Below are 51619 nucleotides of genomic sequence, written 5' to 3' on the forward strand. Positions count from 1 at the left end.
CACCCTAAACCCTAAACCCTAAACCCTAAACCCTAAACCCTAAACCCTAACCCCTAAACCCTAAACCCTAAACCCTAAACCCTAAACCCTAAACCCTAACCCTAAACCCTAAACCCTAAACCCTAAACCTAAACCCTAAACCCTAAACCCTAAACCCTAAACCCTAAACCCTAAACCCTAAACCCTATACCCTAAACCCTAAACCCTATACCCTAAACCCTATACCCTAAACCCTAAACCCTATACCCTAAACCCTAAACCCTAAACCCTAAACCCTATACCCTAAACCCTAAACCCTAAACCCTAAACCCTAAACCCTATACCCTAAACCCTATACCCTATACCCTAAACCCTATACCCTATACCCTAAACCTAAACCCTATACCCTAAACCCTATACCCTATACCCTATACCCTATACCCTATACCCTATACCCTATACCCTATACCCTAAACCCTATACCCTAAACCCTAAACCCCTAAAACCATATACCCTATACCATATACCCTAAAACCCTATACCCTATACCCTATACCCTATACCCTATACCCTATACCCTAAACCCTATACCCTATACCCCTATACCCTAAACCCCTAAACCCCTAAACCCTCAACCCTCAACCCTCAATCAGTATGCTTTCTAATCCCTAATCCCTAATCCCTAAACCCTCAATCCTAAACCCCGTCAACCCCTAAACCCTAAACCCTAATCCCTAAACCCTCAACCCCCAACCCTCAATCAGTATGCTTTCTAATCCCTAATCCCTAAACCCTCAATCCCAAACCCCGTCAACCCAAAAACCCTAAACCTTATGCATGCCTTCTAATCATTAGATATAGCCTAGCATGGCATTCATGTATATGCATTGCCTTTGTCATGCCTTTTGGTGTGGCATGCTTGTTTGTGGTTTTCCATTTTTGTACCTCTGAAGGTACTTTGAAAAACCAATCATAAATTAGACAAGTGACCCAAAATACCTTGAAATGATTGGAAAAAAAAATTCATTGTGAGTTGATTTTGATAATAGCTAATTTAGATGGTAACATAATAACATAACAAAGAAAATCTTTGTTATAAGTATCTTTACACACGTTACCTTTGGCGATGTAAGTGGTGCCACAACATGCTCGTCTAAACCTTTGCAAGGAATTCATTGTTATGGCATACTCGTTCATTGCCTTTTACTTGGGTTTAGGGTTTAACAACTTGAGGGCCTGGAATGCCTTTTGCATACCTTTGCTTTTTGTTCAAGCCTTTCTTTAAGGGTTTAGGGTTTGTTGAAGCCTTTTAAAGGCATGTGGAGCCTTTATAAAACCACCACACACCATTTCTTTTTACTTTCCAATTGTGATGCATTTTCGAGACATAACTTTCCCTCAACATGTCCTGATGTGGCATTCTTGTTCAAAGTTTGCCATTGTTGCACCTTAGCTAGGGATATTGTGCTTTTGTGATGCATGAAGTGGAATGTATGCGCATGCCTTCCCTTTGTTGTGCCCTTTTCATTCCCTGCCGTGCCATTTTTGTATAGACCTTGTCTTAGTCATGCCTTTGCAAAGTATTGCTTGCCCTTGTCATGCACTGGCGTGGCATTCTTGTTCGTTCCTTTACAAGTCATATGGTGCCTTTCCCTTGTTGTGTCATTGCAAAGCTAAGATGCCTTGTCATGGGGGATGCTTTATTATAGCCATGCCCCTTTCATAGCCAAAGGCAACAAAGGATACAACTTGCATTGCCAAAGACAGCACAAGGCCCCACTTTACCAATGTCAATGCACGACCACCTTTCTTACCCTAGGCAATGCAAAGGCGCGACTTACTTGTCCAAAGGCACTGCAATTATGCAAGGCGCCAATTCCATGGCCATAAACAAAACAAGGCTCTTCTTGCTTGGCCAGAGACCCAACACATGCAGCATTTTACTAACCAAAGGCAACCAAATGCGCTACTTAATACTTATTAATTGCAAAATAACATAATCTGTTTCTAGTTTCATAAAAGATGAAAGGCGTTTTTCAGGTTGTTCTGTACAATGTGTCCTCCATGACATGCTTGTTCTTGCCATGCATTTGCGATTTTTGTGCCTTATCTTTTTTCATGTCTTGGCAATCAGGTATGAAATATGATGATGTACTTCACTCCTTAAGTATATTGTGAATAACCAAAAATTTAATAGATTGTTTACCCAACAAAATAATTCCTGGTTACGGCCAACTTAAATAAGAAAAGAAGCTGATTGTATTTACACGATACGGATTATACAATTCTCTTTCCCTCCAAAACTTCTTGGTCATCTGTCACCAGTCATCATTAACCCTGATGCCAGGTTTCACTCCTGGAACTAGTCATTCAACTCTTGCCCCCAAGTCCTGAAATCATAAAGATATGGGAGAACTAACGAAAGGGAAGGGTACGGCTAGAGTTACAATGTCAAAATTTGGGTCCTAACATGCTGCAGAAATATACTGTGTACTGGGAGGAAGGCTTCGCATCAACCATCAAGCTTTGCCAAGAAGTTACTGAGATTGTATTCTTCGGTGTACTGTGATTGATCCCACAACTCCTCCAGCCCACCAAGAATTGCTTTCAACCCCTTTCCAGTGCCCATTAATTTCACATCTCCATCAAATTTTCCATCGGGATGCTTTAATATAGAAGTTCCCTAGAAAACAAACAAATAGTCGAAACTTTTCATTGACATCAATTAAGAACTTGCAGCAGACACGTAACAATTCAATTAAAACTTGTAGAAACTCATATTAGCTTCTGTAAACGTGCACAGCATCCAAAACGAATTCAGAAAATAGACCAGCCGGCAATACCTTTTTGGACGTTTCTGCAGTAGCAAATAGATCAAGCAGTTGGTCTGTATTCATGGTTTTCATACTAGCATTTTCAGCATTAATGACTGCATTAGCTACTGAAAGCTTAAACTTTTGCAAGCTCATAACTTTCTCTTCGAGAGTGCCACGCATAATAAGGCGATGGACATTGACAACTTTTTTCTGACCTAATCTGTGTGCTCTGTCCATTGCCTGCAGGTCAAAAAAAGGGTAAATAACAACGAATAATGCTGAGCAATTAGGGAGCTTCAATGAAGTTCATCTCAGAGATCTTTTATTGAAAACTAGACTTAAAATGTGATAGAAGGCATCTGTATCCAATTTCAAGAGTCGATGATGCGAAATTAGGGAGCTTTATTGAAGTTCATCTCAGAGATCTTTTCCTGAATGCTAGACTCAAAATGTGACAGATGGCCTCTGATTCCAATTTCAAGAGACGAAAATTTCGACTCCTTAGAGGATAAAGACAGCAAAAGACAGTCACCTGATGATCCCGCATGGGGTTCCAGTCATGCTCCATGAAAACAAGTGTGTCTGCAGATGTCAGGTTCAAGCCCAGCCCACCAACTGCAGAAAGTGATTAAACTTTAGTAACACTCTGATTGAATCTAGTACGCAGGCAAAGGATAAAATGCCAACCATGGGTTGTGAGTAGCAGGACATCGATTGTAGGATCCGAATTGAAAGCTTTGACAATATCAAAACGTTTTTCAGGTTCAACTGACCCATCCAGCCGCAAGTAGGTTACACTGCTTTAAAGAAACACATAAGACCACTGGATCACTATACCATACTATACAAGAGGATAAACATTGTGAAAGCAATTGCACAAGTTCACTATACTAGAGGATGATTCTTCTACAGTTATACCCACCATATCTAGAATTTATTCGTCACATGTACTCAACCCCCTGATTTCTGGCATATTAATTTTTCTAGGTCCAAAAACCAGATTTCTAACTGAAACAGTTAGAACTCATGTAATACTGTTACTTATCAGAATTGTGGGACAAGATTGTGAGAGAACTCAACACTAGAATAACTTTCCACTCCAAAACAGTCTTTAATAAGATTAGCAGACTTCAACTAACAAAGATGCATGAGAGAGGTTTACGAGACCAACCTCTTCATATGAGTATGAAATAAGTCTCTTTCTATTAAGTCCAGAAATGCCTGCATGAGACGCCATTGCGCATTATAAACCATGAATTAAAGCTAAGCACAGGTAGCTTAAAAGAGAACAAGTCAAACATAAACGGACAATACTTTATGTTGAGCAAATATCAAGACTCTGTGCTGCCCCACGCTTATGGCACCTTCAGAACTAGAAGCATCAACACCTATTCCACACTCTTCAAGAATCTCCTGAAGTGCAACTAGTTTGGGAGAGTGGTATGGCTTGTGCAATTCTGAAATTGTATCAGAGCCTCCCGGTAGTAGCTCTGACAAAAGGCATGCAATTGAATCTGGGACCTTTTTTTCAAGAACAAGCAATGGGTGACTGCATAGTTTAAGCAAGTACTGAAGTGCCTGAAACAAGAACAAATAACATCCATTCAATGATAGGAACATACTGAAGCAAAAGAAAACTAAATACAAAAATAAACAACAAAATTACCTGAAAAACATGGGATGAAGCTCTAGGTGATTCACTATGCCCTCCTGTATCTGCTGTCTCATTTTGTTTCACAATACTTGAGATCTCTTGTCTCACATGTGACCCAGAAAACTGTTCGTACAATTTCAATTGTACAGGGCTCAGGTCACAGAACCTGTCCTGAATAATTTTCTCAGGAAGATCGGACAAGACTTCATCTTTTGTTCGACGGAGGAGGAAGGGCATGACCTATTTGACAGAATTTTTTAGTCAGGAAAGTCAACAATTTCTACACAAACTCTTATCACTTTTGCCAACAGTTAGTACTAAGCCAGCTAATTTCACCAGAGAAGTATCTCAGTGAACAATTTGCACTCTTTAAAATTCCAGAACTTGGAATGCACAGAAAATTTCATATATACTTGTAAAAGTTTGACCATAGTATTATTTTTCACATCAGTATCCAGTGAGATTGCAAGGTCAACTACCAATGGGGTCAAACACCAGGTAGCACAATTTTTTCAAGATGCTTGATATGCAAAAAACATAAAGAGTGGTATCACAAAAAAAAAAAGAAAGGAAATTTACCTGCTTGTGCAATGCTTCCATCGCAAGTGCTCCTGCTTCAGCATCCTTTGCAGAGCACTTAGGATCTCTGGCTGCCACCAGTGGTTTCCCAAAAGTGGCTTGGAACTGCCCAAAATAACATTAAAACAACAGACTTATTTATTTATCATGTCAGATTGACAATTGTTCGGGGAAATGTGTACTACAGTGTTACACACAGAATGTACATACATCTAAATTTTTCAAGAGACTAGCAAATCATGAAAGAGAAATTACAATCACTTAAACTGATAATGGGACTATCCAAACATATAGTTGATTACGGGAAAGACAGATTTTTAAATAATATTACTTTCTGATAGATGATGTTCATCTTCATCAAACCAGACTCTTAGTAACTTTATAAGTACACTCTTAACAGAAAGAAAACACAATGTAAGTTACACTCTTAAAATAATTGTACGCTATTAGTAACCCTCATTCTAGACTTTTTAAGTGTTAAACCAGAGTAGTTTCTCTCTTGATTATGTTATTCTCCAAATTGGAGGATATATATAGCAATACAAACAACCAAGATCAAGTATGAAACCAATAAGTCAAATATGACTGCTATGAATCTACTGCCTACAATCTACATTTACTCTATAGAATCAACTCTATTCTTTATATGAGATTTCTTGTCTGATCTTTAGTCAAGATTCCTGCTTCAATTAATATCAGCCAACACTTTATAAGTAGAGTCTTTGGAGACCAAAAGTTACAAAGATAGATACTCTGAGCACCTGCTCCCAGAAAATAGGGTTTTAAGATTTTTCTAAACTACCAAGCAACATGGCCAAATTCATTTATTTGAGTTCCTGTAAAGATTTATGTGGGTATCTATCAGAAAATTATTTATGTGGGTTTAGCCTGAAAGCCACCATGTGTTTTCAGAGTTTGTTTTTATGCTTACTTCTATAAGAGAATTCTTTCTGCCACATAAAAAAATTCAAGGAAAGAAAACAAACAAAAAAAATATAATATATAACAGAAGAAGGCGAAAACACACCTGCCTCTCTGTTCCAAGAAAGCCGGGCATTACGAAATCAAAAAGGGACCATAAATCCATGACATTATTCTACAACAAAAGGTAGGTCCTTTTCAGAAGAAAATAGAAAATCAGTTTTAAGGTAATTTCATGAATCAGTGAAAGACCAACCTGGATTGGTGTTCCACTCAATATCAAACGATGCTGGGCTTTCAATTGCTTCACTGAAAGTGTAACTTTTGACTTTGCATTCTTGATCACATGTCCTTCATCTAAGATACAATAGTTCCAGATAAGCTTCCCAAGATAATCAATATCTTTGCGGACCACATCATATGATGTTATTATTGCATTATGCTTTCCAAAATGTTCTCGAAGTGCAATGCGCTCTTGAGCAGAACCAACATATTGGAGAGTAGATATTACGGAAAGATCAATGTACTTCTCTATCTCAAAGGCCCAATGTCCAACAAGTGTTGATGGGCAGATAATTAAAGATGATGGAAGATTGCCGTCATTCAAAGTTTGATGTTCGACTATATCAGAAGCCACAATAGCCAATGCTTGAAGTGTCTTACCAAGACCCATATCATCACATAAGATTCCATGAAGCTTGAAACGTTTTAAAAAGGCTAACCAATTTATGCCTTCCTGTTGATACCTATAACCAAAAGAATCTGTTAGGAACCAGAATGTTGATTCACTGCAAAGTCAAACCAATTTATACCTATACCAGTAAGCCTTAGAAAATAGAGTACTCCTATATCAACCCAACTAACAGTCAACCTCAGCCACCAACCTTCTACATGACTCTACCAGTAAGATATACAACAATTTAGATATATTTTCTCTTTTCCGCAATTCTAACCAGTATACATTATAAACATAGGTTTAGAATACAGCTACACATCGTGAATAAACCAGACACAAACATATGTAAAATGTCCCCAGTTCATTTAGAGTTGTAGTCTTAGCTGTTACAAAGATAAATATCAAGCCAAGTTTCAAAAGTCTTAGCCACGAATTCATTCAACATTAAGTATTTTAGCTACCTTCTCAGTGTCACTTTCAGTTCAGTACAAAGCTTGTAATCATCAATATGGGAGTTGTCAAGTAGTTGCTCCAGAAATGTTGCATCTTCTGCACTTCTGGAGAAACCTTCAGTTAGTCCAACAGGTAGAGGGAGGCCCCGTGCAAGTGGAAGAAGAGGTACAAGAGCAGCAAAACTGCGAGTCACACTCTGTCTCACAGACTGATCACAATCACTCATACACCTTAAAAGAGGGACAACTAAGAAAGGAGCATATGGAACCAGCTCCACACCCAATCCTTGGACAAGCAAACTAATAAGCATGCCTGCACCTTGTCTGGCACCAACAGATGTCATATCCCCTAACATGGGTATGGCATTTTCAATTACAGCTCCCATCACATGCATTTCCTTTGACTTGGCCATTGTGGTGATGCATCTAGAGGAAGCCAATCTAACAGCAACATGGGAATGACGAATGCACTTCAATATGTATGGAAGAAGGGTGAGTAGTTTTGGTTTCAGATCCTCATTTAGCATTGAAGCAATAGAACGTACTACCTGCAAGTTTTGAGACAATTTAGGTTTCAAGTCCGTAGGTCCACAAATTTTGACGGTTTACCATTTGTAATGCAATAACTCATATGTTACAATCTAAAATTCCAAAAATTGTCATGTCCTAATTTACAATCAAGTAAAGGTAGATAGTTCAGAACTAGAAAGAAAACCCAAAGAAAAGGAAAATGTCATTTATCAATACACCTAGATTGTTATGGATAAAAAAGACATTAGCAGCTAATGCAACAATGTGACCCAAATAGTTAGAAACAGAGCACGAACAAAACAACTTCTGAAAAGATCGGGCAAGTCTTATTTTTAACCTTTGGCCTTCAGAAAAATAAGCAGTCAAGAAATTAAGGTTGGCCATTATTAACCAGGAAAGTATTAAAAACACAAAACCATTCGAGAAGTGAGTGAAGCAGCATCAAGTTTTCATGTTGAGTAAAGATGGATATGCTTATTAAATTTTATCTTCCCCTTTTCTTCTAGTTCCCTGATCTTATTATTTGCAAATCCACACTCCTATTTTTTTTTTTTTTTGGGTCAATACACTCCTATTATTTTAGACAATATCAAAAAAATAAAAAAGGAAAAGGAAAAAGAAATTGCATGAGCTTCCAATTTTCATTCCTCATACCCACAACATCTCAGTTCATGTAAACACTTTTCTTTAATTCTGCAACCTTGACTGGTCTCTGGTCCTTTATCTCTATTAGTGATCGTGAATCCCCGTCATTTTGAAGTAACAAAAGAGCGAACAGTTCTCATAGTTATTTTTTTTTTTTTTAACAATTTAATAGACAATTTTCATATTTGTAACACCTTTCGACATTTACTGATGTATATCATACGCAAAAATATTAGTACTGAATGCAGTCAAATATTAGTACTGAATGCAGCCGCAAGATTTAATAGAAGTAACACAACCAACAAAATCAAGGATGATAAGAACCTGGATATTATTTATCAAGGTCTGGGGATCCTTCACAGATTCCAGAGTTTGTGTAATTTTCTTTTCATCTGCAGGATTAAGGGACTGAATACTACTAGGCTTAAGCACTTCAGTGAGGCAATCCCAAAGTTTTGGAAGCTCGTCAAATAATGAAGCACCAAACTTCATACAAAGATGCCTCAAGGCAAGTTCAGAACCTCGTCTACTAATAAATCCCTCAACCTTTGAGCGATCTTCGCTTCCAGCCAGAATGACCTTTGATTTCTGCTTACCAGTATTTGTCCCAAAAGATAGGAGATCTTGGTCATCAATAATATCTAAGGAACAGATGACTGCAGCTTGAGGTGTTTCTCTAGGATCCATACATGTTAAATTACATATATTCTTAATTAACTTATCATTTGGGCTTCGGCTACGTGAAATACAGTGAGAAATAAGCTCTGCAAGTGCCTCAGCTGCCTTCTCTTGTAGTATTTCCTCCTTCCCAAGAGATTTAAGATTATCAGATTAAATAACTAAGCAACCATAGGATTAAGAAAGCATTTATATATAGAAGATTACCTGTTCTCTTTTGATAGAAGCCATCAAAGGCAAAATAATGGGATTTAGTCGTTCAGGAAGCTCTGACATCCAAACAACAGAAGCAGCAACAAGAGAAGAGACAGTAACATGTAGATTGCTCTGCAGATTGTTACAGAATGTAACAGTGAGCAAAAGGTAACCACTCAAATATAATTATAGAATTGGGGAAAAGCTAATACAAAACCCTTAATAAAAATGAAAAACGTCGGACACTGTTCCAATAATTCCATTAAAAAAAAGAGATGCATCCTTCTGCCTAGCACTTAAAGAAGCATATCAAGAATATGCAATTATGTCCCACAATTACCTGAACACATTTTAAATATCCACAAGTTGTCAGAAGTCGTTGTTTTGCTGACTCTATATCATCAACAATGTGCCTTTCGAAAGAATTGTTCCCCCCAATATCATTACACAACATTGGAAGTTTCGATGCAAAATTAATTGCATTGTCCACGTTCAACTTTTCCAAGTCAATTTTGGTAGTAGACAACAAACTCTGAAACATACCCGATGATTGAATAGTATTTAACAACTGACTAGCCTCCGAACGCATCTTACAATACGTTCTTGAAAGCTCGGCATAAGGAAGACATGGATCGTTTGTAGGGAATGCAGGTTCAAGGCATGCCAAGAAATCCAACATCAAATTTTTGAGATGGTTCAGAAAACCTGGCATGACTCCAGCATTTTCAAACACACCTGCCCTTTTAATCTCTTTGAACCAAGAAATAAGAACCATAGATGCCACCTGATTGCATATGAGTAACAATTAAATATACGAATACTGAAAAAGGAAGGGAATGATGGTGGAACTTGCATTTAAAATCAAATGGTACCTGCCGCTGGACACCAGATAAAGAGGTAAAGGCATCAGTCAGTGGATCAATTACATACTGCATTGAGCCTTCGTGCAATCTAGAAGCAAAAACTCCCAATGCTGCCGCAGTAACCACTCGGGTATGAGTCACAGACATTTCAACATCCGCACCAACAACTATCTGAACATTATTGGTTGAAGCATCTCCACCTTTTTCCTCTGGAATGGATCCCTTCGAAGATTCCAACCCAATGTTTCTACAAGACTCATTTTCAAGCTTCACAGCTCTCATTTTAGCTGCTGCTTTAAAATGACTCTTTCGTGGGAGAGCAACAGGCCAAAACATTTTTGTAGAATCTAATGCTGAACCATACGAAGTAGTTGCAAGTTCTATCCAAGAGGACATATATAACCTTGCAGCAATTTCCAAGTCCCCTAATGGACACTGGTATAACCAGGGGGAGAGAGAGAGAGTTAGAATGAGCACAAATTTTTGCAAATAAGAATCAGTAAAATGTTACCAAAAGCAAGAAACGGCAAGCGAGAGCAAAGGCATAAAATCAAGAAAATGGAAGCACGTGGTGTGTCAATTGCATACATAAATGTAGAAATGTGGAAAACAATATCCAGGTAAAAGTAAAAAAGACATCCGTAAGAGGTTTAGATTATTTGTGCCTCCAAATAAAAGTCCCACGCAGTCACGCTAATGTGAGAGCAGGTCACATTTTCATATCCTTTTGTTAACCAATAAAAAAAAAAAAAAAAAAAAAAAAAAAAAAAAGCAGATAAATACATCTTCAACAAGGGGAAATAAACAAAAGTACAATGAAAACTATTAATTATCACAAAGTAAAGAACCTGAACAAGGAGCCTCCAAACTCTCTCTGAAAGTTTCAAAATTTCATCATTTGATTCAAGCAGTAAATTCTGAAAAACAATCCGAAGGGTATCACCCAAAATAAAAGATGGCCAAAATGAAGTACTCGAAGACTCAGAGATGCTCCCTTTGTATCCTGCTTCAAGTAGTCGTTCCTGCAAATGAAAATGCATAGTAGAGAATTAACTGTAAATAAACAATTACAGGCATGCAAACAAATAATTACGCATACTTAAGAACATCCGAACCCTGATGCACAAGTAAGCATTATATAAATGTCACACACGGATTAGTACCAATAAAACATTTACTTGTTTAAACACAAGAAAATATAACATTAGATAGATGGTAATGGCAAAATCACGTCACTTGTGGTGGGACAACAGGAATAATCTGGCTTTGGTAATAAAGCTAGTGTTAGCTATGTTCACTAATATACCAGACCAAAAGTCAAAGCAAGTCACATTATGGTCAATGGGGATTGGCAGCGTCTTGCTAGATCTGATCAGCTTCTCATTATTTGTAATGGTTGTCTTGTTGTACAATGAACATAATTAACAGTCAAAATGTGGTGTGCACACCAGGAAATCTGGTATTTTAAATAGTTACAACACTCGCAACGCCAGTAGGGGCGCCTTTGCTAAAGACAAGAGGGTGAAACTGCCTTGATTTATGCATTGAATCATAAGCATGCCTTCATAACTTGGTTGCAGGTCAATATGACATTAACAGATTTTGTGTTTTGGGCTTTTTTATTTCTTGCTCTAATCTACATAAAACTTAAATCCATCCTTGTACGTTTTTATATGAAACAAAACACTTGTATTGACAAAAGACAAAATAGTCTAAAGACTTTAATAGACAATTTATATATATTTTTTTAAATGGTACAAAATTGTATAACAAAACTACAACAGACCAAGAGAAGAGAAGTTTACCAACGTGCGGATAGCTGAATAACGAACTGATGTGATACTATGCCTCATAAAGGGCCACAACCGTGGTGCAAGTGTTGATAACATGAAAGGATTATCATGCGAAATTAATCCTTCTCCAGTATCATCAATGCTACTGAATTCATTTAAATCAAACTCTTTCGATGTCAAATCCTCAAAAATCCAAGGAATCATGTCTTCCTGGGAATATATTTCCGCCAACAGATTCATTACGCTGCAAAAACAACATCCACGATTGATCTAAGGAGTAAGGACTAATATTCCTATGACAAAAGTTGGTTATAAGCTATATATTAGATTTTCACTAAATTTACAAGCATGTGATATATCTTAGGCGGATAAGAAATGTGCCAATAAGAATCTCTCATCAATTACAGTAAATACAACTGATTATTAAGTTTTTTCTATTGACTAGTATCTGCCCACACACAAAGTGCATGTGGATTTTTTACTAACTAGTATCTGCCCACACACAAAGTACCTGTGGATTTTTTACTTTTTTATTTAAAATTGGAGAGAGGAAGAGAGTGAGAGGGAACGTGAGAGTGGGGGAGAGGGAGAGAGGTTTGTTTTTTATTTTTTTTATTTTTTTTAAATTAGAGATGATAAAATCATATGTAGGTGAGGCTTAAACAAAAGATAGCAAAATTTTCTTTTGTGAAATTACACTATTGTCCTTAACTTTTGTGTTTGATAGAAGACAAAAATGTCTTTTCACCCTCTTTTGGTTGACAAAGAGGGTTTCATTAATATGTAGTTTAGATAATTGAGAAGCACAAAAAATATGGACGAGAAGTCTGAAATCCTAGATGCAATTACAAACTGAAGACAACAAACTAAATGACAAGTCTGTGAAATCCTTCCTAGATGCATATACAAACCGAAGAAGACAAACTATATTCAAGTCATACTCACCCCATATCAAGATGAATTGTGTATAAAGGTTCATCTTTATTTTTTTTCACATAATTTATATCACACCATATCATTTAGGAAAATTGCCGTATGTAACACCAGATTGCAAAGTTTTTCCAAAAATACTGTCTTTTTAAAATCCAAGCACAAATACCACCAATAAAGACATTTATATCAACCTCCGTTCTCCCATTTCTCTCCAATTTTCCAAATCTTCCTCCTACCCCATCCTTTCTCTCCTCTTTGTTCGGTGAAGTGAGTGCACACAAGACTTTCCTTATTTGTGTGCAACACATAAATTATGTAGTCAGACATATTACCTTGAGAAGACTATGAAGCATATATTAATAGAAAACAAAAAGGCTAATTGACTACAAAATAATCAACAAACAAGAGTACCTGCTAGTGGATGGACTTAAATCATCCAAATCAAGTAATATATCCCATAGTAACATCACTATAGAATGCAAAGTTTCACCCTTTAAAGCAACAATAGCAGCTGAGGTAGGTATCAAAGCATCCGCAGCTACTGCTCGAACATCATCATCGGGGTCCTCCAGGCCAGCTTTACATGCAGGCAGGACTCGGTCAAGAAAATTATGAAGCATCTCCTGGTGCCATAAAAAGAATCATTTTTTATAAAGAAACGATTGTATTAAGATCAAAGGAATAAAACAAAGAGGATGGTCTAGAAGACCAAACCAGGAAACAGAAAACAAACACGACTAGAAAGCAAAAACATAGAAAACACCCAGTACAAACATACACATAAAAGTCATCAGAGAAAAGCTGCTTTCCAGTCTAGCCTAAGCATAAAAATAATCATAGTAACTATAAAATGTGATTGACAAGAATCAATAATTGCACGGATATTTCACTTTGGTTGTCGGATACGATACTTTGTCAGATACGATACTTGTCGGATACTCGTCCGATACGTATCATGGTCAACGGATACAACTTTGACTTGATGGATACACGTATCCCACAATTGGGATACACATATCATGCTTTTAGAATACTTTTACACTTTCAAATAAGAAATTAAAAGGACAAAAATTAATGAGACGGAGCTTTATTTGAAATCTGATGTATATGAATAGCTAGCCTCTAATTGAAACTATGAATACAACTCTTACACTTCTTCTATATATATCAAGGGAATTATATTTCCAACTTTTCTTCTCCAACAAATCAAATGAAATTGAATTTGGACGATGAAATCGAATTCTTGTGTTATCAAAATATGTTCTAAATTATTTATTTTTATTTTTGTATATTATAATCTAATTTAATTGCCATATCTATCGCGTATTGTATCCTACTTTCAGAGATTTTTCATATTGCCATGCTGTATCGTATCGCCATATCCGTATCTGTGTCCGTGCTTCATGGACAAGAATTTTAAAATGCAAGAAGAAACAACCAAACCAAAAGAGAGACGCTTATTCACAGATAATGAAGCGTATGCAGAGTTTGTAAAAGCCACTGAGAAGCATCTCAAGAAAATCTCAGCAGGATTTTGTGACGAGTGTAGATTTTTCTTCACGAATCACAACTAAAGTAAAAAGGAAACGGGTATAGCATATCTCTCCCTCAATCCTCTTGAGGCACTCAACCTGCCCATAATCACCGAGAAGTTAACCAAACTCAAGCAACAACTAATCCATTTTCTCCATCTTCTACCAAACCCTATTCATTTCAGACACATGATGTCAAAAGGCCAATCAACATGATCGTAAGTTTTACCAAACTTTATTCTAATACATATCCTTCCTATCATCCAAATTCCTGAATAACCTCAATAGGGGTGGTGAAGCTTCATCAAAAATTGTTTTCCAGTGAGGATAAACTGAAGCCAACACTTTTGGGTATGGATGGGAGCAACAACTCATGAACAGAAAGCAGCTGGTTGAAAAGGCCCATTAAGGAGGAGGTTAAGAAAGAAATTTGTTTTTAATGCCACAAAGACAAAAACCTGGTTGTAGATGGTTTTCCATAAGCAGCATTTCAGCAATGTTGGGATATCATGAAACTGGATTTCATGATAGTATTACAGAGGTCTACATCAATAGCCAACATATCTCAATTATAACAATAATTTGGGTTCCTTGAGGATAAATGACGATCAGCCCATCAGTCTACTTTCAAGCTTGTACAAAGTTCTAGCCATAGTTCTGCCAAACCAACCAACCTAGGGAGGACCCGGAGGAGATTCTGGTACAGGGTTACCTTTGCAAGAACTTTTGTGAGAGGTTGGGAAACTTTAGATGCAGTGTTGGTGGGTTGCAACTTTTGTAGACTTCTGGTCAAATTTGATTGTGCTCCTCCCCCTTTTTTTTTTTGGACAAGAAACAGAACTTTTATCAACAACAGAAGGATTTACAGCAATGGGATAAGAAACTCACCATCTAAAATACTAGCCAAAACCTCTCAAGGACTAATTTACAAAAATCAAAATCTGAACCTGAACTCATTTTAAGCTGCTAACGCATCCATCAATATAGAAGAATGAGAATAGTCCTCATTCGACACTTAAGCCCAAAGATTCTCTATTACGCTCCACCAAATGTTCAACAAACTGCCAACGCCAGACTGCCCCCACAAAGTTTTAGCTTTCTTACCCCTACCTAGAACCTCGAACTTGGTGCTTCGAAGAAGAACAACACTGTATCGAAAAACTTCCTTAAACAACAAGCTCTAACTTCCTTAAACAACTTCCACCACAGCTGTATCGAATCAGAACAAAGTAGTGATTGACGCTCTCCTCTGCTGATTTACCGAGACAATACCACTGTCGCTTTTGAATTTGATCACAAGTATTGACCTTCCCAATAGCCACTAACCACGCAAGGACTTCAACTTTTGGAGCTCCTCTCCAGTTTTTAATATTGTGCTTACTTCTTTTATTAATACATATATTCTATTTCTTACCAAAGAAAAAAAAAATTCCCTTAAACATACCCATAGAATACTGTTAGAAACTGTGGATCAACTATAATTGTCCCACGTTGAGTGAATGTCCATATTGCTGTGTATTAAAGTGAAAGCACTTCGATAAAATAAAAAAATAAAAAAAGTGGAGCAAATTTCACCAAGATGTTTTGAGATAAAACCTCATGTCTGAATGGGGCAATGGACCATAGGTCCGTGACACAACCCTAACTTAGACCTAAGCAGGGAAGCAAGGGAATTATTGATGAAACCTGGGAACAACTGAAAGAAGTGGTTTGCAAACAAGTGGAACCAGAGCCCACAGTTTAGGTTGGGACACTAGGCTCATTATTATCATCAAGGTGGAGCAGACATATGCTCAGATGGCTAACCAATTACCCAATAGGTGGAGCAGACTCAAGAAAATCCTAACGGGGTTCAAAGTGGACTTGCAAGGGACCAATAAATCCTTAAGATGGAGTTGCCTGTGAGATTTTTCAGCAAATTGGGATGATGATACCTAGAGATGGACGGTTATGATAATTCAAGGTGGGACTTGAACGAGGAATTGTGATTTGATCCAAGGTGGAGAATGTTAGGAATTGTGTATCAAATAAAATTGTCCCATATTAGAGAAGTGAATGTCCATACTGGGGTATATTAAGAATGAGTCTTCCTAAGTAACACTGATGACTTTTGAGGATAAAATTTCACACATATGGGTCCATAAAGCCTGACCCAACCACATAAGGGACCTAGTTGGTAAGGTTAGGAACAATAACAATGCAAACCGGGGGAGCAGCAACCAATAGATACTGCAACCCATCTTTCCTTTTTTATTGAGAAAGTAATTAAAATTGATCGAAAATAAGTGCTTCTAGTCACGATAACAATGTTAAGAGTAACAGAAAATATACCAGTTGTGCTGCCCATACCTCACACTAAAATAGATCAAAATAAACCCACAGCTCATTATAAGTAGATTAGAACAACCCTCATGACAACAATAAGTGTTATAAAGAAACACTTAATAAAGCTCAATTGGAGGGAGGGAAAAACCCCTTGGCTATCCACTTACCATGTTCTAATTGATTATTACTTGTGAATTCCCTTGGTTCCTCTAAAGTGTAATGTTATCAAGGACTTACATGTGAGCAACCCTTTATTTGCATGTCATTTCTTTAATCGAATTAATAACAAGAACTTTAAAATGATGCAAGAAATCCATCAAGAAAAAGAATCTATGTATTCCATTCCATATATTGATCCTGTTTGTGCGTCCATTTCCAGCTCGAAAATAAATGTTTAAACATCAAAATATCACTTAATACCTCAATTTCTAAATACCTGAAGTACAAAGAACCACCACAAAAACTATCATTCTGCATCACAAAAATTTGAGCTCTATAATCTATATTATGGAAAATGGTAAAAAATAACACAACATATTAACCAACACATGGTTTTTTTTAGTAATGTCCAAAATATGCATGGTATTCTAGCAAGTTGCAAATTATCTCAAAATACTGCAAATAGAAACAAATACTTACCTGCCGTACGGCAACTAGATACTTAATACCCAATAGGCTTCCATGACGAACTTCCCATTCTGGTCTACACTGAACAAATCAAAATATCAGAAGCATAAAAACCACACCACCAATAATAACACCCAAGTGGAACCAATGTACAGCACTAAAAGCATTGCAATGCCATAGCTGACATTTACCTGCATCTTCAGCAAGATGTTCAATGTTTCATGAACTAAACTGGGATGCATGTATTTGAACACAACACCCAATGCTTGAGCACAGGTTTCACGTACTGGAGCAACTACCTGATCAGAGACATAATCTCCAAAACTGCACCCATAAATAAACAAAAAACATATATTTTATCATTTGAAGATGCATGGAGTTTCGTACTAACAGCCACATAATTTAGAACTAAGCAAATTAATAAATTATCATACCTACTTTTTTTTTTCTTTTTTTTTAATTCTTTTGGGAAAAAGGGCAGACTTGACTAAAAGGAAAAAAGCCATACCGGTCTAGTGACAAGACACACAAGAAACGAATTGCACAATCTTGAAGGAATTCGCAATTTTTAAGCCATGAATGCCTAGCCAGTTTAACCAAGTTCATCATATCACTATTTTCAGAGAGCCTCTTCAGCACATCCATTTTCTGAAAGGACCCCTTATTGTGAGACTGGCCCTTTAACTCAGTTGTCTGAGCTAGTTGCTCACATGGGTCCACCTTAACAGAGCTGAAATGAAGTTGACCATTAACCTGCGCAGAAGGCGACTTACAACCACTGTCTTCTACCTGTATACTGACATCAAAATCCCCACTCTTGCTGGAAGAGACCATGGTATCCACAAATGGAGATGTAACACCTTCAAACTTCAGCTTTTTCAGTTCTGGTTCAGATTCATCAATGGGAACTTGCATATTCAAATCAATCTCTCTGTCTCTCTTCATTGTAGATGCTGTGCATTTATTTTCTAACTCCCCAATCATTGCACCCTCCAGGCTCAAATCAGAAATAAATGCTCCAGCAGAAGCACCTTGATGGGTTAAAATTTCTCTCAAAGCCATCACACTACCATGGCGTACTTCCCAAACTTGGAAAAACAAAAAATTACAAACAAGATTGTAAGATTAAATACCATTTAAAAGCATATTATCAAAATATATGTATATATGGATACATATATACACATAGATAGAACAGGGCAGGCACTTAAAGGATACACCAAGAAGGCAGCCTATGCCCTGCTAGAAATAAAAATAACAGAAGCCAACCTTGATCAAACATATCTAGGATTAGTTGCTCAGCGAAGCTTTGAAAAGGCCACCGCCCCTCTCCATCATGTTCAATTTTTTCTTCATGATTATCGAAGTCCAAAATTTCCTGCATAGCTAATAAACATTAAATGCAGAAACTTATTCCCCCACAAAGGACGAAACTTGTGAGAAAAAAGTAACCAAATTAATTCTGCAATAGAACAATGGTTAGGAAATTTACACCTGAATATCATAAGATGTGAAACCTTTTAAACAATAGCAAATGCGAAAATGAATAATAGCATGTAGAGATCAGCCTGTAAAAGTCTAGTGAAACCTAGTACCAAATCGCAAGCAAACCAGTGCATCAATATCCTAGCTAGGCTAGTAGAAGACTAAACCTTCAAATTGTAAACTTTTGAGCCATCCTAAGTTCATAGGCTTACCCTTGCTTTGCAAAGAGGCTGTTTCCATGACGATAACTAATTATATTTCTTTCTTTCTTCACCCTTATAATCATCCCCTTCATAATCCAATCTCCCCTTAACAAGTAAGGCTTAGTCATAAATCAAAAACTTAAATGATAATTCAAGAAACCTTATCATGAAAATTGCATGCAAAATTTATCCAACAAATACAGTGTGTTCTTAGGATTTTGGTTCATCAAAGTTAGTGTCCTATTTTGTGTGGGATTGTATTATGGAAATTCAAGGTAACTTCTCCTAAAAGGACTAGGACGGGATCAAAGTTTCCTTGTACAATTAGATTGGGAATAGTAGACGATAATTTGGCAAAGGAAAGGAAGTGTGCTTTCCTATTAGGCTATTTCATATAGAATAGGAGACTTAATCAGAAAATAGGCGTGTAAACCACACCCTATACTTATAAATAGGGTGCGGCAAGGCTAGGGAAACAGAGAGAAAAGCCAGAGACAGCTGAGAGGGACAAAGAGGGATTAGTTCTAGAGTTTTTCAAAAGTACTGTAACTCTATTATTAATCAAAGAGGCCGTGATTTCTACTCTATTATTAATCAAAGAGGCTGTGATTTCTCTACCCAGGGAAATCACAACTGGAAGGAAAAATCCAGAAGAGTGTCAGAATTATACCACGTGTCCCTCAATTGCCTACACTTGAAGTTTACTCCATGAGCTTTTTTAAATGACACTCCTTGAAAATATATATTACTCAACACAACAATATAAAAAATACAATAACAGAGATACATCAAACAGCAAGATCCAGAAGAGAGTCAGAATTATAACACGCGTCCCTCAATTGCCTACACTTGAAGTTTACTCCATGAGCGTTTTTTAAGGACACTCCTTGAAAATATATATTACTCAACACAACAATATAAAAAATACAATAACAGAGATACATCAAGAGCTTCATATTTTATTACAACCAATTAAGAAGTATTTGTATGAAATAGCATACAACATCAAATCAGCTAGCACAAAAAGAAAAAAAAATGATCAGTAGGCAACCTAGTACCTTGTTAGTCCCAAATGAGTCAGGACATGCCCCCTTTGGTGGTATATTTTGAGCACATGGAACCTCCATATCCCCATCATCAGACCAACCTTTTGACTGGTCTTTCGAAGTGATTTTTGCTTTTCGTTTTAAAAGATTCAATTCCCTTGGACTTGGCCTTTCTGATACGACACTAGGAACCATATTTGCAACTAATTGCTGAATATTATGTGATGTACAAACTCTTGGATATGTCCCGTTCCCATGCGAGTTGTGTGAAATAAGGTCTTCATCTTTTATCATATCATTCACATCCATGAACTGCTCACATATATCCAAACCTGTATAATAAACAGTGAGATTTCTATTAGATCCAAGAGATTGAATTGCAAGTTAGCACACCATAATTAATAACAAAATGTTCGCAATGACTACATTATGAATATAATAAAACACCACTAACTACATATTCTGGTATTTCACAATGGCCTTCCCCCCTTCATACAGCACTGTGTGGATTAGCAAAACTGTGCGTGATCTAACATATCAAGACTTTTGGCTTCATTGTTGCCATCTGAGTCAGTACGATATAGAGAAGAAAGCCAAGGTTTGTAAGTTGGGTTATATCCAGAGATTGTTTGTTCTTTATATTAGATAAGCATAAATTACCAGGAAATGGGAAGAAGCAAGCCAAGGTTTTATGGTATCAGTGATTTTTTGGGCAACATCAATGGAAAGAAATAGGCTGATCTTTGGGGATCTCACAGGCAGCATGAATAAGGAGTTGTGGGATAAAGGCCATAATGGTCATCATTATGGGCTTCGGTTTCCTGAGTTTAGAGATTGTTCTTTTCCGGATATTTGCCTTAACTGAAAAGCTGCTATTAGTTAGTTTTATGGAGTTCCAAAGACGTGTTGAGTTTAGGATGATTATGCTCACGTTTCTGCTTTGTTTTACCTTGTGGACATCCAGTCTGCTCTTGTAAGTTTATTGTTTAAGCATTAAGATTTTGTCTCTTTTCAGAAGAGGGAAAAACAGGGACTGGACAGCTGTTGTATGCTAGCTGTATAGTGTATATTGGGGTGAGAGCGAGTAGGCTTGCAATGTATCAGCTTTGCTCATGCGGTGACTTGGGTCATATGGATGGAGATAAACAGAAGGATGTTGAAGATTTTCTTGAGTTGGTTTCATGGAGCTCTGAGACGGGATTCTGTTTCTGGCTATTCTTTGAACTATTTTCCTCAGAGTTCATGGGAATTTCACTTTCTTTGCTTAGGCTAGAATGGAAGGTGGCTGTCCTATAATGGCTTTTAGGTCTTTTCCCAGCTGTTTGTGTTGGGTGTTTTATTTTTTTCTGTGAGGTTCAGAGTTAGTCCTCTTGACCCACCTCTTCATTGTTTTTCTTCTCTCTTAATACCCTTATCACATGTCAGCGAAAAATAAAACTCCAGATTTTAGCCCGAGATCAAAAAGAAAACACATTAAGGAAAAAATTTCCACATTAGAAACCATAATCAGGTACATGGTCATTGGCTTGCAGGTGGGATTGGATGGTAGTTCCGATGGGTGGATGGGTGGATGGGTGGGTAGGTGATATTTGGATGGTGGTGTGTTTTTGCTAAGACAGAGAAAGGTAGGCCCCACTATGCCATGTGCCAGCCAACAAAAGGCCACATCAAGGCAAAACTCAGCAATAAGGAATAAGAATCATCAGATCTGCAGTTCAGATACCTGTCTCACTGATAGCTAAACTTATTCTCAAGTGGACAGCGTCTAGATTTTGTCTTTTTCCATACAGTCACTACAGAACATAATGGTTCAAAGAGCCAATCATCTTATCAGTACTAGTAGATTGAATTGAACTTTAAATATTAACCATTACCCTCTCCCCCAACAATCATACACTCTCCATGCTACAAAGACACCAACCTAAAGGGCATTTATCTGTTTTTCCTTTTTGGCCCGGGTATACTATCAGTGCAATAAAATAAACCATTACTAACCTAAACGACATTGAAGTGTTTGTTTCTGTCGAGCCAATTTCTCCCTTGGGTTCTTCATATGATCATTTGCAACATCATACTCCTGTTCCAAAAATGCAAGCATCCATTATAAAGAAGAAATGAAGACTCAAACAAAGCATATTTTTTTGAGTCAGAAAACAAGCATGATCAAAAGCACACAAAAGATATTAACTAAATTAGGCCATCCTCTTGCACAAACAAACATCTGCAATTCAAAAGGCAGGATCCACAATTCTTTTTATCTTTTATAAGAAGCAAAGATATTATTTAAAATCAGAAAAGTGATCCATTCAAGAATTATTAAAATGCGTCAGCCTTTTTATATATCATTTAATTAAGTAATGAGGCAACTTATCTATTCATTTTATGAAGCCATAGGTCATCTAAGAATAGCACAAATCAATGAGCAACATAACTCCTTTTAGAAATTTAGATATGAATAATCATTAAAATAAATTAAATTAAATTGAACAAAAGTAAAAATAAAATATGGAGAGCACTATAACTCCATCTCTGATCTCTTTATTTTATTTAATATATCTTTAGTCTACAATGTGCCACAGATACATAAATAAATAGTTTAAAATGGCTAGACTGGCCTATTAATGTTTCCCACGATTATCTTGTTGTAAATATGAACAAACATTAACACACACATAAATAATAGAATTGCACCTTGACATGGACAATTTGAAGAAACTGCCTATTTAAATTACATAATCAAACAGTGAAATTTAGACATCTTCCCTCTTTGACATAAGTGCAATTATGTCAACAAACATACAATAGACACTGCATTACCTGTCCCCCAGATGCAAACAGAGCACCAAACTCCAAAACCTTTCTGAGATCGAAGCTGTTAAGAAAATTCAAAGTTAGATAAACAGCCATGCCTCCAAGAAGACTCGTGTATTCACAGGCACAAATCAAGAGCCAACCAAACAGGAGCACTACAAGTGTATACAATAATGTCGCACCTTCTAAATGACGTGCCAGCAATGTTTGAATCAAAAATAGGGAAAGCAACCATATCTTCAACAGCACCAGATATCCCAGCATCAGACATCTTCGATTTAATACAAGTAAAGAGTTCAATCAAAGAGGTGTGCTTCACATTCTCAGCAATAGCCCCAACAGCATGAGCGGCAGCAACCCTTGTATCCCAGTTTTTGCTATGAAGATATTGTGAAACCTAATCTCGCAAGTTACATAAGTTAAAGACAGATTTTTTCACAAAAAAAGAAATCAATAAATTCAAAATGGAATATGTAAGAAACAAAAATCTAAGCTATACGTCAAACAAACCAACTATAGGCTAGAGCATCTATCAACTGTTGTGATTTACGACTCAAACTTAGGATGATGCAGAAATTAGATTTGTGTTACCTATTTCGTTTTGTTAATTACCTATTTGATTAGAATTTGGATTTACTTCGAATTAGGATTATTCTCATTGTAACCTAAGACCTATGCACTATAAAAAGGACCTTAGAGTTAGTTTATTTTGTGTGCCTTACCATGAGCGTAGGGAATTTTCTCTCATTGGGTTTTGGGTGGAGGTTACCGTTGGGAGTCATGAGTGTGTGGCAAATTCTTGGCTCATTCATTTGGCAATTTGGTGAGAATCAGTTTGTGAGTTTGAGAGTTAGAGAACAATTTGGGAGAATCTCCTCCGTTTGATTGCTTTGGGCTCTCTATTTGTTTGGTTTAGGGTTTGTATTTTGTGGGATTTGGTTGTGAGAATTTAAACACTCTTTTATAATCTCCGTTTGTTTAGTGAAATTCCTCGCTATGCTTCGCCTGTGGAAATAGGACGCCGAACCACGTTAATCTCTTGTGTTCTTATTTTGAGATTGTTTGTTTCTTCGCTTTTGCCTACGACGTCGATATTTGGTACTTTGTTTGAATTCGCTTTCGCTTGCACATAAAAGTACAACATCAACAAAAAACAAAACAAAGAGAAAATAATGCAACAGTTAGTGGGTAAGGGTTTCATATATTTGTTCTTTCTTTTGAGAAGGGAAACGGTTTCATATATTTTTTCTTTCTTCTGAGAGGAAACGCAAAAATCATTGGCAGTCAGTTTCAACTCGTAGTTGATTAACCCTGTTTTTTTAGTGTTTCATGCATTTGTAACCCTTAATTAAAGATGGAAGGACAACATGTAGATGCGTTATGTTATTGTAAAAGAAAATCAGAATGGTTGGGACAGGTTTTGAGGTTTCGTGGTATTTCGTAGTGCAGTTTGGCATGCCTTTGGGTTAGCTGTCTTTTAAGAAATGTTTATTTTTTATTTTGGATTCCTGACAATAGAAATGTTACTGTTGAAGTTCATTCTTAATATAAGGCTCTTGTTTAAGTACAGTGAAAATAATTTAACTTTACTTGGTGGTGAATACATAAACAAAATGGGAAGCAAAATTTTCATGTAAGACACTAAAGTTGTACATTTGCTGGTTTTCTGGTGTCGTGCTCCATCTATTTGGTATCCAGTGTGTTGTGCGCTCAATACAGTTATACATTTGCTGGTTTGCTCAAAGGGCCAATGTCATCATCATAAGAATAGCAAATTTTGCGTGAAAGGCACAACCAGACATTTGGAGGTATTTGAAATTCACATAATACTGTTAAAAATACTTTTATCTTAGAAGTTTATATGAGTGGATGCTAGCTCTTAGCAGCCCTCACGTTATTCTTTCTTGGATTTCGATCTTTTCATTAACATATATCAGACCTTAACAGGTTTCTCCCTATCTTGAATGAAAAAGGAAAAAAGTGAAGCTCTACCTAGCTCTCTAAACACATAAAAAGGCAAAAATATTTAAGCTTAGCCACCAGAGAAATGAAGTTGTAGTAATGTTGATTTTCGAATAAACCTCAACTTCCTCATTGGTTTTGTTACATTTTCAAGGCAGCAAAGATGCAGATGATATGGTGTGCATGGTGTGCATGGTGTAACTGCACAAAAGCAATCGTGGAAGTCAGTAATACCATTTTCAACAGAGAGCTCAAGTCCTGAGGATGCGCTTTGGCAATGTCCCCTATCTGCCGAGCAGCCGTAAATCTCGTCGCTTGGGTTGAACCAGCTATCAGGATTGGGTTAAAGAAAAATTCCAATTGAAACCAAAAAATTGGGAGATTGACGAAAGAGGGTGATTCAATATGTAACCAATCCAAACAACATGCATTCAACAATAATTTGATTTAATTTAATTTAATAGAGCTGAAAATATAAGAAAAGGAAAAGGTTGAAAGGATACTGTCCAAGAGAGTGAGAAGGCGGTGGAGACGAGAGGACTGCTGGGCCATAATAGATCATCCCAACTCTTCTTTTGTCGGTGCCAACAATCTAAGTACTAGTAGTAATAGTAGTAACGCTGTAAACTCTCTTCTTTGTCGTCGCCACCATCTTTTCAATAACTGCGGTCAATGGAACCAGGATATACAATCTTCACAGCTTTTCTCCATTATACACGACGGACACTATAATTACGCATAGGCTTTGGACGCGGACAATTGCGTTCCCGACGACCGTGTTTCAGTCCAGACACCAAATGCGTCAGATGTCTTCTGCAAATCAGCACAATTTTTTTTTTTAAATTCAGATAATTTTGAAAAAATTAAGCAAGCCAAGTGGAAGAGGGCAAAGCAATTGCGAAAGCATTAGATCGAGCCAGCAATCAGCACCTGAGATGGAGGCGAAGGCACGGGCGAGACGACTTACCTGAACAAGTGCAAGATAAAGGCAGCCTAGTGTCTCTCCTTCCTTCTTCCACGGTGGCCCTTTTTTTAATAATCTGGGGGGTGAACACCCCAAACCTTCCACGGTGGCCTTGGTTTCTTCCCCAACCCCGTTTACGGCGACTGCCTAATGATTTTATTTTTTTTTTAATTCTTTATTTTTCCGTTGGCACGAGAGCTCCGAATTTCCTCTTTTCTACTTCTGTTGAAGATAAATTTCGGTTTTCTCTTGGGCTTTTCGGTTGCAGATTCCGAATGGGCTTTGAATTACATGGGGGCCAGATGGGATGAGACCCGGTTAACCAACCAAGGCCTAGTTTGTGTGTTTTGTCGCTCTGAAAAATGATGTTTGACTTTTATACAGGTTTCGGGTTCGAGACTCCAAGCTGGTGAGTTTGTTTGACTGTGATCAGAAAGAGGTTGAAATACCTCTGTGAGTTGTCCCAGAGCTCGGAAGAGGTGGATAATTGTAGCTTGCCAGTTGTCTCCCTTTTTTCAAAAAAAAATTTAAAAAAAAATTGATTAACTCATACATCTATATTAGGTCATAAAAATTGAGTTTTATGAGAGAGAGTATGATTCTTGAGTTCAATGTGTTAAACTTATGTGTTTAATCTTTATACAATGGACATTCAAACATTTCAAAAAGAGCGTGTGGTAGTAAAGTCCATGAATTTTACATCATGATTAGTTTTCATCAAACTCTCATATTAGTTTCTCTCATCCTCTAACTTAACTTTGTGTTACATGAGTGATCATTCCGTCAAATCCTTCTTTACAATCAGATTTAAAGATATAGTGATCTTTTAAGGTCTGGGTTGTAGGACTACCACCATGTAATTGATATCTCTTCCCAAAATTAATTTTTCCCGCCAAATTAATTCACACTTGTTCTTGAGAAATGCAATTTCCTCGCCAACAAATGCCACTTATGATATGCTTTTACCACCCAAAAAAAAAAGTCCAATTGTAATATGCAATTTTCCTATATAATCTACTTGTTTATCATATGAGTTAGCAACCTAGTGTTGCCCTCTAATTAAGGACTCTTTTCTTTTATTGATGTATAATCTAATTGTTTATCATATGAAATTTTTCTGCACAACTCAAGAACCATCTAAGTTTAACAATAATAACAAATTAGTACTGAAAAAACATGTGCCAAAGATCACCAAAAGTATCAATAACATAACAACTTTGAAATGCATTCTATTATCAGTACCAATGACCAATTCAAGATCCTCAAAAGCATTCAAACATCACCTTCTAGCTAGATTTAGTTTGCTGGTTAGATAAAAAGTTTACTACACAAAACATACTACCAACCATATATATATAGTTTACCACACAAAACAGGGTACCAATTCTACCATCACACAAGACATGATTCATGTTACAAAAATGTCCCAAAAACAACATCAGTTTGTCCCCTTGATCATGTCCAATTTAGATCCCATCATGGTTTCCAATGTTTTTTCTTCTTAATTAGGTGGTTGTGAAGATGATGTCCCTGCTCCCTTTCCTTTTGCAATGGTTGATGAGATCTTTTTGTCTTTCTCAATTGAAACCTAGACATCACATAGTCTTTACAATTGGTGTTTTACAACACTCTTGACAAATTTGGATAGTTATATTGTAATTAGGATTAATTTCTTAGTGTTTCATTTTTTGCTCTTTACTCTATAATCCTATGTATTCGTCTCCATATTAGAGAAAGAATAACACTTCAGAAAATCTTAAATACTCCAACATTGTTTAGCATTTACAAAACAGGTGATGTAGCTCAAACTAGGTTATCATGAAAGCTCTTAAAGGCGAAACCTTCAACATTAGACTTACCAAATTAGTTACTTCTCAGAACTCCAAAGACTAAAACCTGAGCAAATTTTTATGAACTTTTGAAACTAATCGACATGTCAATGAAATTCTACGGGTAGTTCTATGAATTCTCTTAAAATCCCCAGTTTTCATTACACCAACAGCTCCATCAAATTGTGAAGCATCATCATCTATAGCTTGACCACGCTGTAGAGCTTGTACTTCGTTTACAGCCTGGAAAAGAAGAATATTTATATCAAATTGTATTGGCACACCGAGTGATATGGGAACTCTATTGGCTAATGAATCATAACCAACCTATCAAAACAATTAAACACAACTTAACGATTGACTGGCTAAGAATAATGTATTTTGCTTCATCACGGGATTCAGTTAGATCTATTTTAGCAGAAATATCCGGAAGTCCCAACCTCAGGCTCAGGGATTGCAGAAGTATCTCCTTACTGATTTTCTTCTTGCCCTAATGTGTTGTGTTGCTTTCTTTATTATTGTTCTTTTAGAGAGGTATGCCTACCGGTGCTTTCAGTACTTCAAACTGTTCCTATATTTGCAAGAGAATTTTTGTTTCTTACCAAAAGAGGGAAAATAAAATCTGATCTTACCCCATCATAACATTGTACCTCACAGTCTTTTATTGCATGCAAGTAATCTGTAAATCACAAGTAGGACCTTCTCAGATTTTCTGTTATAATAAAGCAGCAAACAAGAGATGGAGCTGTTACGTAAACAAAAAGACACAAACCTGAGTATGCTTTATCTTTGAATATCAGCAAACTGCGAGGCATTAATATGACAGGAAATGGATGAAGTTCATTCATTGACTTATCTGTATTAATATTAATGACCCCCGCATCAGAATTTGTATCCTCAACAGCATTTGCACAAGTGCTTTTGCACAAAGTCAGTCTTGAATGGGGAGTAAAGTCCATAACAACAGGTGACTCGAGGGACAGAATTGCTACAACTGGATAATAAGCCGGCCCGTCCTGGTGTGCCTATTTGAACACAATTACAGTAAGAGAGGCTCCGGCAAAAGAATAAAATGAACTATTGTAAATAAGAGGCACACAGATCCACCTTGCAGCTAAAATGCGAAATAATGTAGGAAGTAAAGGCTCTCTTTCTCAGTTACTGTGGGATATGTTAGCAGCAGTAAAGTGATTTAGGTTAAGGTTTTGTTGATGTAGCCAGATCCTCTTGAGAGTTTTTCTTGTTTTTGTTCTTGGTGGATTTCTTATCCACTTCTGTGTATTTCTCTGTTCTTTTATAAAATGTTTGTTTCTTCTAAAAAAAAAGTATTTCAGATAAAGTAACCCCAACATGGCACCAAAAACAAAATATCATTTGAACACTCCTTCAGTGGACAATTGAAAAGCAATAATAAATTGCGAAGAAATATCCATCACTAAGCAAATGCATGGCACAGTTAAAGTCACACAAGAATAATAATCACTAGTCAAAGAGTTCAAAATATGCTTTCCGGTCCCTGTATCTTGCCCCACTTTAGGCCCTTAAAATTGGTTACTCTTAGATACCCTTGATTATATTTTTGGTTCAAATTCTGTAACCATTGTCAGACATGAACGGGATTTGCGATGTGTTGTACATTTTGGGATTCGGAAACAAAGTTCTCTTCCTAATCCGCACTTTCGTCCATCCAATTAGACCCCAACCTCGTTGCAGTACAAACCATGGGCAGATATCTTCATGAACTAGGAGATTAAAAAACCACTTTTAAGTTCAAACCCATAGATGAAATCATTTAGAGAAACTCAAAGGCACTTTCATGTCTTGCTCAAAGCCTCCTCTTTCAAGTTTCTAATAAAAAACCACGAGCATAATTTCCTTATTTCAGATCTGCGCATTACTTACCCAGTTCATAAATATATACAATTTTGAAGTAACTGTAAATTAATAATTATTTTGATAAAACTGGAAACTTACACGTGGGTTGTAGACACCGTGGCCACTGATGTTTCTTGGCAGAGATGAACTCGATATATATTATTTTATTGTCCATTTTATGGGTTTGGATCCAAGAAAATATTTAATCTCTCTTTTTTATTTCATTTCCAAAAGACTTGTCACTCTACAAACTTAAATAATTATAAGGACACAACAAAAGTTGAATAAAAGTACAAGGACAAAAATTAACAAGAACAAATGCCTAGTGCGTACCATTATGCCTTGGTTAGGAAGGTATTCATTGATAAGGACATGATTAATTGGCAATGGGAACAGCCCTGATTCTTCATATATCTTGCATGTAATCTTGGTTAGCCATGATGGCACTGCAAGAAAGAGATTTTATTGTTTTGAGCAAAGGAATTAACAAACAATGAAAATACTATTAACAATTGCTTAATCACATAGAATTTTAGAACCGTCTAAAGATTGCTTTATCATCAGTAGCGTTGCACTTACTACAAGGAGTGCCACCACAATTATTTTCACATATCAAGGTAATAATCAAACAAGTCTTCACATATCAGGAAAGTTGTACATATTTAAAGATGATTTATGGCTTGTAGAGTCAATAGTGTTTTTTTTTTTTTCCATGTGGAGGCAATAACTTCATGACTTGTTCAATTGTAAATCTATTTTCTTTGGGGGTGGCAAAATCTCACACGCCAAATAGTCCATGTGATATTAGTGCACTTTATACTTTTTCCGAAAAGAAATTTACTTTCATAAAGAAATAGTATCAATATAATATAGGGGAAAGTTGTACACTATCTATAACGTCTATACTACTCAAGAAGTAGTTGCAAAACAAAGCTAGACATTACAATATAAGACAGAAAACAAAAATTAAAAACACGACGACTCCAATCATAAAATATAGCCTCAAAAAAACTATCCCTAAACTCCAAGAATACCTTTGCTGAAAATGAATACTACATATGATAAGCATGCTCTTGAGCATGAGCGGTTTGATTAGTATATTTTCCTTTGGTGGGAGTTGGTAACAACCACCATTCAGAATCTACAAAATGAGGTCAAAAGCTAGTTCCAAAGGCCAATCAATAAACCAGGATGTGTCATACGGTTTTCGCTACTATGGCTTGATTAGTTTACTTCACAAGAATCATTAAATCTTTCCATAAGAGAACCATACAAACTGTGAGACTTCTTTAGCACAATCAAACACTGCCTCCAAACTTATTCCTCCTCGAAAGACCTTTCAAGACACCTAATTACGTCTACATTAATCGGTTACCACTCTAGACCCTCCACCTTAAGCGATGTTCCTCACCTGTAGCACAAGTCACTTGAAGAAAACCATCTTATTTACAATTATTTCCTCAATTTCCATCCACATTATACTATCTGCTTATTCATGTTGCACTGGTTTTGTTTTTTTTCTTTCTTGATATTAACAAGGAAGTTCCAAGTTATACTATCTGCTTATTCATGTTTCTACTACTAGTTTTTTTTTAGATAAGATACAAACTATTAACCAAGTACAAAACACGAATGACAATAAATTTGTCGGCACAAAACCAAACAGGTTAAAGATAATATACATAAAGATATCAATGTCAATATAGCACAAAACAAAAAAGGGTAACGATAATAAACATAAAGATATCAATGTCAATATCAATTTGTGAAGACAGATATTCTCTGAATGTTTTGAAATTAATAATTTTCTAACTTACAATCCTGTGGCAGAAGACCCTTTTCATGGACAAAACCGCCTGTCAGTCAAAAGAAAAAACTAACTCCATTATTTGTATATGCATAATGTAAGTCAAATTCAAAGGCATTACATGGAAAATCAGTATACATATACCTATTACCTAGATAGAACACATACCCCAGTTTTGTAACCTCCTATTCTTTAATGATTTCCACTTTGATACTGGGCCTTCATAAATCTATAAAGCAGGATGAAGCCAACATACAAAGAATTTCAGGTTAAAAAAAAATCAATAAAGCATTGTAAAAGATGAAGGGAATATGTAAGGAGGAGGGATTTCTACCTTATTTAGAAGCATGGTTTGTTCATTATCCGTAATGAAGTCCGGGATGTATATTAAAGTCGGAACAGATCCAACTTTGAAATCATCTAAGGTCACTTTTTTTTCCATCCCTGTCGGAAGACTCAGAAGTCTCAGAACCTCCGCACAAGGTATGGACATCAAAGCAGCATAATCAAGTAAGTGTTTAGGATGATGAACACAGTAGATTTCTACAAGATTATTGAGGCTTATAACTCTTTTTTTAAGATAGTCTACGGTTATAACTAGCATCACCCTCTTCAGTTTCACTTAACGGAATGGTGGCACCATGGCAGCATTTGTTGATTTCGAAGGTTGGTACAGAGAGAGTGCAACAAAATTTACAACACAATTGAAAACCAGTGAATAGTGTATAGTAAGTTGGTAACTATGCAGACATTGAGATGTCTGTGTGTAAGGAGAGAGGAGGCGGGGGCGTGAAGATTTTTAGTATGAGAAAAAAGAAGAAAGTTTCTAACACAATAGAGTATTAATACAATGAGATGTCTACTTCAACAATACATTATACATCATTAAAAATGAAACTATTAAATCTCTCAAACAGCAAAAACTGAATAAAAACATTTAGATTCCGAACAAGCAACAGCTCTCAAATCTTCCAAATTAAAGAAAATGGTATACACTATGACGCCAAAAATCTGACTTTGCCCGTCAAAATACACTCATGTGAGCTGCAGAAGTAAGCCTAAATCAAAGAACTGAATTTTACTTTTCCAAAAAACTAACTGATGCGAGCGTGTTCGCTTCAGCAACTGAAAGTAGAAAGTAGTAAGATTACACCCATGAAATCACCCTAAGGCAGCAGAAGGAGAGTTATACCCAAAATTCAACTCAATCAACTTTGGATACTATAGGGGCTAGTCTATAATTACTCTGTAGTCTATACTGAGAAATTTAAATAATTACTTGAAAAGAATGAGTAGTAAAAGTAGTAGGCTAGTTGAGACTTGGAGAGTAGCGAAAAAGTTTGGAAATCTTGACACTAGCGAACACGATGGTGCGATAAAGCAACTTCAATTCGACATTGGAGGCATCGAATCATATATAGCGTTAGTAGTAAATCAACCATCTTATTAGCTAATCATATTTAACCTCACCAATTACATTTTTTTTTTCTGGGAAACCTCGACCGCACAACCTCACCGATTACAATCACACCCGACCACCGTATGAAATTTCCAATTCTCAGAATAAAAACACACACAGCAGTTTCAGGGACATACACAATATAATCTACCTTCTTTTAAATTCTAAAACAATCCATTCAACAACCAAGGACAAGAAAATCATAAAAAAATTAAATTAATTAATTAATTAAAAGAATGCATTTCAACAACGATACACACCCCCGCTACTGCTAGTCCCGATCAAGCCACACGACTGGCCTGGGAATAGGATGGATGGACGGACCAGGATTTCAGCGCTCACTCGTCTCTTTTCTTCAGTGACGGGTTTGATTTGAGTTTGGACACATACAGCCCGACTCAACGCCTATATCCTGAAATTTTGTTTTTTTGTTTTGCTACTAGGTAATGCCTAAACTTGTACAAATATTGATACAAAAGTAAAACTCATTACCAATACCAAAACTTACAAGCCCTGAAGACCAAAAAGGGCAAACAAACAGAACTGGGCCAACCAAACAAACCAAAAAAAGCCCAACCATAAGTTGAGACCCAAAGCAGAAAGAAAGCTAAAAAACCGAGAAGTCCACCACAACAACCGTCGCAACAGTGCAGCTCGACCCACACAAATCCACACCCACCAACCAAGCATTGACTCGCCGATTGCATCATCCAACCCCAATCACATATCCGAGCACAGCCACAAAGTGAAGAGAACCACCGACCAAGTGAAAGAAGTTTGTGGGATTCCACGAGCTGTCAACAAAGGCAGACAGAAAGAAAGTGATGGTGTTGGGAATACCCGAGTTGATGGAAACATCAAAACTCTACTCACTATCTTGATGAAACGGAACAAATTGCGATAAAGCGTGACTACAGATTGAAGCTTGTATGAACAAGAAAAAAGGACACCTGTGGGGGTAAATAGTTTGTTATTTTGAAGAATTTTATAGTATATTTTAGGTTTTAGCAAATCATGTCTCTCATTTTCAAATTCTAAATTATTTATATAGATTTTATGAAACTTCATTAAACTTCATGGATTTTTAACTCTTTAAAAAAAAAAGCTTATTTTTTGCTATACTTCTTGGAACTTGATTTCAATTCTACTTTATCGTCTGAAACTCAAAAGTTGCTAGTTTACTCTTTGAAACTTGATTTTGATATCACATTGCTCCATGTAACTCAAAAACAGTCATTATACCCCTTGCAACTCGATTTTGATCTCATTTTGCTCCATAAAACTCAAACTCGCCACTTTACTCCTTGAAGCTCAAAATGAGCTCTACATGCCTTGTTTCGATTATTCTAGAATAAGCTCATTCATTCAAATTTTATAATTGGTAATATGCCGAACCTCCCCATGAAATAAATAAATAGTAAAAAAAAAATCATCTCTCTTCACCAGCTACCTTCATTAATACCGTAAGAAATAACGAAATCAATGCAATTGATAATAAGGAAAACTAATGAAAATGGCTTGAAAACTTTGAGTTTTAATGATAAGGACAAAATAAAGGGTAAAGTGAATAGTACCAGGATTGACTTTTTAGTGTAAAAATGTGGTTTTTCGTTAAAGTGAACAGTACCAGGTGCTTTTCGTTAAAGTTCCCGATAATAAGGTGGCTGGAGAAAGAGGGAGAAATGATGAATGTGTAGCCAACAATTAGAGAGACGGGAGGGAGAAGAGTCGGATAGATGAAACCCCATAATTGTTTTTGTTATTTTTCTTACTTTTCTTTTTTTAATATGTTATACAATATTTGAATTTTTCTATCTTTTTTTTTTTTGTTCCAATCTATGCGACACATTTGATGGATATATGAGTTTTATATATGTGCAATGTCAGTAATAAGGGGGCATTAATTATGTCATATAAGTACTTAACTGTTATTTAACAGAATACATATAAAAAAAAGTTAAAGTGGAGTGAATATTGAGTTTCAATGAGTAAAATGATGAATTTTGAATTTCAATAGCAAAGTGAGATCCAAATCGAGTTTCAAAAAACAAAGTGATGATTTTTGAGTTTCAAGAAGTAAAGTGAGACGAAAAAAAGTTCTAAGGAGCAAAATTATGATATTTTAATTTCAGGAGGCAAAGTGAAATTGAAATCGAGTTCCAAATGCATAGCTAAAAATAAGCTTTAAAATCTCAATTGAATGCTCTTTATTTATTTTGTCTTTCACAATACTATCCCTGATAAATAAATAATATCGGAAAACCTTTCTAATTATTAAATACCAGTTTGTCCTGAAATTTAAAAAACATGGGTACCAAAAAAAGCTGGGGCCTTTGTTAGGGGTGGGTTCAAAAAGTCGAAAACCGAACCAAACCGAAGCCGAAAAAAATCGAACCAAAACTGTTAAACCGAACCAAATCGAATCTAATTTGGTTCGGTTTGATTTTTGGGGTTCAGAAACCGAACCGAACCGAAATTTTATAATTAATTATAAATTAATATTTTTATTAGTAAAACGGTATCGTTCTCCTTTCAGTTTGAAAGGTAACCCTTACCCTTCCCTCTGTACTCTGTAATCATAAAGCATCAATCTTATTTGTTTAACTTAAGGTTTCAACACTATTACAATTAACTTGTGCATGAATGTATAAGCACATTTGCTACTGTAACGTAAATTTATGAGGCAAGAATAAATATGTGCACAAGAGAAGGGAATCAATTTTGTCTCTCAAGTTGAACAAGAAAACTCTTACACATGAATGTCTAAGTTGCCAGATTAAGGTCCTGGTCCGTAAGCATTCTTAAAAAAGAAATAAATCAACAACTCTTATACAAGAACAAGTTTCTCAACCATTTGATGTTATGTTTATTTTAGAAGTGGAAGATTTGAAATGTATTTGTGTTGGAGATGTTAAAATTTCAAATTTCAATTTTTTGAAAGAAAAAAAAACCAAAACCGAGCCGAACGAAACAAAACCAAACTGAAATTTCGGTTTGATTTCTCTTTTGACAAAAAACCGAATCATGTTGAACCGAACCCAACCTAGCCTTTGCGTTTGATAAACACCTTATAACCAGCTTTTTCCACAATTTGGGAGAAAAGGTAAAAAACCGAAGCAGCAAGCTTTGGAAAACCGTCCAATTATCACAATATAGGGTGAACAGTGCCACTAAATGAATTTTTTAAAAATTTCAAACCTACCCTTCTGCCTCTCAGCTCTGGTCATTGAAAACCATGAATTGCAAATCACGAGTTTCCTCCAAACGATCTGCAGACCCGTTTCCTCCCAGCAAGTTACAAACCACGACGCCTAACCTTCTCTAGCCGCGACTCAGCAAACAAGATCTGTAAATCCGTCTTGAGATCCAAAAAGAATGAAAGCCCAAAACAAATGCATGAACAACCACTTTAACCGGCACACCGTTTTCTAGTCTGATCGCCAATTGACCTCGATCTCATTAAGAAATCTTACCAATGACTGGCATTGCTCCTCCACCCGGACAAGAACAAGTACTCTTACGTGGATCTGGGGAAAATTTTCAGTTAGGGAGAGAGGCAAGTGAGAGAGATTGAAGAGTCTAACAAGTCAGAGAGCGAGATAGAGAAAATGAAGAATCTGTTGTAAAATCGACAGTGTGTCCAGTGGAATAAATAAACAAGACACAAAATTTACGAGGTTTCTCTACAGTCAGTGTGACTGGAGTACATCTTCGGGGCAGCAGTAATGCTTTCATTATAATCTGAAATAATAAAAGTACAAAGATAACTCTCTCTATTATCTCATCTCCTCTTCCGTGAGTCTCTCATCTCTTCTTAAGTGTGTTGTGTTCCATAAGACTTACTTTTATAGAAGCAAATCACAAGAAACATAGTGAAAGGCATATTAGTGGATTAGTGGCCAGCCATCCAGTCACCTTTACCACACTCCTCATTGGATGACCCCAAGTCTTCGATTGACTCGTTAAAATCTTGATCTGTTTTGGATGTTCCCCCTGATGAGTATCTCCCCCTAATTATCAAAGGTCTGAATTTACTCTTTTTATCTGGAGCGGAATTTGATTCAAGGGTGGTAAACACTTGATCTTGAATCGGACTTATGATTTCTTTAAGGACCTTCGAGGCTTGATCTTGAATGAAATTAGACCATGAGGAGCTTCACATGGCAAGTGATCTTCGATTTTGTCAGGGATGAATCAGCACATGTTTGTTGGGCTTGTCTCCACATGCTTCAATGTATCATTTTCACTTGCCTTATCTGTTCCCCTTGCATAAGTGGTATTTTCCCTGGTTTTCCCCCATGCATGTGTGACATCTTCTCTTGTAAGATTTGTCCCTTAATGCAGGAGTGGAATGCAACCTTTGCATTTGGATGGTTCATCGCTTCTTGGTGACTGGAGACTCAACTCCAACAACAGTTAAAGATGACTACTCGAGAGCAATGCTAGGTAAGCAATCAGGAAAAGTTCCAGGCAGTCGGTTCCTTACCGGGAGTTTGAGTGGAGGTTCCGACATATTGTTTTCTTTATCCTTGTCTTTGCAGGCAAAAACAAGGATAAACAAAAAGACATGGAGAAAGCATGATATGAGATACTCTTACTTTCAACCTTGATAATATGAGATACTCTTACTCTGGTGTGACTTGTTTTGAAGAGGTATTCTCGGAGAGGAAGAAAACTGAGTATTTCGAGATGCTTTGTTGAAGATGCATCCTCGAAGATGAGGATGAGTTAGGTATTCTTGCAGGTCTGCCTTGTAATGGAGCATATAGATCGACATAAATAGGGATTTCCCAATAGCAAGTGGTGATGATGTGCATTTACTCTTGTCAGCAACTGTGGTGTAATTAGAACAGTAAGATTTACGCGTTTTCAACTTTGTCAAAGATCTTTGACAAAGTTTCACACGATACAAAAAAAAGCTGAGATTGCGTCTGAAAAATGTCAACGAATTTTATTCAAGAAAATCTGGCTTTTGAAATTCAGAGAGCGATGCCTCTTCAATCTATGAACAAGTGGCTATGTTACCTCTTCTTTTATAGAGACATCCATTGTGTTCAAGAGTATGCTCAGAAAGTTGCTACCTGTAGAAATTTTCCCCTTCTTGCACTTCTGAAATTTTATTTAAGCTCATTTTTCCTTCATCATTTCTGAAAATGACTTGCACATCTAACATTTTCTTAGATTTGAGTTTTAGGAGTGATACAGACAAGCAGCGTCAAGATAACATATGGCGCCTGTCTTTCTTATCTTCTAATGGTCCTCTTACGGTTGGGGACTCTGTGATGAAGAATAACATAACCGCTACTGTGGTAGCTAGGAATTTTCTCACTCCAATTGATAACAGAATCCTTTCAAAACGATCTGATGAGTCGACCGTTCAAGACTCTTTGGCTCTCAGTGTTCAATGTGCGGGCTCTATATCCAATATAGGTCAACGCTTACTTGCTCAAACTCGCCAAGTTGAATCATTGATGGCTGAGGTGGCAAGTCTTAAACAAGATATTAGAGGACTCAAACACGAGAATAGAGTGTTACAGGTGCTTGCAAATAATTACTAGACAAGCATGAAAAGAAAGCTCGACCAGCTACAGGAATCCGAAAGTTGGATTCAAAGTGATCACCAGAGGATCGTTGCTAGATTCTGAAAGCAACTGATGCCTTCCCCTTTTGGTGTTTTCCCAAGTACTGGGGTGCCACATGATCAATCTTCAGTGTCTCATTCTTCTGGGATACTGTCGAGCACTAAGGCTTCACATTAGCAACCTATGTGAAGGTTTCATCCTATTTGTTTGTTTTAATTCATGTGTATGCACATATCTGTAATTTCTCGAAGATATTAATAGATAAACTTTATTTCATTCAATGTATTGTGCTAAATACAATAAAGCATATACTTCACTCATATGTGGTACTTCTGGACCAAATATCAATTTATCTTTACCTTCACGAAGATAAATGATCATTCTTAGTGTCGACATCATTTGAGTATTTAACTCATAATCTTCAATCCATATGATTCTTTAATATCATAAGCATCATGGATAAGATTCGTGTTGGCGTATTTTTCGATCTGCAATTCGAGACAATATTTCCTGCAACACTTTATAATTTGTTCTAGACTCTTCAGGAGCTTCAATTTAATATCATCAACTTCTTGCAAGAGATTTTAGTATGTTGCAACAATATAATAATGATAGTACTCACTACGGCAATTTATACCATCCATTGGTATTCAGTACATAATTTATGCTTTACCCTTCGGGGGCTTACTTCAAGCAATTTGAATCCTTCAGGGATTTTCTACACTTCATGACACATTTTCCTTTGGAATTTATACAGAGCAATTTGCTCCCATGTATACTTGAGGGATTTATTTATGGAGATATGATGTTGGTGACTCACAACCCTTTGTATATAATTCTCCATTCATATGAACTCGTTTACAAGAGTTTAATTAGTAACCTTATGTCATATTATGTGAGTGTATTTCACTATATTACAAATGCCCAATGTAACCTCCTTGGTTCAACATCTTTTGGCTATTTGTATTGTATTCAAGTATATAGGTCCATTTTTTTTCACATTCTTACAAAATTGTAATGGAATTGCCTTTCTCTATTTTTGGCCAATAATTTTCCTTTTGTTGACGAACAAAAGAATGTGACTCAATATTAATACATCTCATTGATGAATTTAGTAGCTACTTGTAAAAACCAACATTGTCATTGTTTATCATCAATCTGTGATCCCAAATTCTCATGTGCATGCGCATGCATAAAAGCTTTTCATTTCCTTAGGATATCCATTGCCTCTTTAAGGACATTACACTATCTCTTCCAGAATAGTCGTAATTTAGAGAATGTGGATCATAACATCTTCTTGAGCGTTATAGAGCATGGATTTTAATCTCCACTTCTGGGAGTTGAGTCATTAGAACCTATATGTCTATCATGCTTTATGCATGAGACATCAAAATTCTCATGTCCACAGATTGTCCTTCTGGACCATGTATTCATGCGGCGACTGTCATACTTTCGGCATGCAATAGTTATGCTACATGAATGCAACAGTTCAGTAATGTCATATTCTTCTTCTTTCGAATGACTGAACCTTTTGAGTCTGAGGGTCTGCCACGTTTCAAGCGTGCAACAGATAAATCATTAGCTGCCATGTTATTTTGTCCAACAGGGACATCAATTCTTGTAGGCACATTTGCAACAAGTATATATGATTTCATCACTTACGTTGCATCATTCAATTATTCTTACTTCATTTTCTCATTAATTGCTTCGTGAATCAAAATAAGACAAATTTTCTTTGTTCTTCTGGAATGGTCTTTTCTCATCATTCTTTTGGAATGATATTTTCTCATTGTTCTTCTGGAACGATATTTTCTCCCCCTAATGGCGGGAAAATTGTCTTATCAAAATGAAAATCCGCAAATCATGCTGTAAACATATCCCCAGTCAAGGGTTCTAGGTATTGAATGATAAATGGTGAATCAAATCCAACATTAATTCCCAGTTTGTGTTGATGCCTCATTTTAAAATATTGTGGCAGTGCAATAGGCACATAGATAACACAACCAAAAACTCATAAATATGTAACGTTTGACTGGTGCCCAAACACGAGTTATACTGAGAAATATTGATGGTTGGCAACTGGTCTCAACCGAACTTAATAATGAATTATGTAAAATGGCATGTCCCCATCTTGCAATTTCTTTTTCATGAGCAGAGCGCGGGTAATCAACTTCATCCGCTTAATAAATGTTTCTGCTAAACCATTTTGAGTATGGACTTGAGGAACAGGGTGTTCAACATCAATGCCCAATAACATGCAATAATCATCAAAACTTTGAGATGTAAACTCTCTAGCAAATATGCATTATATTATCATTTACATACATCAAGGAACTTCTGATCTTTATTTAATAGTCTTGGATTAGGACTCTCATGACCTTTATTACAATTAAGTTATGGCACTTCGACTCTTCAAACTTAAGGTACTCATGAAGGAACTTCATGTCCGATTTTGAGGATCTATAGACTTTATGCTTGATCTTTTTGCATGATGGAACTTCGGGTCCAATCATTTTATGTGATGAGTATTAAGAAACTTCAGGTTCTTATCTGATCAAGGAATTTCGAGTCTAGTATGTACTCATCGTAACAAAAAGAAGTGCAATAAATAAATTAAAGCAATAGGCAGTGATTCTGGCCATGGTAAATAAATTGCTTTTAAGTAAATAAAACTTGTGACAAGGGCTTTGATTCAGCATCATTCACATAAATATCAAAGCTTTAAAGCAAATGGTAATAATTCTACCCACTGTAAATAAATTGCTTTAAATAAATAGAACTTGTGACATGGGTTTTAAATCAACATCATTCACATAAATATGCCGAAACAGAAAATGCAATGATCAAGTCGTCATCTTTTGCTTTTTTCTTTTTCTTGGTCTGCCACTTCTTTTATTTCATCCCTTTTATTTTTATTATTATTTCACAGTTCGAAGTCATTTTAGTTATCCAGGAAATAATAGTAACACTAAGTTCCAATTGGTGTTCCTCCTCCGGTGAGTTTCGAAAAAATCGAAACTGTTCCCATAAGTTTTGGAGTCAAGAGTGTCTGCAACTTATGAGAAGATCAAACCGTTATATTTAGTTCAAATTTTAGTATGATATGGATAAGAGGATACCGAACAACTTTTTTGAAGAAACAACTTTTATCTGAGCTACCGAAATGGAGTTTTGGTACTCATAAGGTGCCTGTCCAATTTTCTGCAGAAATTGGAAACTGGTTTGGTATTTCAGGCATCTACGATGATCACACCATTGGAATTTTCTGAAAAATTGATATGTTGTAGGTACTGGGCGGACGAACAACTTTGAAGAAGAAAGTATTTCAATACGAGATCTTCAAGTTTGAGTTCCGAGGCTGTTTACATGGCTGTCAGATTCTCTACGAATTTTAAGTCTGTACTGTTTTGCTTCTGCAAAGGATGATATACAGTCATACAACAACATATATATATTTGCTTTACGAAAATCAGTTGTACTGAGATTTGACGATTAAATGAAAAAATTTTATTATCTGTGAGATTCCAGCTGAAGGAGGTGAACAAGATTTGTGGCGTTGTGCTTTCCACTGGCACGAGAGCTTCTCGTCCTGATAACGTGTTGTAAAATTGACGGTGTGTGCAGTGAAATAAATAAACAAGACACAAAATTTACGAGGTTCCTCTACAGTCAGTGTGACTGGAGTATATCCTCAGGGCAGCAGTGATGCTTTCATTATAATCTGAAATAATAAGAGTACAAAGATAACTCTCTCTATTATCTCATCTCTTCTTAGGTGTGTTGTGTTCCATTAGACTTGCTTTTATAGAAGCAAATCACAAGCAACATAATGAAAAACATATTAATGGATTAGTGGCCAACCATCCAGTCAACTTTACAACAGAATCAAATTAAACAAAACAAAGTTCCTGTGTTTTGTTTGATCAATCTCAACGGTTTACATAAAAGAGAAAACAAATATTATAAATAAAAAATAAAAAATAAAAAAATTATCATATCAACATCATACATTTTTAGTCTTTTAACATAGTCAACATCAATTTCATATAAAAACAAGTCTATCCCTAAAAAAATATGGTGGCACTCAGCCTATTGAATCCACTTAGTGAACGGTGATAGACCTCATGAACAGTAAATTGGTCAATTTCTTCTCCACCCTTAAAAAATGCGCTGGCACAAACAATCTTCACCCCTACAAAATGCGCTGACACCCAGCCCATTTAAAATATTATTAATTTTTTTATAAATAATAAATTTTATTTAAATTTAGTTTTAATTTCTGATAAGATTTTTAACTAATCTCGTCACGCCACGTGTCACTATCTGTTTACAATAATTTAGCTAAGATTTCGACAAAATTTTCAACCAATCTTGTCGCACCACGTGTCATTATCTGAACGTACTATTTTGTGGATATATTTTGATAAGATTTTCAACCAATCACGTAGTGCCACGTGATAGTGTCCATCATACTTTCTTTTTTGTCCATATAAACCCTACATCCCTACATCCATCATCATTCACACACCAAACTGAATCCTTCTTTTTAACTCAAAATCATTCTTCATCATTTTTAAATCTTGAGTTCTTACAATGCCTTCTTCATGGAGATTGTCCAAACAATTTGAGGAGCAACAAAAAAGATTGTTGGCACAACAGGAAGAATTGTTCAATCTCGAGGAAGGTGGAGATAAGGCTTATGCAATGGAGGAGGATGAGGATAATGAACATAGAAAGCTTAAGGCCTCACATTCCCGCCGTGTCATGGAAGTTGTGGGTCAAATACCCAAACTCAAACGTGCTACAAACTTGGATAGAAAGAGGAAAAACGAGGAAAAGGTCTCTTGGAAGATTATTTTATCCCCAATTGTGTATTCCCTGATCATGTTTTTAGATGTCATTTTAGAATGCAACGAAGTTTGTTCGACAAAATCATGAGTGCTATTTGCAACCATGATCCATACTTTTTGCAAAAAAAAGATGTTTTTCATGTTCAAGGTCTTCTTCCTGAGCAAAAAACTAATGCTACCTTGCGGATGCTTGCATATAGAGCATTTGCAAATCAAGTGGATAGGATAACGAGGATGGGAAAATCAACTGTTTTGGAGTCCTTGATGCTGTTTTGCTCCGCAATCGAAGCCCTCTATACCAATGAGTACCTCCGGACACCCATGCTAAAAGACCTGCAAAGGCTGCTGAGGAAATGTGAGATACGAGGCTTCCCTGGCATGATTGGAAGCATTGACTGCATGCACTGGACCTGGAAAAATTGTCCATGTGCGTGGCAAGGAGCTTATGACAACAGAAATGAAGCCAAAAGTACCATTTTGGAAGTGGTGGCTTCATTTGATACATGGATTTAGCATGCATTTTTTGGTGTTCCAAGAGCTCAGAATGACCTACATGTCCTTACCCAATCTTTAGTCTTCCACGAAATGTTGCAAGGAAAAGCACCCAGAGTCCCATATTGGGTCAATGGCCATAGATACGAATGAATGTACTACCTTGCAGACGACATTTACCCAAGGTGGACAACGTTTGTCAAAATAGTGGCACATCCACAAAGTGAAAAAGAAAAGCACTTCGCACAATATCAAAAGGGGTGTATAAAGGATGCAGAGCGTTGTTTTGATATCATGCAAGCCCAAGAGGGGTGTAGGAAGGATGCAGAGCGTTGTTTTGGTATCGTGCAAGCTTGTTGGGTAATTGTCAGGTTAGCTGCCAAAATGTTTGATGTCGAGGCTCTTCGATCCATCATGATGACATGTATCATTCTCCACAAGATGATTATGGAAGATGAGTATAATTATGATGTCGTTGATGAATATGAGCCGGACACAATGAACAACTCAAGAACACGTATCTATTATGCTCATGATAGCACCGACTATCCCGTGCAACATGAGCCATTGGAATGTGATGGACATTATAATCAATTTATCATTGAGTAGTACACTTCAATGCAAGGGCCATACTGGCACTGTACCCATCAAAGTGACTTAATTGAGCACTAGTGGAGATTGCAACAAGGTGAAGATAATTAAAAGGAGTTTGTGGTGGAAGAATAAAGTTCTTGGTTTATGTAATTTTATTTCGTGTGTTTTTTTAAGTTTATTTGGTTTCGTTTATGTAATTTTATTTCGTGTGTTCTTTTAAGTTTATTTGGTTTCGTTTAAGAAATTACATTTATTACTATAAATAAATAAGAAATTACATAAAGTACTACAAATAAATAAGAAATTACATAAGGTACTGAAAATAAAGAAGAAATTACATAAAGTACTAAAAATTAAGACGAAATTAAATAAAGTACTACAAATAAATACGAAATTATACAAAGTTTGTGGAGCTAGGATATGTGGTGCTAGGATCTTCGTTGCTAGGATTTGTGTAGCTAGAACCCCCTCGACTTGTTTCCGCGTCTCTTGCAGCCTCATTCGCACCACGTTTCTTTTTTTCGATGTCCAAAAATATTTTGAATTCGGAGACAGTCCTACTAGAGGCTTGTTCATAGAGTCACAATCTGCTTGAGCCATCATTTCTTCTCTAAGCATCTCGTTTTCTCAATTAAGTATTTCTATTTGTCTCTCAACAGCCGCATCACGTCTCTCAGTAGCTGCTAATATTGCTGCCATAGTAGCAACTTTTTCCTTATCTCTAGCCGTTTCCCACGCCATGGTTAGTTCACCTTGGCAAGCAAGTTCATCCATATTTTGTGTAGTCATTTTTGGAAGAACTCCATTTTTTCTTTGCCACCTTTTTACCTTGAGGCCTTAGGGACCCACGAGTCAGTTGAGTCTCTGGCACTTCTTTGGACGTCCCTTATGGCACTTATTCAAATGCGTCTTCGTCATGTGCGTCAGTGTCTGGTTCTGGCGAATTGAGTAGAGGGACGCCGTGCATGACAACTTTTGGACCTGTTGGCACAATTTTGTATCTGGGACAATTTTTGACAATATTATAAAATGCTTATGCATGACAACTTCTGGACCTGTTGAATGATTTGTTGTGGTTCTTCGAATTGTAGAATGCTTGTGCTTGTAGTGTCTACAAAATGTGGGATAAGACAATATTATAAAATGCGGGTGTAACACAAATAAATTAATTAAAATATTGATGTGGGTGGTATACATATAAATAAATAAAAATATTGTCACCTGATTCGCTAAACTTGTCCCACTACGCAAATTACTGGAAGCAATCGAGAGAGTGTTTTTCCAACAAGTGAAGGATATGTTGAGTTTTTCCAACGCCCTTGAAGATCTTGACTACTTCTAGCGTCTTTTCCATGTATAGCGCAAAACGCTTTCGTAATTCTACTCCACATTTCTCGCAACTCCATCTCATTACCTGTAATCGGGTCATGAGTGACTTGAACCCATCATTCACACAACGTAACATCTTCGATGAGCTTCCACGTAGCCATTTTTTCACACAAAAAGTATATGAAAGCTTTGGTAGAAAGTGTTGAAAATATTGAAATGTGGTATAAGGTGGAATATGAGTGTTACGTATTTATAGACAAATAAATAAAACTTTTAATTTTTCTTTATTTTTAATAATTTTTTTATTAAGTTTAATTTAGTTAATTAATCTAGACCGTTGGATTTGAAAAAGATTCAAATCCAACAGCCTATATGTTGACATGTGGCCAACGGTCATAATTATGATCGTTGTGCCTTTTTAAAAAAAAAATTTGGGCGGAAAAATGTGGACCGTTGATTGCTAGATCAGATGGCCCAAATCACGACATGTCACTAGCTGTTGGATTTCAAATTCAAATTTTTTTTACCGTTGGAAATCCAAAGGTTCAGAAAACTAGCCATTGGAAATCCAACGGCCCAGAATGAGCCACGTGGCCTTCTCGTAAAAGTCGTTAGTGTGCCTGCGCCTGCGGGCCCCACCTGCGTTTTCTTGTCGGGGACGTGCGCCTGACGCCAAAAAAATTTAAAAGAGCCTATGACGTCACATAGGCCAAGCCTTGGCTCAACACATTCTGGGCCGACCTATGGGATGGTTTGGGCTGTTAGCCAACCTACATATCTGGGTTGAAGGGGATTGGTTGGGCGCTGGGCCATTTTGGCTGCTGGGTGCTGGCCTAAATGTCCCTGGTGGACTTGCTCTAACAATTTACCAAAAACTCAGATACTGAATTTTTTTGTTGAAAGCACTTTTACGAAAAAAGTTTACCAAACACTCAATTGCGTTATTTTATAGTTATTTATTCTCACTATAGAAGGGCTTTTTTTTTTTTTTTCCAAAAAGAAAAGCATAGCAATACCAACCTAACCCTAAAAACCCTGTTTGGTATTGCTTCTTTTACCATAAAACTTCTTCACTTTAAAGTTAAGCAATCAAAAGTGTTTGGTAAAACTAAAATATTCTACTTATTTTAAAGTAATGGCCTCTAGGTACCACCTTTTTAAAGACAACATGTAGGTGGCTTTTAAAAGTTTTCATAAAACAACGAGTTGAGCTTTTAATGAACATTTTCAATTCCTGTAAAACCTTCATTTTGTTTATGAAATGATATTATTTATCTTTCTACACACGTTTTATTCCTTAGAGAACACCACCAACATCGTTGCTACTGTCATCACGATCACCACCATCATTGTTGCCACCGCTGCCCTCACCACCACTGTCGTTGCCACAACCACCTCCACTATCGCTACCACCGCCACCTCCACCACTACCACAATCGCCACCACTCTCTACCACCACTGCTACCTCTACACCCAACCACCACATCCTATTATTGACACTACCACCATACACCACTTTTGTCACTGCTATGATCACCACTGCGCCACCACTGATGTCATCGCCGCCACCCCTGCTATCATGTCCATTTTTGTCTTTATATACAATTATATCACTTATGTTAACATTTATCATACACTATTACATTGTTTTTTATACTTCCGCACTTGAAAAAATACAGTATATCAAATACTTTAGTACTTTATTTTACAGCTGATTATTCTTAAAGCATGGCTGATGCAGTTTTTTTATTTTTTTTTATTTTTTTTTATTTTTATTTTTTGAAAAAGCACAACAAATCCCAAACTGGCCGTAAATCAATTTTATTACCATGAGGAGGTTATTATAAGTTATAACCTATTAGAGAGGTGTAGTTACGGAAATTATTTTTTGACTTAGGTATCCTTAATGAAAGTTTAATGGATACAAATTACAAAGTATTACATAATAGTATAGCATGCCAATTTGCAAAATGTAGACATTTGGAAAAAGAAACACCTTATCCTTAAATAGTTAGTCTATGTATGTAGTGGTTAAGAAGATATGTACAGGGTCAAGGTCATGTTGACAATTATTAAATTTCTTAAGATGAAACCAAGAAAAATTATAATCTATATAATGTGGAGTTTATTCATATATAACTGGTCCCAGGGCCGGCCCAGGCCCAGTGCAGGTAGGCCGACCGTCCAGGGCCTAAAAAAATTGGGGGCACCAAAATTATTCGGGTGGTATATTTATATATGTTTTTATAAGAGTATAATGACAAAGGAATTTAACTAGAAGTGGTGGTTTTGTAATTTGAAATTAATGAGAAGGTCTTGGGTTCAAGACACCACGTGTGCTTATTTACTTTCCAATTTTTACAATTTTTTTTCTTCATAAGAGTATATATTTATAAAATTTGGTTAAATACTCAAGAAGTTTAATTAAAAACAATGATTTTTTTTGTTTAAAATTAACGAGAGGTCCTAAGTTTGAAATGCTATGTGCGTGTTTATTCTTTTCAATTTTAACAAATTTTTGTTTGGTTGTTAATTTATTTTTAGTTACTAGCTAGTAACTATATGGGTTGCTATTTTTAAATATTCTTTCAAATTCAAGTCTAATATTCAACAAACAGTAATGCGTAGACCAAATTTTTAGAGCAAATTTACAAATCATATGACGTGTCATCAAAAGGTTTAATTTAGTACCCATTCATTACTTATACATATCAATTAAAGACTCGAAAACATTATTATTTTTTTATTCCTATATTGACAAGGTTAGTAAATAAGAAAAAACACCTCACAATTTATACAAAAACACTTTAAAAGTTCAGATGGAAAAAAAACTCATTTATCTACTTGTAAGCCATGAGTTTTTTGGTTTTCTTCTCTTGATACAAAATAAATTAGTCTTTCTGTGTTTCAAAATTATTGAGTTCGAAATGATTTTCTAAGTATAATTTTATCGATATCTTTTATGTAAAAATAAATAATTTTCTTATGTGAAGTTAAGGCATATTTTTTAGCGTCGCCCCGGACCTCAAAAATCTCTAGACCGGCCCTGACTGGTCCAAAATGGGATTAAAACCTTTGATGACCAAATTGAGGTTATTTCTATATAGAGTATCACTGTAGAGAGGTTCAATTGTATTAAGCAAAACGAAGAAAATAAGTATAAAACTTTCCTTCTTACCCGTGAGAGGAATCCACATTTCTTCCTCACATGAGACCATTTCACCGTACAAATATCTTAATATAAATTGTTTATTTGGTTCATTGTCATCTACAAGTTATTCATTTTGAAGAACGTATAGCTTTTCATACTTTTCAAACAAATAAAAAAAGAAGACAATAAATTAGCAGTAAAGAAAACCTAAACTGTGTTAAGAGTTTTTTTAATAATATTGGGTGTCAATACATTTGCCCTTAGATGACTTTCTAACGATGTGACATACTTAAAATAAAAGTCAAGCAAATTCAGACAAAAACGAATCAAAGGAAATAAAATACATATTTGCTTTCCTCCAACTACCATCAACTTAGTTTTCATATTTCCTGTTGAAAAATTAATTAATTTTGTTAATGGTCTTGGGGAGAAAGGGTCGGAAGGGAAGGGAAGGGAAAGGATGTGGAGACAAATGAGAGGAAGGGCGCATTGCAAGGAGCAAGAGAGAAGGGTAAGCTTGGAGACAATAACGGGGAGTTTGAATGGATAGGAAAATGTCAAAGGCAAGTATATAAGACGAAACAGATCTACTTGGGACAACAATAGCAAAAGAAGACAATCATCGTCTTCCAATTCACTGCTGATACAAAATATATAGAATTAAAGAGAGACAGAGAAAGAGGCATCGATTTGTGCGTGTAATAAATTATAAAAAAGATGTCTGGGATGATGCTTATGCTGCTGCTATGCCTTTCAGTGGGGACAATGTCGGTAGTCCACTGTGGAGATCCTACCATTTTCTTCACATGGAACGTGACCTACGGAACCCTCTCACCCCTCGGAGTTCCCCAGCAAGTCATTCTCATAAATGGCCAATTTCCTGGACCCAACATCAACTCCACCACCAACAACAACGTTATCGTCAACGTCTTCAATAACCTTGACGAGCCATTCCTCATCACATGGTACGTACATTAACTTACTAGTTACTACTACTCATGCAATTGCAGATTCGCAAATTTGCAATGCAATCCAGCCCTACGCCCTCACCCATTAATTATCAATAAATTAATTAATAACCATCACATCCATCGACCCCAGTTATATATGTTTGATTGCATGCAAGCAGGGTGGGTGTCCAGCAGAGGAAGAATTCATGGCAAGATGGAGTTCTTGGAACCATGTGCCCCATCCCCCCCGGAACGAACTACACCTACAAATTCCAAGTCAAGGATCAGATTGGGAGCTTCATGTACTACCCTGTAACGGCCATGCATAGGGCAGCCGGTGGCTTTGGAGGCCTCCGCATCAACAGCCGTAATTTGATTCCCGTTCCTTACGCTGCTCCCGAGGATGATTACACTGTCATGATCGGTGACTGGTACTCCAAAAGCCATAGTCAACTCAAGAAATTCTTGGATAGCGGCCGCGCCATGGCCAGGCCTGACGGCGTCCTCATTAACGGCAAATCAGCAAAAGGAGATGGCAAGGACGAGCCCCTCTTCACCATGAAGGCTGGCAAAACTTACAAGTACAGGATCTGCAACGTGGGGCTCAAGAACTCCCTCAACTTTAGGATACAAGGCCACCAAATGAAGCTTGTTGAGACGGAGGGCTCCCACACCGTCCAAAACACCTACGATTCGCTTGATGTGCATATTGGCCAATGCTTCGCGGTGCTTGTCACAGCCGACAAGGAGCCCAAGGACTACTATATGGTGGCTTCCACCCGATTCTCCAAGAGCGTGCTCACCGGCAAAGGCATCATCCGCTACGAAAATGGTAAGGGACCCGCCTCCCCTGAAGTCCCCAAGGCTCCAGTGGGATGGGCCTGGTCTCTCAACCAGTTCCGTTCCTTCCGCTGGAACCTCACTGCCAGCGCTGCCAGGCCTAACCCTCAGGGCTCCTACCACTATGGAAAGATTAACATCACCCGCACCATCAAGCTCATCAACTCTGCTAGCAAGGCCGACGGGAAGCTTCGCTATGCCATCAACGGAATCTCCCACGTGGACCCTGAAACCCCACTCAAGTTGGCCGACTACTATGGAATCCGTGAGAAGGTCTTCAAGTTCGACACCATGAAGGTTGATCCCCAATCGACACCTGCAGAAAAGATCACCATGGAACCCAATGTTCTTAATATAACAATCAAAGACTTCGTGGAGATCATCTTTGAGAACCCCGAGAAGAGCCTCCAGACATGGCATTTGAACGGATACTCCTTCTTCGCTGTCGCGTAAGTGCAGCTAAGCATGCCTGCATTTTCTTTCTCTCTCTCTCTCTCTCTCTCTCACACGTGCACGCGCTATACAAATATATATATATATATATGTATGTATGTATGTATGTATGTATGTATGTATGTATGTATGTATGTATATAGATACTTCTCTTTTAACTAAGAATAAATATAGGCCATAAATATATATCATATTGTTAATGAATTCTTCTCTATCTGTAACTGATCGTCAGCGTGGAGCCCGGGAAGTGGACCCCAGAAAAGAGGAAGAACTACAACCTTCTCGACGCCTTGAGCAGGCACACCATCCAAGTGTTCCCCAAATCTTGGGCTGCCATCCTGCTGACATTCGACAACGCCGGAATGTGGAATCTTAGGTCAGAGCAGCCGGAGAGGCGCTACCTAGGACAACAGCTCTACGTGGGAGTTGAAAATATTAAACGCTCCCTCAGGAATGAGTACAACATGCCAGACACTGCCCTTGTCTGTGGCCTCGTCAAGGGCATGCCTAAGCCCCCGCCTTACAGCACGTAAGATATTTCACCGCCATGCTATGCCGCTTCACACTAGCTATATATGACATAGATACCAGCAAGGATGGAGATGACAGCGGGGGATTCGAATAGTGTGCGCGTGTGAGACAGGAGAGATCATTACAATTTATGTATTTCTTCGCAGCTAATTTAAGCAAACAAAGTTAGGGAACGGTAAAGAATAAGGGTTGGAATGTATGCCATCA

The 51619-nt window shown here is 36.7% G+C and overlaps 4 protein-coding genes across 10 annotated transcripts in view; 1 reads left to right on the plus strand and 3 right to left on the minus strand.

The window, feature by feature from the left end:
• Positions 1 to 2149: 2149 nt before the first annotated feature.
• LOC126588881 (TATA-binding protein-associated factor BTAF1-like) lies at positions 2150 to 25877 on the minus strand. Of its 7 annotated transcripts, none has more exons than XM_050254024.1 (29): positions 25674 to 25877; positions 25210 to 25516; positions 24941 to 25035; positions 22927 to 23141; positions 22751 to 22805; positions 21929 to 22010; positions 19946 to 20265; positions 18469 to 18577; positions 17708 to 18287; positions 17391 to 17523; positions 17212 to 17280; positions 13127 to 13338; positions 11795 to 12026; positions 10838 to 11011; positions 9999 to 10424; positions 9467 to 9910; positions 9139 to 9258; positions 8578 to 9057; positions 7087 to 7625; positions 6206 to 6695; positions 6056 to 6124; positions 5029 to 5133; positions 4462 to 4689; positions 4110 to 4373; positions 3967 to 4016; positions 3483 to 3595; positions 3328 to 3410; positions 2823 to 3035; positions 2150 to 2662 (listed from the first exon to the last, which is right to left on the minus strand). In XM_050254024.1, the coding sequence occupies exons 2-29, from the start codon at positions 25256 to 25258 to the stop codon at positions 2492 to 2494; spliced, it is 6120 nt and encodes a 2039-aa protein (XP_050109981.1). In that variant the 5' UTR covers positions 25259 to 25516; positions 25674 to 25877; the 3' UTR covers positions 2150 to 2491. The 7 variants fall into 7 exon arrangements, with proteins under 7 accessions (XP_050109981.1, XP_050109979.1, XP_050109982.1 ...); XM_050254022.1 differs by having other exon boundaries at positions 25210 to 25519; XM_050254025.1 differs by having other exon boundaries at positions 25637 to 25877.
• Positions 25878 to 27409: 1532 nt separating this feature from the next.
• Positions 27410 to 33095, minus strand: LOC126588882 (uncharacterized). The gene is made up of 8 exons (XM_050254029.1): positions 32901 to 33095; positions 31516 to 31625; positions 31350 to 31410; positions 31192 to 31230; positions 29708 to 29820; positions 28272 to 28524; positions 28132 to 28178; positions 27410 to 27742 (listed from the first exon to the last, which is right to left on the minus strand). Exons 2-8 carry the CDS (start codon positions 31621 to 31623, stop codon positions 27560 to 27562), a joined length of 804 nt encoding a protein of 267 aa, XP_050109986.1. The 5' UTR covers positions 31624 to 31625; positions 32901 to 33095; the 3' UTR covers positions 27410 to 27559.
• A 13689-nt stretch (positions 33096 to 46784) lies between these two features.
• On the minus strand, positions 46785 to 47120 carry LOC126588970 (uncharacterized). Its single transcript, XM_050254138.1, has one exon. The coding sequence runs from the start codon at positions 47118 to 47120 to the stop codon at positions 46785 to 46787; it is 336 nt and encodes a 111-aa protein (XP_050110095.1).
• A 2103-nt stretch (positions 47121 to 49223) lies between these two features.
• The window catches only part of LOC126588405 (L-ascorbate oxidase homolog), a 2533-nt gene continuing 137 nt past the window's right edge, over positions 49224 to 51619 (plus strand). Inside the window, exons 1-3 of the mRNA XM_050253492.1 lie at positions 49224 to 49603; positions 49768 to 50877; positions 51114 to 51619. The exon at positions 51114 to 51619 is cut by the window's right edge and continues 137 nt beyond it. Coding sequence (XP_050109449.1) covers positions 49356 to 49603; positions 49768 to 50877; positions 51114 to 51414 — 1659 coding nt within the window. The 5' untranslated portion in view covers positions 49224 to 49355 and the 3' untranslated portion in view covers positions 51415 to 51619. The remainder of the gene's footprint in view (positions 49604 to 49767; positions 50878 to 51113) is intronic.

This window comes from Malus sylvestris, chromosome 11 (genome assembly GCF_916048215.2).
Source record: "Malus sylvestris chromosome 11, drMalSylv7.2, whole genome shotgun sequence".
Classification (NCBI taxonomy): Eukaryota; Viridiplantae; Streptophyta; class Magnoliopsida; order Rosales; family Rosaceae; genus Malus; species Malus sylvestris.

Bases quoted from the DNA above. Each gene is read 5' to 3' on its own strand.
- LOC126588881 (XM_050254024.1), bottom strand. From the start codon at position 25,258: ATGGCCCAGCAGTCCTCTCGTCTCCACCGCCTTCTCACTCTCTTGGAC. The intron at 9,259-9,466 runs GTAATTGTGGGA...AACAATCTGCAG, and splicing joins GATATTTAAAATGTGTTCAG to AGCAATCTACATGTTACTGT. The intron at 9,058-9,138 runs GTAATCTTCTAT...TCTCTTGGGAAG, and splicing joins CTTCTATCAAAAGAGAACAG to GAGGAAATACTACAAGAGAA.
- LOC126588882 (XM_050254029.1), bottom strand. From the start codon at position 31,623: ATGGAAAAAAAAGTGACCTTAGATGATTTCAAAGTTGGATCTGTTCCG. The intron at 31,231-31,349 runs GTATGTGTTCTA...TTTGACTGACAG, and splicing joins TAGGAGGTTACAAAACTGGG to GCGGTTTTGTCCATGAAAAG. The intron at 28,525-29,707 runs GTACGCACTAGG...GTGTTCAAATAG, and splicing joins TTCCTAACCAAGGCATAATG to GCACACCAGGACGGGCCGGC.
- LOC126588970 (XM_050254138.1), bottom strand. From the start codon at position 47,120: ATGATAAATGTTAACATAAGTGATATAATTGTATATAAAGACAAAAAT.